Genomic DNA, 71271 nt, shown 5'->3' with positions numbered 1-71271 from the left:
GAACCTGGGAAGTGGAGGTTGCAGTGAGCCAAGATCGCATCATTGCACTCCGGCCTGGGCAATAGAGCAAGACTCAATCTCAGTCTCTCTCTCTCAATGCTGAGATTATATATTATATATATTTATATATATTGTATATAGACTCAATCTCAGTGTCTCTCTCTATATAATATATATATATAAGGGTGAAATCTCTTTTCTACTAAAAATACAAAAATTAGCTGGGCATGATGGTGGGTGCCTGTAATCCCAGCTACTCAGGAGGCTGAGGGATAAGAATCACTTGAACCTGGGAAGTTGAGGTTGCACTGAGCCAAGATCGCATCATTGCACTCCAGCCTGGGCAATAGAGCAAGACTCAATCTCAGTCAATCTCTCTCTCTCTCTCTCTCAACACTGAGATTATATATTATATATAATCTCTATATAATATATATATAGAGACACTGAGATTGAGTCTATATACAATATATATTATATATATATTTTATTGTTCACATATACGAACACTAAACTTTATATATATGAACAATAAAATTCTCCATGTAGAAGCAAGAACAAATTTTGTCTTCATTGACATTACGTGGTCTATTTTTGTCCACCAGTATCTCTTTGGGGAATGATCCCTGTCACATTTAATACTCCTGGCATTCCAGTCTAATCCGTTTGGTTTGGGTGGGACTGACCCAGAGCCACCAGACCACTCTGTTCTCCTGGCAGATGGCTCAAGGATGGGCATATGATCCAAGCCAGACAGTCAGAATTCAGATGACAATCCAGCTCTTTTATCTGAAGTAGCACGAGGTCATCTTTACCTGTGCAGGGATGAAGCCACGTCAGGGTAAATTGGCAAGGAGAGAGAAGGGAAGGGAGAGGAAAGATGCCGAGAAAGAGAACAAGGTGAACCTCTCCACTCTGCTAGTTTACTCCTTGGACTCCTCGGTTGTCAGAGCCAATATGCTTATTTTTCACTTATGCTAATTGAGTTGGTTTCCATCACTTAACTAAAAGAATCCTGACTCAGGCAATGTCCCAGCCCCTAAAAGCCAGGAACACATTTCTATCACGGTTTCTTTGGGTTTTCTTTAATCAAGAATGCTTTCCCTTGCCAGTATGTGACAATTTTAGCCTAAGATAAGTTTTTCTATGAAATCAACTGCCCATTCTCATGCGCCTTATGGGCAGAGAGAGCCTTTTTGGGCTCCTCCTCTTACCATTATCAAGTTGGTTATCTGTTCCCAAAGGTGTTGCTTTGGGATGGTTCCCCTCCTCTCCAGAGGCCTTAAATCCTCATCTGCGTTTCCTAAGAGACCCCCATCCATAGGAGATCTGCCCCACTCCATTCTGGCCTCATTCTCTCCCACTTTTGCTCCTGCTCATAAACTCCAGACACCGTGGTTTCTTTTCTTGACTTCAACAATGCCAAACTTTGACCTCACCCCAGGGCTTTCACCAAGCTGTTCTTACCAAAGGGAACTTACTTACTTCTGAGATCCTCTCCTTCTTTCCCTTGGCTGACTTTTCATGTGTCAGCCTGAATATTACCTGCAGTTTGTAGTCTTCCTTCTTCCTACTTTCTTACACTCCAATCTACGATCTGATATCACCTCTCATTTCACTCTTCACTGTTCTTTCAAGCACTTATCACAAAACATAATTACACAGTTACCTGTATTTCTGTAAGAATGTGCCTAATATCTACTTGTTTCCCTAGACTATAAGCCCCGCGAGGTCAGGAACAGGGACTGTTTGGCCCATGGCCCTTCCCCAATGCTGACCACAGGGTTGAGGAATGGATGAGTGCATGCTCATGACTAGCCATTAATACTCTGGACAGTTCCTGGAACACAGTCAGCAAGAGGACTGCTTTCAGGAACAGGGCATCTTTTATGAGGCTTGCCAAGAAGACACTGCAGAGATTAATGGCCTTTGCATTGACTTCAGCACAATGATTAAGAAAAAAAAAAGAATCTGGAAGCAGAGTTTCCAGGAAAGCTCTAGAGTCTCAAGAGCAAATGGATGACAGCACAATGATTAAGAAAAAAAAAAGAATCTGGAAGCAGAGTTTCCAGGAAAGCTCTAGAGTCTCAAGAGCAAATGGTTGACATGGAACTAGGCAAGGCTCTGTGTTCCTATCAGTCCCTAGCAGACAGTGGCCAGGACTCACGTACATCTCCTATAGAGAGTGTTACAGGCCACTGTTGAATCAGATTAACTGGGAAACTCTTGGTACAATCAAATTTATTTCCACAGCATGCAAATGGTGTCCACCAAATTCAGAAAATGTATTAGGAACATTAAGCAGCAAAGTTGGAGGAAGTGGCTAATGAAGCTGCTAAACTCTCAGCTCAGAAGAGAAGGGAGTGCTTTTAACATTAGAACCATGGTTTTCAAGACAATTTTGAGTATGTCTGGATTATTTCTTGCAGGAGAGAGTAATCGCAGAACAAGAGCTTTGGAGTTGCCTGGATTTGGATCAGGCCCTGCCACTTACTATCTACAGCAAGTTACTTAACCTTTACAGGCTCCGGGTGTTTTTTTCTTCTGAAAATGGGGGATAATATCGGAACCCACCACTTAGGGTTATAGTGAATGAGTGGGCATTAAGGGTCATAATCAATGCCAAACTCAGCACAGTACCTGACATCTAATGAGCACCCAATACTCGTTAGCTATTGTCTGTTGTCTTATTGTTATTGCTGTTGCTGTTAATGTAGGTACCCCCCCCCCAGAATGGTGTCTGGCACACAGCAAATATAAATGACTGTTGTTGCTCTTTGGGTTCCAGCGAAAGTTATACGGAGGTATTTAGCAATCCTGGCACTGGCCAATCAGAGGGAGGCTAGGCATTAACCTTCTCATGGTTGGATTTTGTGGGCAGTGAAGAGAAGGATCCCACGGAATGAAGGGGTAGGACAAGACTGACCGTAATGGTGGGGAGTCATTTTGGGGGATCTGCGAAGTGGCTAGTTACCACCCAGTTATTTCTACATTTAACTACCAGAATGGCTATACCAGTGCAAACCAACCTACCACCAACTACTAAGTTGGATCCTCTGGAGGATCTAAACCCAAGGGCACTGCTGGTGCTCACCCAGTTAGAAAATCACCTCTGAATGCTCACTCGCACCGTCAGGGTCATCATCCGGCCTCTGCCTCCTTTTCCGGACCCTTCTTTAGTCACTTCCTGCACAGGAACCATCAATTCCTCCACACCCAGCGACTGGCAGCCTCAAAACCACCTCCACTCTCTCACTTTTACAGGGGACTAGCCTCTCCCTGGAAATTCTTCCCTGCGAGCCAGCTTGACTCAAGCCGCAACGCTCACTCCATGCTCCCTTCCTCCTCACCCCACCCAGACCAGAGGTGGCAGCCAGCCACATCCGGCACCTTCAGCAACAAAGCAACTATCTATCTCATGGGCCTTGTCTGTCATCCCCCATCCCCAGCTCCAGAGCCTCAGGGCCCTGAGTATTCGCCCCATTTCCCACTTCCCACCAGGGCTGTAGGGCTGGGGCTGCCGTCCCACTCTCGGCTGACTCCCACTCAGGAAATGGCCAGTCTCTATTTTGAGCAGAGGAACGCGTCACACCTCCTGGGCCAGGACACCTCCCCTCTGCCAAGAAACCACACTGCAACTGTGCTTAGACAATGACCTCTCGGTACTGTCCTGCAGAGGCCTTCAAGTCGTCCAAACCCTCTGAACCTCCAAAAAGTAAATCTTATTTTCTCTTTCCTCCCAACAATCAGCTATATATAGCTCCGCACACAATAGCTAACCTTGGAGGGCTGAGCACTTGGACAGGCCCGGCCCATTGTCTCAGCACCCGCCCACGTGCAGTGGCTTGGAACCGCCCAACTCTGAGCTATCTGCAGGGCCGGGCCGGAGAAAGGGAGAGGAAACAAGTCCAGCCCTGTCAGTCCCGAAGGTCTTGGCCCTGTCTTTTCCTTGCTGTTTAACTTTGGACAGCTGACTCGAGGTTTCTGAGCCTGTTTTCCAAACTGCCAGAATAATGTAAATTTGTTGTGAGGATCAAAAGGATCAGTGTATAAGTTTGTCAAGAATCTCACACAAAGCTGGGGACATGATGGATGCTAAATACTTGCTGTTAACTGTATTATCTGGTCACTTTTGGAAACGTCTGGTGTTTGGGCGATTGAGAAAAGCATCTTTTCTCTGTTTCTCACAGACACAGAACACTCACACAGACACACACAGAAAAGGCTCTTTGCTCCTCATCTTTCCTAATGTTTAACTCTTCCACTGATGTCCTATCACCAGTCTGGTTCCTACCACTTGTGCAGCCCCAGGCTAAAATATATAAGGACACTCAAATACTATAGTCTTTTCACAGCTTTAGTGAAGTGAAATTGCCATGTGATACACTGCCCATGACTGATTTTGACCCCTGTGTATACCCCCATGAAAATATCACCACAATCAAGATAAGAAACATATCAAATACACTCCAAAGATCCCCACTCTGCCCTTTTAAACTCCACCCTTCCACCTTCCCACCCAAGGCAACCTTTGCTCTGCATCTCCTTTTGTCAAAATAGATTAGTTTGCATTTTTTAGAGTTTTATATAAATGGGACAATATAGCATGTACTCTTTTTGTTTGGCTTCTTTCTCTTAGCAAAATTGTTATGAGATTCAATCCACACTGCTGCATGTACCGCTATTTCATTCCCTTTCATTGCTGGGTAGTATCCCATTGTATGAATATAACACAGATTGCTTATCCATTGATCTGTTTAGGAACATTTGACTTGTTTCCAGTTTGGAGCTATAATAAATGAAGGTACTAGGAATATTCATGTACAAGACTCTGTTTCTATATATGCTTTCTTATGCTTTCTCTTCCCTTAAGTAAATATCCTGTAGTAGAATGGCTGGATCATGTGATAGGTGTATGCTTAGCTTTTTAAGAAACTGCCAAACTCTTTCTCTTCCAAAGTAGTGATATCATTCTACATCCCCATCAGCAGCATATGTGTTCACATCCTTGCCAACACTTAAAATGGCCTTTTGTTTCAATCACTGTAATAAATGCATAGCAGTTTCTTACTATGGTTTTAACTTGCATTTCTTTAAAGACTAACAATGCTGAGATTTGTTTTTCATGTGCTTATTTGCTATCACATACCTTCTTTGGTGAAATGTTTATTCAAATCTTTGGCCCATGGAAAAAAATGAGATGTTTGTTTTCCCACTATTGAGTTGTTTTTTATTCTATATGCAAGCCTTTTAGCAGGTATACCTTTTACAAAGATTTTCTCTCAGTCCATGGGTTGTCTTTTTATTCTGTTAACAGCATCTTTTAGAAAGCAGTTTTAAAGTTTGATGTAATTCAGTTGATGAATTTTTTTCTTTTGTGATTTTTTAAATTTTTGATCTTTTATCTAAGATTTATCTTTTCTTTTATCTAAGAAATCTTTGTCTAACTGAAAGTCAAAAAAACTTTCTCCTAGAAGCTGTATGGTATTTACTTTTAAAATATTTTTTAATCAATTATTTTTTTTCATAGAAATAAGGCTCATTATGTTTCCCAGGCTAGTGTGGCACTCCCAGCCTCAAGCAATCTTTCCACCTTGGATTCTCAAAGTGTTGTGATTATAGGTGTGAGCCACCATGACCAGCCAAAGCTTTATGCTTTTTAAGTTTTATGTTTAAATCTACAATCCAACATTACTTTTTATTTTTACTTAATGGTTTTATTTTGCGTATGGCAGGAAGTATGGTTCAAACTTTATTTTTTTGCATATGGATAACCAGTTGATTCAGCCCCATTTGTTGAAAAGACTGTATACCCCTCCATCTAATTGCCCTTGCAACTTTGTGAAGAATCAGTTATCTATATAAGTATGAGCCAATTTTTGGAGTCGATTATGTTCCATTGATCTATTTGTCCATCTTTATGCCAATATTGAACTGCCTTGATTTCTGTAGTCTTAAAATTGGGTGGTGATAGCCTTCCAAATTTATTCTTCTTTTTCAAAGTTGTTTGGCTAACATAGGTCCTTTACTTTGTATATAAATTTTAGAATCAACTTGTCAACTTTTTACAAAAAGTCTGCTGGGACTTGATCGGGAGTGCACTGAATCTATGGAACGATCTGGAGAGAATTGACAGCTTAACAATATTGAGTCTTTTGGACCGTGAACAAATATGTTTCTCCATTTATTTAGGATTTAATTTCTCTCAGAAGTGTTTTGTAGTTTTCAGTTTATAGATCTTGCACACATTTTGTCATATCTATTCCTGAGTATTTCAGAGAATTTTGTGCTTTTGTAAATAGTATTTTAAAAATTTCAATGTCCAATTGTTTGTTGCTAATAAATAAAAATACAATTGGTTTTTGTATGTTGATCTTGTATCTTGCAAACTTTGCTAAACTTACTCACTAGTTCTAGCAGCCTTTTCTAGATTCCATCAGATTTTCTATATTCTGCCAACAATTTTACTTCTTCCTTTCTCAATTGGGTAACCTTTTTTTCTTTTTCTTGATTTACTGCACTGGCTAAAACCTTCAATATGGTGTTAAAAAATGGTAAGAGCAGGCATTCTGGTTTTATTTGTGATCACAGGGGAAAATAGCCTTTTCTATTTAACTGTGGTATTAGTAGTGTCCCTTTGGTAGATGCCATTATCAGGTTAGGGAAGTTTCCTATCATCCCTAGTTTGCTGGGAGGTTTTAAAAAAAAAATCAGGAATGGATGTTAAAATTTTCAAAATATGCCTTTTCTGTATCTATTGCTATGATAATATGGGTTTCTTTTTTTTTTTTTTTTTTTTTTGAGACGGAGTTTCGCTCTTGTTACCCAGGCTGGAGTGCAATGGTGCAATCTTGGCTCACCGCAACCTCTGCCTCCTGGGTTCAGGCAATTCTCCTGCCTCAACCTCCCGAGTAGCTGGGACTACAGGAACGAGCCACTATGCCCAGCTAATTTTTGTATTTTTAGTAGAGACGGGGTTTCACCATGTTGACCAGGATTGTCTCGATCTCTCGACCTCATGATCCACCCACCTCGGCCTCCCAAAGTGCTGGGATTACAGGGTTTCTTTTTTTAATTTGTTAATAGAGTGAACTAAGTAGATTGATTTTCAAATGTTTAACCAACCTTCCATTTCTGGGATAAACCCCACTTGGTCATGCTGTTTTATCGTTTGTATAGATTGTTGGATTGTATTCGTTAAACTATTAGTTTTTTTGTATCTATGTTCATAAGGGATATTTTCTGCTGTTTTCTTGTATTAGTTTGTCTGGCTCATGAAATGAGCTGGATTCCCTTTTGGCGTGCTCTGTTTTTGGAAAGATGCTCTGAGAGAAAAACCCATATAGATACTGAAAGCAGGCAGGCACCGGGCCATGCTGGCAGGTGATTTGAGTGTTCTGGTTACCTAGAGTATACTAATCTAAAAGAGTTCTGGATTAGGTTATGCATTTAAATCTATGCTCTGTCATCACCTAAATTTTATCTGTTTAAATGGTTGCATTTTGTATATGGCAGGAGGTATAGTTCAAACCTTTTCCTTGGTTCCTTCACAGTTCCTTATCACACTGTGGTGAGGGTTACAGGCAAGGCTCTTTAAAGCAGTAGGCTTAGGGCAGCGGCCCCTTTTGTCCAGGACTAAAGCCTGCCACCTCCTTGAAGCCTTCTGGAATCCTGACTAGCTATCATTTGGAATCCTTGCCTACTATGAATCCCACTTCGTCTGCCACCTTCCTATATGAATTTTGCTAGTAAAAACATTTTCTAATGTATTTTCAACTTTTTCTTTTTCTGCTACTGCTCCTTCTCAACAATGTTTAGACATGCTCAAGGCTCCCATCTGAAAAACGTACAACAAAATAAAGTTCTTCCCAGTCCTGAAGACCCTTACAACCCTTGCCCCCTCTCTCCTTTCACAGCCCAACTTCCAGAAAAAGCTGAACACATGCACTCTGTCCCAGGTTCATTCCTCAACAAACAAAAAGCTGACTCTGTCTCACCACTCCTGCCAAGGTAACCAACTAATTCCTTGTTGCCACAGTCATTTGGGAGCTTGACTGTGCACAGCTTCTGGCACCGTTGGCTTCACCTCCATCTTGGTTCCTCTTCTGTTGACTTCTCTAATGACCTGGTTCTCCTCCTATTTCTCTAGCTTTTGCTTCTTCCATAGAACCCTACATATTGATGCTCTGCTGAGATCTCTTCTGTCTTCTCTTCTTACTCATCAGATTGAGCACCTAGAGCCAGATGATTTTTCCCATTCCCACTGGCAGCCATGTATGTTTGTTCAGGTTGTACACTGTATAACTGTACAGTACCATTCACATCAGTCATTCTGAAGGGCAATGCCCAGATTTGAGTTATGCAGAACTTGGCCATATGTGATAGCCTTGCTTGTACGTACTCCAAACATATCACTTGACATCCTACAGAACAATGATCTGTAACGGGTCTTGGCTGCAAGGCTTTTGAAGGCTGGAATTGACCCCTTAATCAACTCTGAAGGTTGTGGCACAAAGTAGATGATCTTTAAAGATGTGCTGAATAGATGAGCCTGCCCCGGAATTCTAGCCAGTATACATTTCCCCACTGAGAAGTACCACCATTCCGCAAGCATGAGGTTGTACTTCCTTTTGGACTATATGTCTTTTTGGACTAGAGGAAGAAACTGTTTTCTAACCTCCCCCTCCCCAGGTACTCCCATTCTTTGAGCCCAACACTAGCTGCACATGCTACTTTGCCTTTGAGTCTCAATTTACTTATCCAGCAAATAACAGAGTCTACCTTGCAGATTGTAGTGAGGATTACGGAAGTAAAGGTGTGGAAAGCTTCTCTATATTCTTTTCTCTACTCCAGGGCACTCAGGATAATGTCTCTGACTAAAGGCTACACCAGAGAAAAATTATTATATTGATCACGAAAGGGCATATGGAGGGGAGGAAGCAAAAACCCCAGGAGGTATGTCCTGCCTCACTTGCTGCTAGCTTCAATTTCAATTCCATTCCTGCTTGTTGGTATCATTTATTAATTAATTCATCCATTCACGTGGCAAATGTTGAGCACTTTCTACTGCCAGGTGCTGTGGCAGGCACTGGAAAACAAAGAGCATATGTAAGACAGATATGATCTCTGTCTTCATGACACTTGTCTCTACTGCATTTGGCAATGTCTGGGTTAATGTCTTGTTAATGGAGGAGAGACTTAGGCTGACGTGATGAAGAGTAAGGAGGGTGTGTGGAGAGGAGAGAGGTGGCCCTTTAGACAGAGTGTTCAACAAAGCGCTCTCTGAGGTTGTGGCATAAGAATTGAGTGTTAGAATGAGATTGGAGGGTGAGGGATCTCTGAGAGTGAACAGGATGGAAAGGGCATGCCTGAGAAACCAGAGAAGGCAGGGTGGTTGCAGCAAAGCAAGGAAAGAGGAGAGGGGCACAAGGTAGTGTCAGAAAGTTAGTTGGGCACCCGATCAAACCCTGTCCGGACTGTATTATAAAAATGAGAGGAGGTCTTTCAAGGTTCTGAGCTGGGAGGGATGTGATTTGATATAGAGTTTACAAAGATGGGGGATTTCCTTACTGTCCAGGGACATTTCCCCACCAGGGGGAGCACCTGGAACGCACCCGCTGGGTCCTTCCTGCGGGACAGTTTTCATTCCTAAACCCAGGCTCCAGGCAGTGAAGCCCAGGCTGGATCACGTTGGGGGCTGGAAATGGCTAGCAGGGAAATGATCATTGGCAGTTATTTTTGTAATTGTTTACCAAGACTACTAGGTACCTGGCCTGAATAAGATGTGTTATTTCAACATAACTTCCCATGCCTCCCACCATCAGGATATGCTATCAATAACCCCATTTTTGGATGACAACTTGGCAATTACAATTAATGTATATGCTATTCAGCCCAGCAATTCCACTTCTGGGAATTTATCCTCACATTCATGAAATTGCCCATGTTCACAAAAAGGCTTGTGCAAAGGTGTTCATTGGAGAGCTATTGGTAAACTCACGGGAAAAACAAAAACAAAACAAAACTTCAATGTCTAGTCCCAACAGGGGATGGCAAAACAAATCATGCTTCATGTACTCTTGGGGAGCCATAATAAATAATGAGACCTCCCAGGCATGCTGTGGAATTTCCCACAAAGCAAGGGCAGAACGATGTGTGCAGGGTACTCCTTCGTATCAAAACACAGCCATAACCTAAATAGCTATATATTTTTAATTATCTTTGTATAATAGGAAGAGGACTAGAAGGAGACACAGCAAAATTAAAAAAAACAGTGGTTACCTTTGGGGAGGGATCTGGATTGGAAGCTGCAGTTAGGTCAAAGGTAGCTGGCTTTCACTGCCTTTACTGTCTTAATTTTTACTCTACTAGTGTTTTTTGTTTAATACAAAATGAATACGAGGAACAATTATTAAAAAGCTTAAAGCTACACAGCTAGGAAGAGGGGGAGCCAGATTCAAACCCAGGTTGGGGCAGCACAGTTTCTAGTAAAGGGGGTCCTACTCTCTGGAGTCACTCACTCGAATGTATATTGAGGGTTACTGTGGACCAGGCTAGGAACTGGAGAGGATATAGGGAGACAGCAAAGAACAGAATGAAAGACCCTGTCTAGTGCAGCTTACCAGTTGCTTGAGATACGTTTAAGCAAGACAGGCAGATAGACAGACACTACATGCAACTATTTCTCCTTCTTGAGAATTCAGACTTTGGTTCTGTTCTTGAATAAATGTGTCACTTTGTAATTCCTAACATTTCAGTTACTTACAACCAGTGACACTCAGTTTATTCATTTTCAAAATGGCAACATTATAGATCTCACAGAGTTGCTCTGGTCATGAAATGAGATAAATGTTTAACCCAGAGCGTGGCACACGGGGTGTGTGTGTGTGTGTGCGTGCGCGCGCGTGCTCAACAAGCAGGGACATTATTATTAAGATCCTGAAGGCCCCATTTTCTTTGTTAGCAATTGCCTCCATCCAGCTCCTGATTCTTTCAAAATAAAAGTAGTGTAGACAAGGGGGTGGGTTACGGAAAAAAGAGGTACGATTCATTCTCCTTCGGCCTCATCAGAGCGTTTCTCTAGAGCTACGAAGCTTTTAAGTCTTCAGCCTGTGGTCTCTATTCTAGAAGGGCTTACTCCTGGGCCCTGGTGCCCTGATCATCACTCATTAATTCATTCACCTCCCATCAACAGAGGATTTGCTGATCATGAACTCTGTTCTCCAGGGCCCAGCTCAGGACATGGCAGAAAAATGAAACCACAGAACCCCTGCCTTTGGCAAGTTCACAGGCTGCTTGGGGGTGATTTTATGGAGGACTTAGACTGCCCTGGTCTGCTGGAGGGAACCCCAAAAAGCCTTTGCGGGGGTACTCCTCAGCAGCCTGGCTGCCAGACCTAGGTAGGCAGCCCGCAATGTGCTTCCCCGTGCCCTCCTGCTTTCCCTCCAGGATTGTATTTTGCCCTCTTCCACAGTTCCTGCGCTGGATCGGGGCGGGAGGAACTGGGAGGATCTCCAGGTCACGCTAGCAGGACGCCTGGCGCAGAGCTGGCGGGACCACGTGACGCAGGCCTCTCGGGGGTGGGGAACACATGCAGCCCTTCCCTCTCCACGCTGTCACTCTTCTATGGTTTAGAAGTTTCAACTGCACACCCCTATACCGGTCGGAGTTAGCTCAAGCGGTATCTCCTCATACCGGACTTTCTATCTGTCTATCTCTGCGCTGGGGTTCAAGACCCGTGGGTGCTTACTGACCTTTCCGTGCATTAAATTCTATATAACATAACTTTGAGGACTTTATGGTTTTTTTTTCTTTTGGTGTCTTTTAATTTTGCTACATTAATAGGCGGATAATGTAAATTGGTGTTGCTTTAATAGTGCAACAGAAATTATGGAGGTGGCCCACTGGTCTTATGGGGGGGGTGTGACCGGCCTCTACTGCCAGGTAGGATGCATGGGGACAAAAAAATGCTCGTGCAGTTCACGAGACACACCTTGAAACTCTGAGACCCCGCAAATTCGGGTCACGGAATGCATTACAGATTTCCTTCCAAGTAGAATGGAAGTTTAACGGCAATAGCTGCCGTCTGTTATTTTATCTGTATATATTGCTTTTTATTTCGCATATATTGCCGCCCACCAGGACTTGCCTGTTCGACTACAGCCAGTGAGATCCCCTCGGAATTTTTCTTTATGTTTTTGAAAGCTCCAAGTTTCCTCCTCTCTGGTGGCCTGTGCCTGTGCTGGGAGACAAGTTCTCATCTGAGACATTAAAAGTAAATGGCCCTTCTCATATTTTTCCACCCCTTACTTGTTTCTTTTCTAGTGCTTGGCATTGCGCCCAGACATTTTATGCACTTTTTCTTTACCTTTAGCGTGGAGCTTCCCCTCTAGAAGCCGCACAAGGGCAGAGGCGTCTGCCTTTTCTGTACCCACAGCGTATAGAGCATTGCTGACCAGATTTGAGTATTAGCTGACTTAACAGCTTAATGCACAGCGACATGCACAGGTGTTTTCCATATTGAATTCCTGTAAGTAGAATTGCGGATCACAACTTGCTTATACTCAGGGCTTTAGACTGAAGTGGCGGCGCCTCCCCTCCAGTGTGGTCCTTCCCTCCCACGCGCCTCCTTTCGGGTGTGCACCTTCCCTCCTGCATGCCTCCTCTCTTGGGTGAGCCTCCCAGGACGGGCGCCTCCTCTCGAGTGCCCGTCTCCTCTCTTGGGTGGGCCTCCCCGCCCGCGCGCCTCCTCTCGGGTGCAGGCCTCCTCTCTTGGGTGAGTTTCCCCTCCCGCTCTCCTCCTCTCGGGTGCCCGCCTCCTCTCTCGGGTGAGCTTCCCCTCCCGCTCTCCTCCTCTCGGGTGCGCGCCTCCTCTCGAATGAGACTCCCTGCCGGCGCGCCTCCTCTCGGGTGCGTGCCTCTCTTGGATGAGCCTCCCCTCACGCGCGCCTCCTCTCGGGTGCCCGCCTCCTCTCTTGGGTGAGCCCTCTCGCGCTCCTCCTCTCGGGTGCGCGCCTCCTCTCGGGTGCGCGCTTCCTCTCGGGTGAGCCTCCCGTCACGCGCGCCTCCTCTCGGGTGCCCGCCTCCTCCCTTGGGTGAGCCTCCCCTCTCGCGCTCCTCCTCTCGGGTGCGCGCCTCCTCTCTTGGGTGAGCCTCCCCTCGCGCGCCTACTCTCGGGTGCCCGCCTCCTCTCTTGGGTGAGCTTACCCTCCCGCGCTCCTCCTCTCGGGTGCGCGCCTCTCTTGGGTGAGCCTCCCCTCACGCGCGCCTCCTCTCGGGTGCCCGCCTCCTCTCTTGGTGAGCTTCACCTCACGCGCGCCTCCTTTCAGGTGCCCGCCTCCTTGGGTGAGCTTCCCCTCCCGCGCTCCTCCTCTCGGGTGCGCGCCTCCTCTCTGATGAGCCTCCCCGCCGGCGCGCCTCTTCTCAGGTGCGTGCCTCCTCTCTTGGGTGAGCCTCCACTCACGCGCGCCTCCTCTCGGGTGCGTGCCTCCTCTCTTGGGTGAGCCTCCACTCACGCGCGCCTCCTCTCGGGTGCGTGCCTCCTCTCTTGGGTGAGCCTCCACTCACGCGCGCCTCCTCTCGGGTGCCCGCCTCCTCTCTTGGGTGAGCCTCCACTCACGCGCGCCTCCTCTCGGGTGCGTGCCTCCTCTCTTGGGTGAGCCTCCACTCACGCGCGCCTCCTCTCGGGTGCCCGCCTCCTCTCTTGGGTGAGCCTCCCCGCCCGCGCACCTCCTGTCGCGTGTGCACCTCCTGTCCCGCGGGCCCCCAAGCGGAGAGCCCCAGGGACTGCATATCCCTTAGGCGATAGGTGTTGTGGCCCTTGGTGGTCCCCCTGCTACACTCAGGGCTTGTGGGAGTTCCTCCCTCAGTTTGGGAAGCAGGAGCAGGCCCTTGGAGACTCAACGGACCCCCTCTGTTTCCTACCGAAGAGGTTGGCCTGAAAGATCCTTATAGGGGTTTGAGAAGAGTGAACCATCAGGAGCGAGCACCTCCCTCTGGGAGAGTAGCAACCCTGGCACAGAAAGAAGAGCTCAAACTTGAATCTTGCAAGGGAGAGAAACTGAGCTAAGGGGGAAACTATTGAGCTAGACATATATGATGGAAGCCGAGATATTAGCAGTGGTGATGGTGGTGGTGGGGTCAGGGAGTAGGGGGATTCAACTTGACGTTTGGTTAATCTTCATTTTCCAGCTTACCGTAAAGAACACAGATTAATGTAAAACAAAACCAACACCAAATCCTTCCTGCTGTGGGTAGGAGAGGGACGATCCCCACACCAGCGTCACCTGAGGATCCTTTTAAAACTTCAGCTTCCTCTCTCCGCCCACCCCAGACAGCTGAATCAGAGTCACTGGGTGATGCCCAGGAACCTGCATTTTTAAAGAACACGAGTGTGACTATTTCATATTTCCTCTCCTCAAACCTTCTCCCAAATTGATTTATCTGCCTTACATTTCATGAAATGAATTTGCATAAACCTGAGGATCTCCTTACCTCCCCACCACGAAAGGCAATACCTTTGCCACAATGGTTCTAGGCTCTCTGCCTGCCTTCTTCTCTCCATTTCTAGTTGAGGTGTCCGGGCATCCACCTCAGGAGACACCTCTCGCACCTTCAGATCCCAGCCCCTAACCTAAGTTTGTCCAACCTGTGGCCCACAGGCCATATGTGGCTCAGGATGGCTCAGAATGCAGCCCAACACAGATTCATAAACTTTCTTAAAACAGTATGAGATTTTTTTTTTTTGCTTTTTTTTTTTAGCTCATCGACTATCATTAGTGCTAGTATATTTTATGTGTGGCCCAAGATAATTCTTCCAGTGTGACCCAGGGAAGCCAAAAGATTGGACACCTCTGCCTAACCTCTTACCCCACCAGCTTCCCCACTCTGCTGAAATATTCCCATCAGCCTTCAAACTCACCTTAATATGGACCCCTCACAGCAAAAACAAAGCAAAACACACACAAAACCTCCCCTAACCCATGTCCTTTCCTGACAACGTCTATTTCTTTGTCCCCTTTATGGCAAAGCCTCTCTGACCCTACTTGATTCATTTATTCACTATCTCTTCATGCCAGGAAGCTCTCATCACAGGGGAGTGAGAGAAAAAAGAGAGGGATGAAAAATACAGCTTTGAATCACTGGTCCAGTTCTCAGGGCAGGTGGGATCCCACAGCACCCTCTTCCTTCTCTACCTTGAAGAGATCCATCCCACCAGCCCACACCCCCTTCAGGGGTCAGGTGCCAGGATCCCCTTCCCCATAAGATCACCAAATACCCTTTTCAGGGACATACATTCCTCTATCCTGGTGACTACTAGCCTCTAGACAGGAGGTCTTTGGTAGGGGAGGATGGTCCTTCTGCTTCTAAAATATATTCTGAATTCAATCACTTCTCATCATTGCTACTGCAACCTGGTCCCAATAAATTCTTACTCCATCCCTTTTCACCTGGACTACTTAGCAGCCATTCATCTGGCTCCCTGCTTTCTGTGAGCACCCTTTAGCCCATTCCTCACACAGTAGCATGGACTGATGATCCATTCTGATCCTCCCTTCTAATTTTCTTTTATGAAACAGGCAAGGAAATGCTCAAAGCTCCCAGGGTCATATTGGGATATAGACACTAGCTGGCCTAGAGGGATGTGGGGGGATGCTCTGTGTCTATTTAAATCCCCAAATCTGAACCTTGTGGGGATGGCTGGAGACACACCCCATCTTAATTCAAGAGCCTCAGGCAGGAAACCAGTGGATGATGAAAAACGCATGTATTTGGCAGAAGATGAAATGGAGACAGCATTCTCTCAAAGGGATCTCTAGCTGCCTTCCAAGGCTGCTGGTGTATGGTTCTTAATGCTCCCTTTGTTTCAGACTTGAAACAGCATTACAGCAACACAACTTCTTAGTGCGGAGGTCTCCCTCAGCTATAAGAGACTTCTTGGTGGGGTTGTGCCCGCTGCCTGTTTGGCTCCTCTTGCTGGTGTCCTGGATTTTGAAAGCTTCCATTTCAGGGCCAGGCAGAGCAGCTGAACTTTAAATGGGAGACTCATGTGACCTCCCCAGAGCCCAGGGGTGGGAAGCAGGGGACAGGACCCATTTTCCAGGAAAGCAGAAGGGACCACTTCTGCCCCCATCCCCAGGCCCAGCTCTCTCATTCCTTCCGCATTCAACTGTAACTGAGCACGCTGTCTACAGAGGGCCAGGGCTCCAGCTCAGAGAGGCACAGCCATTCTGGGTTCTGCTTTTTAAGGAAGTTTGTTTGGATTCCTTTCCCAGACTAAAGACCCCTGAAAAGGGTACCTGGTGACTTTGTAGTGGGGGGGATCCTGGCACCTGACCCCTGGAGAAGTTGTGGGCTGGTGGGATGGATCTCCTCAGGGTAGAGAAAGAAGAGGGTGCTGTGGGATCTTATCTATCCTGAGAACTGGACCAGTGAGTCCACGCTGTCTTCTCCATCCCTCTCTGGTTTTTCTCACTCCCCTGTGATGAGAAACTGCTGGCATGAAGTAGGGGCCCATGAGGAGACAGTGAATAAATGGACAAATTAGAGACTATTTACCAAATGGCGGTTGTCCCAGGAGGACATTCAGAGCCAAAGGCTTCTCTTTTCTCTAGCTCTCTTGGGGATGCTATAGATGTGTGTGGGGCAGTGGCACATGGAGTCACTATGAGCCAACCTAGCAGACACAAGCTAGCTAATTCTGCATGAGTAGCCATTCGCTTTAGGATCTTTAACCAAGTGCCCCAATCCACAGTCTTGCAGGTTCACAGGTAAAGGACAAAGCAGCCCTACTTCCCACCTTCCTGGCTACCTGATGGCCCCACAATTGACTGTGTGACCTGGGGCATGTGATGATTTCTCTGAGCCCCAGCTTATTGATCTCCAAAACTGAGGGGAGATTAATAATGCTGTCTACCTCATAGAAGTGAGATGAGAAAATAATAAAGATATCACTAACACAATAAATGGTATTATCATTTCTCCCTATCTTGGCATACCACAGGCATTCAATACATAGTTATTTAAAGAATGAATAAGGGAATGAATGTTCAGAATGATAATCTTTCAGGAAGGTATTAACTTTCTGTATTTCTTCAGGCCATGGAAGTCCCACAGCTTTCCCGATATGGGTATTTGGGCTCCAGAAACAGATGCGTTAAATTGAGAGAAAACAAATCAACCCTGCATTGCATCTCCCTGGCAGCTGTTGGGAAGCCAGTAAATAGACATCTGGAGAGAGGGCTGAGCCAGATTGCATTAAAATCAAAGTCAAGGGCTTTCCTTCAAGAATGTTTCTTTTTGCATATTTACATAATGACACCAACATGGCCGCCCCTGACCTTGTTGGGAAGCTGGAGAATTCCTGCTGGGTTCCAGATGTGTCTGGTAGGACCCTAGTCTTCTTCCTGCTCAACCTGACTGGTCCCCCTGAGGAAACAGTTTTGCCTTTGAGCAAAGAAGAGACCTCTAAGACACTTGCACTCTGCTTGCCCTGAGCAGCTGTCTCAGCAGATGTGGTCCGTTCCTCTGGTGGTGGTTCCCAAACTGTACCCTGCAGCACCTGGGGTAGGGGGTTTTCTTTCTTTCTTTCTTTCCTTCCTTCCTTCCTTCCTTCCTTCCTTCCTTCCTTCCTTCCTTCCTTCCTTCTTTCTTTCTTTCTTTCTTTTCTTTCTTTCTTTCTGACAGAATCTCCCTCTGTCACCCAGGCTAGAGTGCAGTGGCGTGATCGAGGCTCACTGCAATCTCCACTCCACCCCACTCCACTGGGTTCAAGCGATCCTCCTGCCTCAGCTTCCTGAGTATCTGAGATTTACAGGAGCCTGCCACTGTGCCTGGCTAATTTTCGTAATTTTTTTTTCTTTTTTTTAGTAGAGACAGGGTTTCACCATCTTGGCCAGGCTGGTCTTGAACTCCTGACCTCATGATCCACCTGCCTTGGTCTCCCAAAGTGCTGGGATTACAGGCATGAGCCACTGTGCGCAGCCGGGGCTTTCTAAAACTGCTGGGCACCACTCCTTGAATTGCTGATCCAGTAGGGCTGAGGTGGGCTCCCAATTTTCATTTCTAACAAGTTCCCAGGTGATGCTGGCAGCCCCAGGACTACTCTTTTAGAAACATGAGGCTCTTCCACACCTGTTGAGGCATTTGCCATGCAAAGTGTGGCCCCTAGACCGGTAGCAGTGTGACGAGAAAACTTGTTTGAAATGCAGAGTCTGAAACTCCATCCCAGACCTCTTGAGTCGGAATTTCATTTCAACGATTCTGAGAAACACTGAGCTGGGATGTATGCTAAAGAAGCTAATTCCTGGGGTCCTCCCTATATAACCGAAACAGGGTGACAAGGTACCGCCTAGAAATCTGTATATGTAACAAAGTTCTAAGGGGGTTCTTATGCATAGTAATATTGGAGAAACTTTGCTCTGCATATTGAAATCACCTGGGGGAGATTTTAAAACTGCTGAGGACTGGGTTCCCTTAAGGTCAATTAAAATCAGAATCTCTGATCTAGGCATCAGAATTTTAAAAAGCGCCTCGGAGTACTCTAACATGCAACCAGGATTGAGAACCACTTCTCTGTGTGTTGTTGCTGAATGCACACCCTCCCATTGGCTACCCAAGGTAATGGTTAAAAGAACCTAGTGTCAGAGTTGAGTTAGAATCCTGACTTCATCACTAATATAACAATGCTTCCTTGGGTAAATTCTTGTCTTAGTTCAGGCCTCTGTAATAAAAACATCATAGGCTGGTGGCTTAAACAACAGAAATTTATTTCTCACAGTTCTGTAGGCTAGGACGTTCAAGATCAAAGTGCTGGCCAATTCAGTTCCTGGAAAGGGCCCTCTTCCTTGTGTACGGATCGCTGCCTTCTTGCTGCAGCCTCTCTGGGTGGAGAGAGGAAGCCAGCTCGCTCCACTCTTCTTATAAGGGCACTAATCCTGTCATGAAGGCTCTACCCTCATCACCTAATCACTTCCCACAGGCCCCATCTCCAGACACCATCACAGTGAGGATTACATTTTCAACAAAAGAATTTTAGAAAGATACACACTTTCAGTCTACAGCAATTACTCAGTCTCTCTGAGTCTCAGTTTTCTCCTCTGTAAACTGGAAACAAAAATTATAACAAGTGAGAATATGAATGTAAGCTACTGAGCATGAGGCTTTGTACAAACCAGACCTTCAAGAAGAGGTATCTTTGATTATTAACATCTGCATCGAAGGTGTGAGGAGTGCCAAGGCCCTTTATTACACAGTCTCTCTCTCTCTCTCTCCAGCTAGCCCTAGAGCCACCCTTAGCTGCCATGGAGCAGAAAATTGATGACTTTAATGTGTTCAAATGCAAAAGTGGGCACTTACTCCCAGAAGACCCTGCGAAATCCCACAGGCCTAGCTGATGGGGATCATAGTTTGTCAGTCAAATATCGTCCTGATGTGTGTGGATGTCCTTGGGCTGTCAGCTAGCTTTCAAGGGCAGAAGCCCAGGAACGCATGTGTAGAAAATGTACAGCCAGAGCCCCAGGGGAGTTCTGTACCCTAGCTCTCAGCAGGTCCTGTGGGTCTGGGGCAGTTTTAGGGCTGGAGAATCACCCTGATTCCAAGGGCCTTTTACTTCACAGTAATGCCACACAGGGCCTGACCCTGATGCCAAGCCGCAGAGACCCGTCTCGGCCCAGGACTCACTTCCCATATACTCAGGGGTCTCTGCAGAGGCTGAGTGAAGAAAATGAAACAACATTCACAGGTTTATCCCCAAATATGAATTTTTAAAAGAATATAGTAAGAAACATGACAAAGGGCATTTCTGTCATCCACTGGTTTAAAGGCCCTATATGGGTTTTTTATTGTTGCCTAACAATTTACCACAAACCTAGTGGCTTAAAACAACACCCATCAATTACTTCATAATTCTGTAAAGTCAGAATTCTGGGTGGACTCAACTGGATTCTCTACTCTGGGTCTCACAGGCAGAAATCACAGTGACAGCAGGGCTCCTCTCTGGAGGTGCTAGAGGAGAGTCCCTCCTCCCCAGGCTGATCTAGGTTAGTGGCAGAATCTATCTAGTTCCTTGCAGCTGAAGGTCCAACCTCTTCATTTCCTCACTGGCTGTCAGCCTGAGGCTGTCAGCATTCTTTTTTTTCATGCTCCTGTTTTTTCAAACCAGAAACCTTGCACCAAGTCCTTCTAAGCCTTCAAATCTCTCTGATTTCTACCTCTGCCACCAGCTGGAGAGAAAAGCCTTTGCTTAAAAGACTGTTGTTTGATTGGGCCCATCTGGATAATCTCCTTTTTGCTACCAAGGGATTAACACTGGGGGGCGAAAGTCATGGTGGCCATCTTAAAATTCTATTTTCACAATATCTATTTTCTTTTTATTTTGAAACTTATAGCACAATAAGGGAAGACTGCAACATATTATATACGCTCATGTTTTCCTCAAACACAATATCTGGAAGGATCTACTCCAGTGATGTGATAATGGCTTTTTTCTTTCTGCTTCCCTACACTTTCTAAAACTTCCACAATGACAAAGTGTCAATTTCATAAAAAGAAAAAAGTTATCTTCAAAAGCGAAGAGATCTGACTGTAGGAGATGTTGAAAGATACTAAGTTACACCAATTTAAGTGGTGTGGTCCAGGTGCAAGCACAGTTATGTAGATCAAAGGAACACATATGGTAGCCCAGAGACACATGCCATTATGAATAATAATGAAACATATCTCCCAAGAAGGCAGAACAATGCAATGAATAAGAAAATAATTGATAATTTCTGATGGTGGGATACAAATTTCGAGGTGAAATTAATTCATTAACACCCTGAATTTCCATCTTAGAGTAAACAAAATTCAAATTGGATTTAAAAGTTAAAAAGAACATGATAGACGCATTAGGAAATAAAACTAAATTCACAAATACAATTTTTCTAAAAATCTGGTTAGAAAGATGAAAAAAGAGCTTTTTAAAATCATTCACCTGTGTAAATTCTATGATCTTCAAAACAAGAGACAGGCTGATAACTGTGTTTGAAGATTTCCTTCCTGGTTGAGTTCTCTCGAGTGTGTAAATGATAAAGAAGGTGCTTCCATATTACTTAAATTATCAGGGTTTCTAAGCCCATGGATTCTCCAGTATTGAAACAGTTTTGCCTGTGGAGTAAAGGTCGTTCATATTCCTGACATCACAGGATTTCTCAGCAGCGTACTTTGCTAAGCAGGGCAGTGCCCTGAGCTCTGAGGGCCTTTCCACGGCATACCTGGCTGTGGCTCTTCTCTCTCCTCTCTTGCTGTTAGGCTGCCACTGCGCCATTGCAGGGCAGCCTCTATGCCTTGTTGTAGGCAAAGAAACTGGGGTGCAGTTGGATGGCCTAATTGTTCTATGCTTGTGCATGACCTACTGTGTGCAGTATCTAAGCTTGATGCTTTGGGCGTAGAGGACTTGCTGGCTCCATGTAAGAAGCACATGGTGTTGTGGAATTCAGGTCTGTATGAAATGTATTTCAAGTAGGGGCTTGATATGTCTGACGGTGTTCCCACTCAAATCTCGTCTTGAATTGTAGCTCCCATAATTGCCACATGTCATGGGAGGGAACCAGTGGGAGGTAATTGAATCATGGGGGTAGGTTTTTCCTGCTCTGTTCTTGTGATAGTTAACAGGTGTCACTTGATCTGTTGGCTTTGTAAAGGGGAATTCCACCATACACGCTCTGTCTGCTGGCATGTGAGACATGCCTTTGTTCCTCCCTCACCTTCTGCCATGATTATGAGGCCTCCCCAGCCTTGTGGAACTATTAGTCCATTAAACCTCTTTTCTTCATAAATTACCCAGTCTTGGATATTTCTTCATAGCAGTATGAAAATGGACTAATACAGGACTCGAGAGGAAGTGGTCATCAAAACCAGGTGTATTGGAGATACCTGTGCATTTTCCTGAGGAGAGAGTCCACAGCTTTTATCAGAAGTCCCTGGCCTAAGGAAGATTAGGAATCTTGTTCTAGTCTAGAAGTGAATAGGATCTGATTGTAGGTGATTCCTCCTAAAGCAGGGCTGGGATTTGAGGCCACATCTTGGCAGTTGAAAGACCATGTTCTTCCTTAGTTCTCAGGTTGACTGAACAACTGAGGACCCAGGAGTGCTTATTCCTATACCCTTCCTTTTCTCCTCCCTCCACCATGGGAGTGACCAAGTCTTCTTCACTTCAAAGCTGGCTGAAAACAGCCCCTCTAGCAGGGCTTTCCCCTCACCCTCCAGTTCTGGAAGTCTGACTGAGAGCTGTCATCAGGGAAAGGTCCCTCCGCGCAGATGGCTTCCTTGAACTTGAGTTATTTATAAGCTGTTGCCAAGAAGCCGCAGGGACTCACTGGCCCCAATGACAGGGGAAGAGAGTAGTTTTCCATCTGTTCACTCAAAAACTCATTTCCGCCCAATGAGGATATTTAATCATAAGTCTTTCCCCTCTGTCTCTGCTGCTCTCAAATCTCAAACTTTCTTCTAATACAGAATTAGGGTCCTGGGAATAGGAAAAAGCCCTCCAAGCATGAAACTTCCTCCCGGAAGGGTTAGAGGGTGGAATCACCTGCTAAGGATGAAGTGGCCCTTCTGCAGTGTGACTGAGCAGCCATTTACCTGTTCTCTGGGCACAGATATTCTCTCTGAGCCGGGGCCTGCTGACCCAGGGGTGCCCTTTCTCAGTTAGGGAGCCTTAGCCAGACAGGACTGAGGCACACATAGCTGGGCAGGAGGCTTCCCTGGGGATGATGCCCACAAGCCACTCTGCTTTTCTGAGATGACCTGAGGAGAGCTCTGGCTGCAGGCTTCCTTCAGCCCACATGCGTGAGAGCCTCCCAGAAGGATACCTCAAGGGTCTGGAGAAGCCTTCTCTTCCTTTTTTCAGACAGCAGCAGGGGAACCTGAGTCCACCTTGTTGAGTGAAGGAGCCATTTGTTCTCTGAAAACTAGGGTCTCAGATAACACTTTTTGAATATGTACTGTGTGCCAGGACCTGTGTTAGGTAGTGGGAAGATTCCCTACATATCTGAGCAGCTCACCTCCTAGAAGGGAAGGTTAACAAGAAGTGGAGATTACCCCAGGTAAGTCCTTAGGGCTATGGCGGCACATGTATGCGGGATAGAAGAGGAGGCTGCTGATTCTAACATGAAGGGTAAGATTGAATGAGTAGATTTCCAGGTTTTCATATGCCTGTAGGGTTCTCAATCCCTGAAAAGTGCATTCATCCAAGCACTCACAGCAGAAAATGTATGCTTCTTTACTGCCCCCTTCCCTCCCAGCCCAGAGGCAGTCCTCTTGTCTCCCCTGAAATGCTCTTGCCATGGTTCCTGATGACATGCATGTGGGTGAACACATTGGACACATAAATAATTTATATCAGTTGATGCTTGTCCTTAAAAGCTGTCCTTCCTCAGCTTCTAGGATTCCACATACATATTCTCAGACCCCTTTGCAGGTGTTTCTTCCTCTGCCAGGTCTCCAAATGCTGGAGCTACCCAAGACTCTGTCTCAGGCTCTCTTCTCTCTACACTGTCTCCCTGGGAGATCACATCCAGTCACTGTTTCTAAATAGCACCTGTATCTACTAACGCCCCAACACTCCATGTCAGCCTAGACCTCTTCCTTGACTCTAGGCTCGAATATCTAACTTTTTTTTTTAACATCCCACTTGGATTTTTAATTGACTTCCCAGACTTAAACTATCCAAAGTAGACTCTTAGTTTTCTTTTACCAGTACTTCTTCTCTGCTCTGCATTTTAGAAAAAAATGGCACCACCTTTTTAGCTGACTGTTGTTTAAGGCAAAAACCTTGGTACCATTCTTGAATCCTCCCTTTGTCTCATGCTCCTCTTCCAACGCATATTCAAGTCCTATCTTCTCTACCTCCAAAATATATCTCAAATCCCTCCATGTCCATCCATCTTGAGCACCACCAATCTGGTCCTCCATCATGTCTTGCCTGGATGACTGTAATAGCCTCCTAATTGGCTTCCCAGCTGCTACTCCTACCCTCCACTCCAACCCACTTTCCACACTAAAACCAAGACAATCATTTAAAAGCACATTTAAATTTTAAAAAGTCTATTTATAATAGCATCAAAAAGTATAAAATACTTAGGAATCAATTTAGCAAAGGATATGAAAGACTTGAACACTGAACATTGCAAAGAAAAAAAAACATTGAAACAAATTAGAGAAGACACATATGAATGGAAAGTCATCCCATGTTCATGAATTGGAAGACTTAATATTATTAAGATGTCAATAGTACTCAAAGTGATCTGCAGATTCAATATAATCCATATCAAAATCCCAATAATATATTTTGCAGACATAGAAAAAATCTAGCCTGAAATTCATACAAAATCTCAAAGAGTTCCCAATAGCCACAACAATCTTGAAAAAGAAGAACAAAGTTGAAGGACTCATACTTACTGATTTTTAAAACTTACTCCAAAGCTACAATAATCAAAACAGAGAGATACTGTCATAAAGACTGACATACAGACCCATGGCATAGAAAGCTCAGAAATAAACTCTTACCTGTTTGGTCAAATGATTTTCAACAAGGGTGCTGAGATCATTCAATGGGGAAAGGACAATCTTTTCAATAAATCTTTTTACCCAGTGCTGGAAAAACTGGGTAGCCATATGCAAAAGAACGAAGTTGAGCCCTTTCCTTACTTCATATACAAAAATGAACTAAATATAAATAAAAAGCCTAAATGTAAGAACTAAAATTCTTGGAAGAAAATAGGAGAAAAGCTTCATGATATTAAATTTAGCAATGATTTCTTGGGCATGACACCAAAAGCATAGGCAACAAAAGAACAAATAAATGTAGTGGACTTCATCTAAATTAAAGATGTTTATCTGTCAACAGAGTAAGGAGGCAACTGACAGAATTGAGAAAATATTTGAAAATCATGTATCTGCTAAGGAATCAATATCAGAATACGTAAAGGACTCCTAAAGTGCAAGAAGTGAAAAAAGAAAGAACCCAATTTAAAAATGGGCAAAGGACTCAAATAGACATTTCTCCAAAGAAAAAACATAAATGACCAATAACTGCATGAAAAGAGGCTCAACGTCACTAGTCATCAGGAAACAAAACTAGCTCAAAAGCACAATGAAATATCACTTCACACTCAATAGGATGGTTACTTCCAAAACCCAGAAAATAGCGAGTGTTGGAGAGGATGGGAGCAACTGGAATTCTTGTGCACTGTTGCGGGTAATGTCAAATAGTGCAGCCTCTATGGAAAATACTATAACAATTCTCCTCAAAATTAAAAATAGAATTAACATATGATTTATCAATTCCACTTCTGGGTATAACCAAACTAATTTAAAGCAGGACTCTGAAAGATATTCGTACACCCACATTCATTGCACCATTCTTCACAAGAGCCAGAAGGTAGAAGCAAGCCTAATGTACATCAAAAGATGCGTGAATAAACAACGTGGAATGTTCATTCCATATGTGCAATGGAATATTATTCAGCCTCAAAAACGGAGGAAATTCTGACATATACTACAACATGAATAAGCCTTGAAGACATCATACTAAGTGAAACAAGCCAATCACAAAGAACAAATACTGATTCCACTTACATAAGATACCTAGAGAATGCCAATTCATAGAGACAGAAAATAGAACAGCAGTTATCAAGGGCAGAGGGGAAGGGAGAATGGGGGATTCGCGTTTAATGGAAAAGATCAATGTTAGATGAAAAGAGATTGGTTGCACAACAATGGGAAATGTACTGAATATCACTGAATTGTATACTTAAAAATGGTTGAAATGGTAAATTCTATGCCATGTATATTTTACTACAATGAAAAAATATATCTGATCACTGCACACCCTTCTCTATCTCCCTCCCCCAACTAAAATCCTCCAGTGGCTTCTCATTGTCTTAAGGATAATGTCTAAAATTCTTAATACTAATTATGATAGTACTTAACCTACAAGGTCCAGTACAGTCTGGCTCCCAAACCTCTCATCAGAGGAATTTTCTCTCTCCTCTCCTCTCTAGCCACACAAAACTATCTCACATTGCCTCAGAGACTTTATAACATTGTTCTTCAGACTGAATTCTCCTCCCCAGCCTCTTCATTCTGCAAGTCTCAGTGACCTCCATGGCCTCCTCAAATAATGGTGAGCTCCAGCACTGCAGGGACGGAACTGTCAGGGTCTGCATGAGTGACAAGTGCCGCAGCTCCGAGGAGCCTCCTTCAACAGGCCTGAGGCCAGAGCCCCAGCTGCTGCCTTCTGCCCCCAGGTCACGGAGTCCTCTTCCCAACCACAAGTGTGTGTACTGTGCCTGTTTTCTCTGCGTCTTCTGTTTCCCATGCAGGGGTGTGTGTGTGTGTGTGTGTGTGTGTGTGTGTGCACATGCGTGCCTGTGTGTGTGTGTTTGTGTATGAATGCATGTGCATGTGTGTAGAGGTTGTCTCAGACTCCTGTCCTCTCCACCCCCAACTTATTCTCTGGACTAGCTCTCTGGCTTTCTGGAAAGGATGGGTTTTTTTCCCTGCCAGACAGGGAGGGCCCAAGGCGGCCTCATTTGACTTCTCTGGACAGGGCATTGGGCCCATCCCTCATTCCATGGCTTTCTCTCCTGGCTTTGAAAAGAGTTCTGAGCGCAATATTCCAGGCAGCTCTTCTAAGAGCATAACATTGAGTTACGCTTTCAAACAGAGGTATTTTCCTCTCCTTTTTTCCTGACATGAGTGCTGGGGCACTCACAGCTATTGCTAATTCTTCTCAATCCCCTGGCAACACGGAAATAAGTTATTGTCTAGGCTGTGCAAGCAGACTTGGCCTGCAGGAGCTTCTCAGGAGGGCTGGGGGTTTTGAGCCCTTCCGACCACCCTGGCATTCATGTCTGCTTGTCCAGGGCTGTCTTGGCTACCTCTCCTGGCCCCTGGTGTGGTTGGGCAGAAGGGAGAAGCGTGGTTAAGAATGTGGGCTTGGGAGCCAAATGGGCTGGATTTGCGTTTCAGCCTCTTCCTATTCTGTGACCTGGCAAACTACGTTGGCTCTCTAAGCTTCTTTTTCTGCAGCAGTAAAATAAGAATTTTAACAGTACTTACCTGTGTCATAGTATCAATGTAAGTAATAGATTAAAAATGCACATAGGTGCATAGCCAGTGTAGCAGGCCTCTCTGGCACCATGGCTGAGCTGGCCTTCCAGTTGGCCAATGTGGCCAGGTTTGGGCCCCCTGCCCCCTGTGCAGGAAAGACATACCCCATCCTGGGAGGCCTCGGACCCAGTGCTGAGGGTCTTTGCAGTCCTCTTGACATCTCAGAAGGCTTTGTATTTCCAGAGTGACAGCAAAAAGAGAAGTGGACCAAGCAGAGCCAGTTCCCCTTCTCCCTCTCCTTCCTCTTCCTTGGTTGGGACTCAGTGGTCAGGGCTCAGGCAAGGCCTGGGTGACCTCCTTCTGGCTTGGGCTGCCCTCTGGCCTTCTGATGGGGTGAGGTACACCTCCTGCCCACAATCACCGCTCCCCCGCCCCCCTGCCCTGGAAACACCCAGTGCTGGTCTCTCAGCTCTAAGGGTCTATCCTCCAGATGACAGCCCTGATGAATACTTAGCCTGAGTCTTCATGAGAAAAGAAGGGGTGTGGATGGTTAAGAACCCAGAAAGGGAATTTGGACCTCTTTGGCTGGGAGGGGAAGGCTGTGCATGGTCCTCAGCCACAAGGAGGATGGGTCTCCAGGGAGAGTTTGGAGAGCAGAGTGGAGCCACATTACTAGGGGGTGGGGCAAAGGCAGGGCAGGGAGTGGCAGGGATGCATGAAGGCGAGAAGTGGAAACGCACTTAGCTTTTGGCATTTATAACTGATCCTGTAGTGATTTTTATTTTTAAAATTAAGGGTCTTTAAAACTTAAGCTGATCACCTCTTTGGGTTCTGAGGTTGTCTTGGTAAAGTGCAGCATGCATATTTTGGGTGCTTAAAGTGAAGCGTAGCGTAGGATGCCCAGCATGAACAAGGCCTTCATTGGCCATCCAACCCTGTGTGGCTGCTAGGGATGTGGGAAGAGCAGGACAGAGCTATGGGAGAGTGAGGTGGACCAGGCGCATACCCAAGGCTAAGCCTTACCTCTCAGGACACCTTCTCCCTGAGCCCCTAGCCTGACGCCTTCCCCTCCAGGTGAGCTCCTTCCATTCCTCTCATCTCCTCCCACTCCTGGGAGTTCCGGGGCATTCCTGCTTCCAGAGCCTTCATTATCTGTCACAGAACCACAGTGCTGTCCTCAGAGTAACTAAGAACACACAGTCTGTAGTGCCATTATCTGACAATTCACTTCCTCCCAAGCAGTAGAGAAGCCTCATGAGAGTGACATATCTATTCCCCAGGGTCTAACATGGGGTTACACATAGGCAGCCCTCAACAAATATTTGTGGAGCTGATGGATGAATGATTTTAATGGATGATGTCATATCTGTCTTTCCTCAGACTGGAAGCTATATAAGAGAGGGTCTCTGTCTGCCACTTCCATTGCTGTATTCCCAGCAGCAGTGGACTGACCAGCGGCCGTGCTGGGGATACATCTTTGCGTCATTGGTTCCATGAAGTGAAATGAGCTCCGCCTGCTGGAATGAATCAGCCTTGGCAGAGGGGGATGTGAGTGGGAAGGAAGTCTGTCCCATTCTCCAGAGTAGTGGGCCAGCCCACCTGTGGGAAAGACACACATAAAGGCTCTCAGAGCCTCTGATCCTGAGCAGTCCCAGAAAGGAGGATAAAAATAAGGCCACCTAGTGCCGTACCAAGCATTTTATATAGTCCATCTTATTTCATCCTCACAATGGACCCATGAAGTAGATGTGATGGTCATCTCCCTACAGAAGAGGAGACCCTGGGAGGTCACATGACTGGCCCCCAGGCCACACGGGTAGGGGCCGATGGCACCACAACCACATGACACCACCTGTCAGAGGGCCAAGGACATTTTAGACGCCAGAGATTACGGGAGCGGAGGAAGGAATCTGAGCGTGGGTTGGTAGGGGGATGGGCCTGGAAAACATGGTCTTGTTCTGTTGTCAGTGGTGTCCCTGGGAGTCAGGAGACATGGGTTCCAGTGCCAGCTCAGCTATTTTATGTGCTGCCGCTGGTCCTCCCTTCCCTGGGCCTTGGTTTCCTCATCTGCATAATGGGATTGTGCTGGCAACCACTTCACAGGGTGGTGCTAAGGACTCAAAAGTCCAGCACACAGGCAGGGGATCACCATGCTGGAGGGAAGGTATTTCTGAGTAATAAGAGGAATAAAGTGCAGGGTGAAGAGAACACTGAGAACTTGAAACCCCAGGGTTGGAGGAGGGTGAAATAAAAATCTGTTTGGCAAAGGCAGGTTCAAACCCCCATAAGCTGTCTGGGTGTCTGAGGGCTGGCTCCTGGAATCTCCCAAACACCATCCCTCGGGGCTCCTTGCTGAGCTTCTCCAGAGCAGAATTGAGGTGTGGAGGAGCATGATGGCCTCAGGCCGGCACACAGTACCATGCACACGGGGCATATGTTTCTTTGGTTTTATTATTACAAACACACCATGGCTCTGTCACACTTGGGAAATCTGAGCTCTACATGCTCTACATACCTTTTCTTTTCTACCTGGACAGGGCCCCATGAAAGCATCCAAGCCATGTGTAGATGCGAGACACATTTGACAGAACAGTTCAACTCATAGCTTATAATGATGCCATTTCTCCAGCCGTGCAAGAGCTTTACAAAACTGTGCCAGGAATTCCCATAAGGCTGGATTGCTTGATTCATGTTTTATGAGCCCCACAATACTGAAGCTCCTTTTCCAGGCACTTGGCATAGGCAGCAAATTCCACATTTGGGATAGGTCCTTTCTGGAAGCGAATGTCAGGCAGTGACACCCAAGTTTCTGCATGCAGTGGGTTAACAGTCATGTTTAGGGGGAAGACAATTTAAAAAGTACATCTCTCTCCCTCCTCCCCCACCTGCACAAGGCTCACATTTCATTACGGTGCTGCCCATGTATGAAGTATGATATTTGGTTTCAAAAACATTCAGTCTCTGTGGAAATCTGGGAGAAATTGGCGGGGAGCTGCCGTGGTGCATTCCTCCTGTAGTCCTTCCTGCTAATGCTTCATCCTCTCTAATAACTTCTGATAGACAGGGGCTGAAAAGAGAAGTTTGTAAAGTCAAATAGGTGCAGGTCTCCCCAAGTCTGTCTCAGACCCTGTCAGGATCTCAGGGACCAGGGCCAAGCAGCCCCCTTCTACCTCCTGCACACAGCAGGTGCCTTTTGGTTTGTGAAACCTCACTCTTACTCAATGCCTGATGTTCTGGTTTTCTGCACCTATCAGCTTGGAACTAGATCCTCACCGTGGGCTCCTGCCAAGGCCTCTGCAGTATTTCCAGGCTCCATAAGCTGAAAACTCACATTAACTGCAAAAGGTTGTTACTTTTATTATCCCCATATTACGGAGAAGGAAGTAGGGTGTCTGGGTCTGACCCCAAGTCACCCTGCTGTTCTGACTCCAAAGGCCAGGCTTGTTTTACGGCACCATGATTTTCTTATCTATATACAGCAGATGGCAGGCTTGGGCTTGCTTGGGGGTAAGGCCTAAACAGATGTGCAAAGACTTCAAACCCAGACCAGACTTACCTAGTCGCACAGACCTTTGGGAAGCCTGAAAGAAAACACAAGGTGTCAGGTTTTCTAGTGAAAGTTATATCTGCACTTGCTTATGTAATGGCTTTGCCCACTGCCACCCCTACTTGGAAAAAATGCTGGAGTAAGGAAGAGGAAGGGGAAGGTAGAACTGATAGGCCCTGGGGAGTTCCTCAGGTGGGCTTGGCAGACATAAGTTGTGCAAGCCTCTATCAAGTGTGACTTCAGGTGGACATTCCTAGGAGACTCCAAAGCCAGGCTTCCCCACTGAGACTAGAGGCTGGAGTTGGGGGAGCTGGGGCTGCACAGTAGTGGCCTCAGGAGTAGGAGTTCAGGGCCAAGAGTCCTTCTTGAGGGCACTAAGGAGATCCCTGTGTTCAAAAGTAAAGTGACAGAGGATGCTTCAGGCCTCTGGGTTGAGGAATGCTCCCTGAAGCCTATTCTCTTGAAGTGCAAACCTTCTGTAAGGCACCTCACATTCCCAAGAGGCTCCATATGACCCGAAGCAGCAAAGGAGCCAAGCAGAGCACTGGGCACTGGGCAAGTTGGGGAGCAGGAAAGGAAGCTCAGACACAGCCAGAGAGCATTTGACAGGGAGGCAGGGCTGGGGCAAAGAAGGGATGGCTCCACATGCATAGAAGGCCCAGTAGCCCTGTATCCAGAATCCACACAGTGCCCAGGAGAGCCCCAGCCTCACACAGGATGGGCAATGCCATGGACAGCAGAAGGGTGAGCCGGAGGCCCAGACTCAGGGCAGGCCCGGCCACTGTAAGATGAACTTGGGATGGGCTGCCCTCTTGGGCAGATGGCTTCCAGAGCTATGTCTGTTCTCACCAGCAGGGCTTCCCCATGATCTGAGGCTCAGAGGCCTCTGTGTGAAAGCCTGGACTTTGGCCCATGAAGGCCCAGGAGCTGCCTGGGTTCTCTACTCTGAATTTGACACAGGCTGGGGCTGAGGATGCCCCAGTGGGAGTGGGAAGAAGTTTTAAGAGAGCCCTGGGGAGCAGCTAAGGAAGACGGGGGCTGGAGAGGCTCCTTGATGGCCCAAACAGAGGACCTGAGGCTGCTCAGGCAAGGTGCAAACCTAACAGGCATCTTACTCTGGAAAACGCTGATGCTTGTTTGAAGATCTCAAGTGCGGAGTCTGCAAGTTCATCCCCTCTTTCCTGAGGTCTGTTGACTGAAGTGGAAAGAAAAGGCTGGTTTGATGAGAAGGAAACCATTAGCATGTCATTCATAACAACCACGACTGAGGCCACTGGTGGGCTTTCTGTCTCACATTTCCAAAGACATGTTTTCTCTACAATGTTTCATAACTCATAGTAGAATTGGGACATGGGGAGAGAGCTCCAAGAAAGGTGAATGCACACACGAGGAGAAGCAGGACTGAAGTTCAACTGCACTGGAGGCAAGGAGCACACACCGAGGTGAAGTGCTCTGAGAGGGGTGCTGGGAACCGCGAGGACAGCATCCACACAAACACAGAAAACTGAACTGTGTCCGAGGGGAGCTCAGACAGCTGGGCAACTCTGCAAAGAGCAACGTGTCCTCACGTTCCTTCGTGTGCTGCATTCGAAACCAACAGTACCCAACTGACTCTGCGATCAGTCACATAGCTAAGTTTAACTATCACAACTCCATGTTCTTCTGATCATTGTTTAGAACAGTTTTTCTATTGAGACATTTTTTTCCTTCTCTACACCAACTGCCACATGGAGAGGAGGATGGGCCACAGAGTCAATGGGAGGTGACACTTACATGGAGGCTGCAGAATGCTGGTGATGACGTGGACCACGCCATTTGTGGCCATGATGTCAGGCTCAGCAACAGGCTCCTTGTTGACACTCACCACATTGTTTTTCTAAAAGAAAGAAACAGAGAGTGGCGGCTGAAAGTAGAGCACATTTATTTTATTCATTCAGCAAGTGTTTACTGAACACTTTTCATATGCCAGGTCCTGTATAAGACTGGGGATACTCTGGTGAATGGAACAGTCCCTGCCCTTCATAGACCTTTGGTGCGGTGGATTGATTGGAATCTCCTGTGTGGATTTCACATTGCAATTTACATGATGCTCTTTTGTGTGAACTGTTCAGTCATCACAGCAGTGTATGATAAGGAGGGTAGATATTATTGTCCTATCGACATAAGAGGAGACTGAGGCTGAAGATGAGTGAAGTGCCTCTTTTGAGCTAAGCAGATGGAACAGCTGGAAGTGGAAGCCAGGCTTCCTGCTCTAAGCAAAAGGCTCCTTCCACTTTTCCTGGGTGCCTGGCTTAAGATTTTCTCATAGGAGGCCCACCCAGTGCAAATCTATCTCAGACTTTCCTGAAGGGTCCATGCAACAAGACTCAAGGGGGTAGGAGGCATAGAAGCCTGTGACAGACAGGTCCCCAGCATCTGAAGCCAAGTGCTAGGAGATTCTTGAGCCACTTGCTAAAGTCAAACAAGTCATCCCCGTGCTGACCTCCCTACATGCATAGCTTCCCATGCTCCTGGTGAGAAACTGGTGAGCAAAGGATGGCTGAAGACAAGGAGAAAGGAACAGGGAGCAGAAGCCAGCCACACACTGAAGAGTGGTCCCTCCACAATCAGTGGGCTCCACCAGTGATTATTTCTGGAGCTCAGCGGGCTATCTGCTTTAGGAATACTCTTACTGCAGTTACAAAGTGGAATGTGTGTCATCAATGTGCAGAGCAAGGGAAGACTCACAGAGCAAATGTCAGAACTGAAAAAGCCTGTTGGGATGGTCTGGTTCATGGTGCAACTCAGTGAATCCCTGGGTTTGGGGGGTGGGCTGGGGTGAGGATAGAGACTGATCTCTTCAGTCATGTAAGTAATTGCCTACCATCTCCTTAAGAGAAGAAAGATCTAATAGCCTCTCCCAGATGCAAAAGCAGATGCTCTATTCCCTTGTAAATCTGGAAGTTCTTATTCATGTCTACCTATAATCTCACTGGATTTCCCTGAAGACCCTCTTCTCTTTTCTCTTTTTCTTTGGGTGAATTACATTCAGAGATTTGAGCTGCATTCAGAGATTCAAGCTGCATCTTGAAGGTTGTGTGTGTTTAATGCCGTCCCAGGGTAAGATATGTCCTGGAGCCCTGGTGGCGGGGCGCAGCCAGCCTTTGATCTGCAGGACACTTACCAAGCTGACTTCCAGCTTGTCACCTTGGAGAGACTTGAGCCGCACCAGGGCCCCGATGCCTCCGCTAACGAGGATTTCATCACCAATGTGGTATTTCAGGATGTTGGCAAGTTCCTTGGCAGTTTCTGCAGATGGCAGGAAAAGGAGATAGAGTTCATCCCAAGAATGGTAACTAGCCTGGTCAAGGAGGGCCCAGAGGAGAAGACTCAAGTGGTCACCCCTGAGATGAACTCCCTGCCCAGGGAATAAGCACTCATTAAGCTCCCACTGTATACTCAACATTGTGACCCACAATCTGTCTAATGGTCAGAGGACACAAAGCACATGTTCATGGCCACGAATCTGCCCCTGCAGTCTGTGGGCTTCTGGGTTAAATATGCTCTCTGGGATGCTGGGCTCCCTGGCTGCTGAGAAGGAGTTAATCCATACTCCTCTTCGAGTATGACTCATGTTTCCATGAGATAAATATTTGCTTGGAAAGCTAGGGACCTTTCCAGCACCAGCATCTGGGACGTTTCATCATCAGCATGGCTCCCGACAGTTATAACACAGGAGTGCAGTATTTACACATTCTGCCCTCAAATGCGCATTCTGTTTGAGACGGCTATTTCCTGAAGGGAGAACTTAAAAGAGTCAACAGCTGTACTGTGGAGGAGCCGTGGAGCCGATGAGGTCAGGGCTGAGGGGGGTATTCCCTCCAGAGCATCTCTGCTCGTCATGTCTCAGCATGCCTTTTGGCCCACGTCAGTGTCTCCAGCAACTGTGGCAGGCATCTGATTGCCCATAAAGGTGCACAGGCATTTCCCAAATTAAGTGTGGGAGGTCATTCTGAAAGTTTCCAGCTGCCCTCTCATCTTGGATACTCCCATTACCAGCCAAATGGCTAAATTTTCCCTTATGAACAGCTATTTCCAGCATCTTGAAACTGAGAAGGGAGGAAGTTTTAAAGTATTTTGGAGAGTTCACTTGGTTATTGACAAATCCACATGAGTGCCAGAGGATGGAGCCACTGGGTACCAAGTGATTTTCAAACATCCACAACCTGGAGCTGACAAGATTCCCCTTCCACAAAGTATTCCCTGGAAGTGCAGAATCACGCTAGCCCTTGGGGTGTGTGGGATGTCCTTTCAATCTCTCTAACACCTGGACCACCTCTGTCCGTCAGGGGTGCCTCAGACCTGGGGGAGGGTGTGTTTGGGAAGCTTTCCCCATCCCCCTCCTCAACTCCCACATAATTGAAAGTGAAAAGAAAGCCAAGCCAGCTCAGGCCACCTGGGTGATACTCCATTCTTGCTGGACAGACAGAGGATGAAAAGTTTATGTTCAGAATGAACTTCTCCCCTCTCCTTAGGAACATACGTCATCATCACAGACATAGGCATTCATTTAGCAATAAAGATAATTAAACAGGACACAAATTCACCTCGGAGCTGGCTGCAACCTGAACTTTCTATTCTCCTGCTCTAGAGTAGGAAGGCGGGTGTAGACAATGGGGGCCCCAAGATTTGCCAAGGTCCTTCCTCCTCCTCCTTTTCCTCAGGCTCACCTTTCTGTGAGAATGCAAGCATCTCTCACAGGCATGTATCTGAGCTAAACACTGCAACTCCCATTCCCCTCCCCACCGGCCCCCAACATCATGGCTATTATTGACCAGGGCTGTGTGCCTGGCACTGTGTGCGGCATCCTATTTCATCCTTACCACACCGGCTGCAAGGTACTCTTGCCTTCCTTGTTTTTCTTAGCCACTCAACCACTAGATCCCCTCCCAAACATACTCAACTAGATCTCTCAGGGCTGTGACTAACTTCTTGGGAAAGTTTGTTGTCTGGAGGGATAGTCAATGCCGGTAACTGGCTTCATTATCACTGGCTCACAGGTCTCCAGTAGGAAACATGCCTCAGTGACTGGGCTGGCTGCAGCCACCCTCAGTTTTTTCTACTCCTTTCTGCCTGGTTTCCTGCCCAGGAGGCTGAGCTCTATGAACTGCATCAGTGGTCTCCCTCCTACTCGTGCATCATCCAGTGGGAGACCCAGATGGCAACTGGTGTGTGGAAGGAGAGGGAGGCTGGGGTGCTGAGTGCCCTCCCTCACTTGCATGGTTCTGACAGTGGCTGTATATGGCTCTGGCTGCCGTCCTATGCCCTTGTCCAAGCCTCATGACCTCACTGGTTCCTGCTCTCATCCTCCCGTTCCCCCAGGCCTAGGGGTAGTAAAGACTTCCCAGGGTTGCTTGTCCCTGGGTGGCCTCATCCTTTGCTAGTTCTTTTAATTCTGTCCACACTTCCACAAATAGTCTTGTCATTAAATCCCTTCAAGTCAATCCCTAATGTGTCAACTGCTTCCCGCTGGGCCCCCGGGAAATCACTACTTTAGAAAAGTGGAGATGTATACTTAAGTTGATCTGTTCTTTCGGTGGCAGGGCTCGGAAGGCTTCATTTGTGGGAGCGAAGACTGTGTAAACTCCTTCCCGGGTGAGGGTCTCCGTCAGTCCTGCAGACTGGATGGCAGCTACCAGCGTGCTGTGGATACACACACACAAAATGTCACCTGTCCTGGGAGCCGAGAGGTATTTTCCTTAAATACCTCACCAATGGGGATAGAAGAGCCCAGACTACTGGAATGCACATACCTTGGTTTTCATGCCCTCCCTGTGCACAAAGAGGAAGCAAACTCCAGGTTGCATGTTCCCTCCACCCAGCAAGAATGCTGAGCTCTGTTACATGGCCAGAGGTCAGAGCCACAGGAGAAAGGAGGAAAAAGAAAGGGCAAGGCATTGCTGACCCAGCGACTAGCTGAGCCTCCAGGGATGTGATTCTGGGAGGGCAGAGGGGTGTGGTCTCTAGGCCCTTGTGGAGGTGGCTGAAGTCAGTGACAGGGAAATAGTCCATGTGACAGCACCCCAAGGTGAACGAGCAAGTCAGAAATGGAGCTAGCAGGGCAGGAATACAAACTCACAAGGAGACTTCAGTTACAATAAACAGATATTGTGCAGAGAGTGAGAAACTCATCATGCACTGCAAACTATATGCCTTCGGCTCACTTGGAGCTTTACAATGAGAGTGACGTTTTCCTTGCGCTTCAGTGATAAAAATGTAGTCCCCTCTCCCTGCTTCCCATGCATGTGAGGATTACATTCTCAGAAGTAACCTTTCTTCCCAGTGTAAGCTTTCAAGGCAACCCTCCCCTTTTCCCCATCCCAAGTCTGGAAGGTCATAGCAGGGCACCACTTAGTGTTAACTGAATCCCAAGGTAGAAGGAGGCTTGACAAATAGCTGGGGCCCCACATCCTGCTCCAGCATGACCACCCGGCAGAAGCCCCACTCGGGAATGGATCTAATTACCTAAAGCGATTGTCTCCCTTCAGGACATCCATGACAGTCCCCATCGGGGGCGTCAGCACCCGATCCATCATGAACAGGGTCCCGTACCTCCCTCTCTTGTCATGGGCGGCAATGCAGCTGTTCTCAATGCACAGGCTCTGCACAGAAGAGGGACAGAGAAAGCAAGGACTGGTTATCCTCCCAAGAGGCATGTAGCAGGGTCATCATCCATGAAGATGAAGGGGTATTTATTGGAGTGGGTTATTAAGGCTGGAATGAAATGATGTCTTTTCTCCAGGAAATAAAACAATAAATGCTCTTCCTTAAGGAAAGAATGGCTAGAGAGGCCCCAATAAAGTTACACAGAGGCCCCATAATGAGAATATCAGTTACACATGAGGTCCATTGACAGTGGCCAAATAAATAGATTGAGCCCATTTATTTATTTATTTGTTTAACAGATGATGACCATCTTTAGCCAAATGGTGCTGGTTGGTGCCAGGCAAGAGCTATGTTGACTTGTACTTCCTATTTGATATTCCAGGGTAACTGTTGGGTTTGAAAACAAAGAAGTTTGAAAACAGAACAGGGAAGACACCTCTTGGACCAAGCAGGGCTGTATTTTATTTCGGGGGGCTGCTCTTCTCATAAGCTCAGAAGGAGTCCGAACCCCATCCCTCCTCCCATGTGTTCATTCGTGAGTTCAAGAAGGACTTATTCCTTCACAGTACAGGTGGGATAACTGTGTGGTTTATTCTCAAAGGCCTCCAGAAAAAGAGATTCTAATCCTTCTGCAGGATCTCATTTTGGTATCAATACTTTCCAGAAATTATTTTCTTCCTTGTCAGCAACCAGTTCTCATGCAAACTCCTGTTTATTGAGGACATTTTTTTAAATGCTAATACACCTCCCACCATAAGGAGCTTCCAAGGAACATGATTTAGGACTCAGAACTTACATTACGATAAACAAAAACTCTCAGTTTTTTGCCACCCAGAGTTTCCAGGGTCTGTCCATGGTACAGATACTTAGAAGCCAGCTGGTCTTTAATTATGTGGTTCCGAAGCAAATTCCTTGTATGGGCATTAATTGGAGGGGTTCCATCTGCAAGAGAGGGTGTGGTTAGGTCCAGAGAGATGTGCTCCTGAAATGAAGAGAATGATGGGAGATGAATACAATGAAAAAGCCCTCCCTGAGTTTGGAAACAGGGATTGAGAAACCAAGTTAAGCTGCTGCCAATATTCCTTAACATCTGGTATCTTCTGTGGAAAAATAAAAAAATATCCAGATAACTAAGGGTGTTTGAAGTTTTGCCCTAAGTGAGAAGGGCAGGCACGCACACACCTTGGCCCCCTTCTCTGCCTTCCTGTGGTTGCAACTCAGCTATATCCTCACCGTGACCTCCTGACTATACATTGGCAAGTGACTCTGCAAATAGAAAGGCAAAGGAATGCTCTGCTCTCCCAGATCTAAGTCTTGAGTTCCGAGGCACGGCTCCCCAAATGCATTCTCTGCTCTGCCTAATGAAACAACAGAGCCTCTGAAGTTTCTGCTGAAGTCACATCTGCTTTTGGTTGAGCTGAGTGGAAGTTCTAATGTCCCATGGGGTGCTGTAAATCACAGAGTGTTGTGGAGGTGACAGGGGTGGGGAAGCCGCCTCCAGGGACAAGGTAACAGGGATGCCTTCCCCATGTTACCTTTGAATACAGAATTCAGGGGAGCCAGGAGTGTCAACCGCTCACTTCCGGAAAGATGAGTGCCGAGGCCGGCTTGTCTGAAGAGGTCAATGGCTGTGGACACATCGGACTCTGCAGCCAATTCAAATAGCGTCTTGGCTACAAGGAAGGAGAAAGTGGGTTCAAAAGTTAAAAGTGCTGTTTTCATTTATCATTCATCCACCCCGGGGCATGACACACATCAGCAGGAATGTCGTCTCGTGAGTCAACAACCCCTCCAAGCCTGCTGGGGCCCAGCAGGCTTGTGTCATCAGGGGAACAGTCGCTAGAAAATCTAACCAGTCAGGAGGAGAGGTGAGCTCAGTTAGGCAAAGATCAGCCTCTGTCCCAGGCCCTGTGGGCAGCTTGGTCAGGGCACATTCTAACACTGGGGAGAAAGACAGTCTGACTGATGGCTCCTGACTATTAGAGAAGGCCAGCAGCCACACCCGTAGAAGCGTTTTGTTTATTCTACGAGATTCCTTCACTCATGGACAGATCTCACTGGAAGACCAGAATGGGGCTAGGATTCCAAAGTCCATTCAGGCATTCTCACTGGGTCAGTGACCCTGCAATGGCTTGGGCACTATTGAGAAAGCACATGTTCTGAGGTCAGCAAATGGCCCTCTGTGCCCATTCACAGCAGGCATATCTTCTGAAAGGCCTCAGTGATTGTGTCTTTGTCCCCAGACCCCTCCAATGGCTCCCCACTGTCTCCCCACTATGCTTGCATGCCTGAAGCTCAAGACGCATCACTCTGGTCACAACCCACACATCTGCCTGGACCCTGTGAGCTAGGTCCAGGCAGGGAAGTTGCCCAAAGATCCCTGAATTTCCCCAACCCTGCCACCGGGGATAGCAGAAGGGATGGTGGGCTGGGCAGGGCCAAGGCACCTGCAGGTCTGGCCTACCTGAGTCTGGGATGAGCAGCTCATCAATGTAGTGGATCACCCCGTTGGTGGCCAGGATGTCTTTATTGGAGATGATTGCCTTCCCGTTGATGGTCAGCATGTCCCCACTGCAGCCCACTTCCAGTGTCGTGCCCTCCAGGGTCTCCACGGACAGCCCCGCAACGATGGCTTCAGCACACATAGCCGACTTCAGGATGTGGTTGTTGAGCAGGTCTGGGGGCCAAACAGACTCAGGAAAGTCAGAATCTGCTCCAGGATGACCTCGGGGGCCACTTTCAGCCTGCCTATACTGTGAGGATCCTATTCTCTCAGATGAGGACCCTCAGATGAGGCGGGAGCACCCCAGGGCCCAGATCCTCCTCACCTCCTGCCTGCTGCCCTAGAAAAGCAGCTGGGGCTCTGTGGTCAGACTGCCTGCTTTGAATCCCATGGCCACTTTCCAGCTGTGGAAACTTGCACAAGTCATTGAGCCTCTTTGAACCTCAATTTCCTCACCAGTCAAGTGGACATAAGAACTGCATTCTTCTCCTAGGGCTACTGTGGAGATGACATGAAATTCTGAACATAGAGCACCTGGCACAGTGCCTGACAACAGAGTAAATGTTCAACAAATGTTAGCTTATTTGTAGCTGAACTTCAGGGATAAAAGAAAAACTCAAGAAAGCTTATCATGAGATTTTAGAAATCTACTGACCTTTATAAAAACGTAACTGTAGTAGGAAAAGATGAAAAGCATAGCAAATGACAGTTCTGAGTTATTTGTATACTTTATTTGTCAAGGTTTTTGTTCATTTAGCCCAAGGGTCTTCTAGTTGCCAGGATCTATCTTAGGGTTTGGTGGTCAGTAAGACATGGCCTTTGCCATCCCATTCACCAGACCCATAAATCATAAACATAATCATTTATTTGCTTGTCCAAGTGCTACTTTAGGGGGCAGGGCAGGACTGAGGCCCAAGAAGGGCTCCTGACCCATCGTGACTCCTGCTGGCCTCCATTGTGTTAGAGAGCCCAGACGGGCTGGACGGAGGCAGCTGCAAATACCAGTCAAGAAGAAAGAGCCCTGCCCCACCCCAGGCCAAGCAGGTGGCCTGGGCTGCCACTCACCAAGGTCACCGAGGCTCTCTGTCCCATATTCTCACCACAGAGGTGAGTTTCAATTCGTCCCTGAGTGTGAGAACCAAAACCACACTGTCATGGGCAGGAGGAAGCTCTGAGGCCCTGCAAGGCCTTGGGCTGCTGCAAACGAGTTAATGGACTTGAAAGCCAGTGCTGGCCACATCAGCCAGAGGGAAAGAAGAAGGTGAGAAGACCCTATGGTAATGAGGCCTTGGAGATTCAGCTTCTCAGAGAAGGAAGTCCAGGGTGTGGTAGAGGAAACTGCCAGGGCCCCTTGGAGGGTGAGGAGGGCCAAAGCTGGAAACCAGTCTTCAAACGGGCACACCAACCCCGGCTGCTTCTTGCCTGCCTGCCTGCCAACCTGTTAGTAACAGCAGACTGTTGGGCGTGGGGCAAGGACCTGTTCCTTCCAGTGTGCAGCCACAGCACCAGACAGAGTGTGTTTGCTCTGAACAAGCCGGTTATTGAGTAGGAAAAGGTAGATTTGCAAAAGGGATGAAGCAGGGGCCTTTTTTTCTTACAATTTATAATAAGGAGTTCTTTTTTTTTTTTCTTTTGAGAGTCTAGCTTTGTTGCCCAGGCTGGAGTGCAGTGGCATGATCTGGGCTCACTGCAACTTCTGCCTCCCAGGTTCAAGTGATTCTCCTACCTCAGCCTCCCAAGTATCTGAGATTACAGGAATTATAGACGCCTGCCACCACACCTGGCTAATTTTTATATTTCTAGTAGAGACGGGGTTTTACTATGTTGGCCAGGCTGGTTTTGAACTCTTGGCCTCAAGTGATCTCCCTGCCTCGGCCTCCCAGAGTGTTGGGATTATAGGCATGCCTGGCCTATAATGATTTCTGAGGTCTCCAAAGCAAAAATGTGCTCTGTGCAAACTATGTTTTAATGGGGAGTACAGTTCTAAAAGCCTTTGGGCCCCCTGAGGCTGTGTCCCAGTGCCTACCCTCATTCCATTTTGTGCTGTGAGTATCTCTGTCATTGCAGCCACCAAATCAGATCCCAACAACCTCTTTTTAAGCCTGCCGTTTCTACTAGGTCTTAATTTCCTTGGGGGCAAAGGCTGTGCTGTATTCATTTTCGTGGCCGCTGTCCCCAGTGCTGGCCAGCTGCACAGAGGCACCATAATCACCTGGACACGGAACAGATCCCATCTCCCAATCTGTGTTTTTAGAAATATGCCCTTTCCCATCCCTGCAGAGACAGAAGGAGAGCACTTTAAATGTATAGGGTGTCTGAAATGCATTAGGTATTTTATACAGCACATTGACAAGGTGGGCTTAAATAGATTCAAAAGAAATGCAGTCATCCTGGAATACGTTTGAGAGGAAAAGTGTGGTGGGCTGTACCAGAGACCTGCGGCATTCCCTGTGTTTCAGGGGACTCAGGCAGCAGCTTTGTGCTCATGGCCTTTCAGAGGTCCTGGAGTAGAAAGGGGCAGGGTGGGGGGAAGGCAGAGTCCTCCTTTCTCATCTCCATTACATACCAGCTCCTTCCCTCTCCTGCAGCAATAATCAATCCACTGTCTAACTTAGCAGCTCACTGAGGAGGGCATGATGAAATCTAAAATGGAGAGTCAAAAGTTGATGATGACTTTTTTTTTTTTTGAGACAGAGTATTGCTCTGTCACCCAGGCTGGAGTGCAATGGCTCGAGCTTGGTTCATTGCAGCCTGCAACTCCTGGGTTCAAGTGATTTTCCTGCCTCAGCCTCCTAAGGAGCTGGAATTAGAGCTGAGTAGCTGCCACCATGCCCAGCTAATTTTTGTGTTTTTAGTAGAGATGGGGTTTCACCATGTTGGCCAGGCTGGTCTCCACCTCCTGACCTCAGCCTCCCAAAGTGCTGGGATTACAGGCGTGAGCCACTGCACCTGGCCTATGACTGGTTTTTAACTATAATTTTGATTTATCCATGTCTCTAGCCACACAGAGGAATAGTGAAGAGTCAGCATGAAGAGTCCATTTCAGGAGTGCCAGATCTGCCACCCCCACGCCTGCAAGCTGTCACTCTACCTGCTAGCCTTGCTCTGGCCTTAACCATTCGAGCCTTTCATTCTCCCTGTTTCTGGCCAGGGCCAGCTGTGGGTCTCCAGCTATACCTCTCTCTTCAGTCTAGCTGTTCCCAAACAAAAGCTGCTGGATTCAGTACTCAGCCCTCAGAGCAGTGTGGCTGCTGGAGAGACATGGTTAGCTAAAGCAACAGGGCAGGATGGCCTCAACCCACAGTTGGAGCGGATATCCTGAGGGTCACCTCATGGCAGGTGGCATGTCCATCTTGGACTAGAGCAGGTCTTGGGCTCAGTCTAGCTGCACAAATGAGGCAGCAGCAGGAGCCAAAGGATGCTCACCTCTAAGGGCTTCTGGGTCGCCCAGGATCCGGTTCAAAGTCTCAGTGGGGATCTTCTCAAAGGCCTCATTGGTCGGGGCCAAGAGTGTGTACTGGCCGTTACCTTCAAGCATCGTGTTGAGCCCTGATGCAGCCACAGCAGCCTGTGGAGAGGAGAGAAGATGGAGTGCTCCCTGAGGCTCTGGCATTCACACACAGTCTCACTGGTTCCCCCTCAAGGGCTCAAGGCTTTTACAGAAGCCCGAGACAAAAACAGAAGCCAAACCCAAGCTCACCAATGACCATGGTCCCTAGGGGACCTTGCTGGGCCTGAGCTCCAGCCAGCCTGGCCACCTTTCATGTCTTTAACTTGCCTTTCCTCTTCTTGCCCCCAAATCCCTATCCCTGCTGTCCCCTCTGCTTTTCCCTCTTTCTTTGCTTCTCTGATTCTATTCCTTCTTCCACTAAAATGTCATTTCTTTGGGAGGTCAACTTGGCACTCCTCCCACCCCATCCCACCCCCAGACCAAGGTGAGTCTGTCTACTGTGCCTACTCTAATGGCTTGCAGCCCTTCTCACACTGTCACTCAACATTCATTGGTAGTCACGTACATGTGCCCATGCATGGAAGGATCACATCACCCATTCTCTACACAGCCAGAGGGATCTTCTAAAGTCCTGAGTGGTTTCCTGCTGCTCCCAGGATGGAGACAGACTCTTTCCCAGGTCTGCAGGTCCTGGAGGATTCGGTCTGGACACTTTGCCTTTGCCTGTTGTATGCCCTTCACATGTGACCTGACCCACTGGCCTCCTCCTTGCCCTTCCTGCCCTGAGCCTTCACTATTGTTCTCCCCTCCACCAGGTGTCCTCTTGCACCAGCATTTTGTATACTAGACCCATTCTCATCCTTTAGACCGCAGTTCAAAAGCCACCCCTTCCAGAGAGACCTCCCTGATTCTCCAATCCTCCCTGTAGTACTGTCACTCCCTATTTACCTGCTCACTTAACATAAATTATTACAGCCCATGGCTACCTTGTTGATTTCTTTGTTGTCTCTCTCCAGATAGAATATTAGCTCCACTGAGAATAGAACTTTGCCTGCCTTGTTCACCTCTATACTCCTGGCACATAGAACCACCAGGGAAGTAGCAGGTCCCTAAGAAGTATATGTTTTAAGAAGGAAAGATGGGCACAATGGAGGGTCAGAAGAAGGAAGAAAGAAATATCTACCAGATCTAAACAGTAAGAGGAGGTGACCCGAAGAGATCAATTGCTGTTCATGTGCCGCCAATTATGTGGGAACATCATTCCCTTGTGGACCCCTGCCCTTCCAGCAACCCAGAAGAAAAGCATGGGAGAGGAGCTCAGACAGCCGGGCTCCCAGCTAACAGCCATCCATGCTTGCAAGAGCCGTAAGTGCCAGCCGGCCCCAGCATGTTTGTCTCTCTGTGTTGGAGATCTCTAGGGAGGGACCGCCCTGCTCCCACTTGTATCCTTTGTGGTTAGGAAGTTCTCCTTGAATGAAGGCAAAAACCCTGACGGGGCAGCCTGCCCCCACTTCCTCCTGAGTAGCCCTTGCCAAGAGGAACATGCCTTCCCCTCCAGTTGTAAGACAAATGCCTACTGGGCATGGGGGAAGGAAGAGTATTCCTGTGGCCCCGGAGTTATCGGAAAATCCAGGCTGGAAATCAGACCCTTGACTTCTGTGTCCACACTGGTGGCCTCTCTGCTATTCTGGGCTTCAAGAAAACGTGGGTATGGTTGCAACCAGGGTCCTAGGATGGGGATGTGTGATCCCAAAGCACACATAGCCTGATAGGCTATTTATTCTAGTCCCCCATGTGGGAGCTGCCACCTCTGGAAGCCACAGAACAGGTCCAGGGCTCACAGGACCCTGTGCTGTTGCAGCCACACACCACTGACCTTTCCAGGGGAGGCAAGGAAAGGAACACTTTATAAAGAAGACAGATGGGGCTGGCTGCAGTGGCTCATGCCTGTAATCCCAGTACTTTGGGAGGCCGAGGCAGGCGGATCACAAGGTCAAGAGATTGAGACCATCCTGGCTAACATGGTGAAACCCCATCTCTGCTAAAAATAAAAAAATTAGCCAGGAATGGTGGCACTCGCCTGTAGTCCCAGCTTCTCTGGAGGCTGAGGCAGGAGAACCGCTTGAACCCAGGAGGCAGAGGTTGCAGTGAGCCGAGATCGCACCACTGCACTCCAGCCTGGGCAACAGAGTGAGACTCTGTCTCAAAAAGAAAAAAAAGAGTAAGAAGACAAATGGGGAGTTTTACAGGTTAGATCTGGTCAATGGATTCTCCATGTTCATGGGCATTCAGGGGAATCTGCTCTATGCTCCCCTACAGGAGCCATCCTCTACTCTTCCTGCAGAAGAGGCCCTGCTAGGCCCCTCTTCGGAGGCAATGTCTCCCAAGCCTGGACCTCCACCCAGGGCAGTCCCTTACCCGAAGGGTCTCGAAGGTGTCCTCAATCTCGATGATCTGCTGGATGTTGTTGGTGATGGTGGAGATGACCTTATCAATGAGGTGCACCACCCCGTTGGTTGCATGGTGGTCGGCTTTTAGCAGCCGGGCACAGTTCACAGTTACAATCTGCCCAGAGAAGCAGCAAGGGTGAGCAGTCCACAGAACAAAGGCATGGTCCCAAAGCCCCGGAAGGAGAAAACAGTGTTTTCAAACACAGTAGCTGAGTGTAGGTTCCACAAGCTGTGGAACAGACGGGCCAAGGAGAAGCAGGCACAAAGGAGCGGTTGTCTACAGCTTCAACCCCAGAAACCGGCCCACCCACGGGACAGAAGAGGGTTCATTGTGGACCAAAGGCCATGGGGTATGGCTGGGGATCCCCTACCCCATTAGGATAGTGGTGGATCTGGATGTTGGAATTCTGGTACATAGAGGTGAGGGTCATGCCGTGTTTCAGCTCATCAGTCAGGACTCGCCTGTTCACCATGTGGTAGCGGAGGGCATTGAGCAGCTCAATGTTGACATTGCTGACCAGAGAGTCCAGCACTTCCTAGGAGGAAGGACAGGGGGACAGTTCAGGGCTCAGACTCTGTGTTCAAGAGAGGGGTCCTTGCAAATCTAGGGAAACGTGCTGTCAGCCCCCGTGAACCCAGGCCTCTCTTCTGCCAAGGATCCCTCCTCAGGGAACACTAAGGTCTTTCTGCCCAATAGGACACATGGGGCTTTAGACGCAACCTGGTAAGACACATTTTAGCTCAAGTTTCACTGCCTTTTCTAAGGGGTTAAGGAAAAAGCTCCCGAAACAGTAGGAAATCACTACGGACTCCCATTCATCATGCCCACCCCTTGGGGAAGTAAGGCAGTTCCCCGTAAGAGTCCCCTGGGCAGATGGAGGTCATCTCACAGCTGACAAGGAAGCCCAGGCCTCGTTGCTAGGGGCGAAGATGGTGAAGCTGCCGGGCCCCTCCATCTCAGGCCTCAGCTTATCCGTGCGGTCTGTGTACAGCTGAGTGGTGGTCGATCCAACGACTCCCAGGGTTTCATAAAGGTTTGAGAGTGGTAGGGCTGCAGGAGCAGAAGACAGAAGGAGGGATGGCCTCTGGGGGTCCAGCCCAACCAGACCCTCCCTTCTTTGTCAGAGAGCACGGTACATCTGCAGGTGGAGAGGACGAGGAGGTGTGTGGGAAAGCACAAAGACAGGCTGTTTCCAGGGGTCTTAAAGCTTGTTACAGTCTCCTTAAAACAACTCAGTAAGTCAAATTCCTCGCTACATGAACTCAACTAATTGGTGATTTTTAATCATTTTAAACATGGTAGAGCAAACCTCTTGTTCCCAGACATTTAGATAACACAGGCAGGATATCCTAATTACAAACTATTCTTACAGATTTACCTTTTTATTGACACTGGTTCCCTAACAGCTTCTACTAAAATGAGAGACTATTATAAATCTCCAAAGTACTGTGTGTATTTGCAGGTAATAAAATGTTATTTCTTAAAGTAGTCTGAAGTTTAGAAGGGGTTTCTCAGGCCTTAAAAGACCAAAATGAGTTTCATGTTCATTTGTTTTTTGTTTCTTAGACCAAAATGAGCTTAATGTTCATTTTCAAGAGTCTGAAATTAGAGTTCAGAGGTTGAACTCCCCTTCTAAGGTCAATCTTCTTTTGCTATCCCATTTCCCCACATGTCCTTCCACTTGAGTCAGTACCTCCATGGTTCCATCTGCACCAATCTCTCCCCTCACATGCTCTAGGGACTTTGACACCAACCAAATTGCCCTCCTTCCTGTTATGTCTCAGTTTCACTATTTTTTTTTTTTTTTTGAGACAGAGTTTCTCTCTTCTTGCCCAGGCTAGAGTGTAATGGCGTGATCTCAGCTCACTTCAACCTCCACCTCCCAGGTATAAATGATTCTCCTGCTTCAGCCTCCCAAGTAGCTGGGATTACAGGATCCATGCCTGGATATATATATATTTTTTTAATTTTTAATAGAGACAGGGTCTCACCATGTTGGCCAGGCTGGTCTTGAACTCATGACCTGAGGTGACCAGCCTGCCTCAGCTTGGGGTTGCCAGCCCACCAGAGACTCCCAGCCCCAACCATGGGTCATCAGTCTGAACCCTGCTAGATGTGTTTAGAATCGCTCCCAGCCAGAGGCAGAGGCCAAGAGCCTGAGCCTGAGCCTGTGCCTGCCAGGAAGGGCATGGACAGGCCAGAATTGGAGTCTGCTCCACCAGTGTGGTAAGGAGGCCAGAAGGAGCAGCTCAGGAAATGCACTGTTTCCAGCTTCCATCCTCAAGCTCTTGCATAGAGCCTGGGGCCAGTGGGCACATGAAGAGAATGCCATGTCCTCATGCCATTGCCCGCATTCACACTCTGCTGCCTTTTATGTGGGTACTCCTCTCTCTCACCATTCCCTTCCACCCACACCAACAGGTAAGACCCGGGAGATTCCTTCACCTGCTGGACAGCCCTTCTCTCCAGGGACCTTTTCATATCCAGGACAGCACTCGTAGCTGATGACTCTGAAACAAGACAGCCATACGTGTGTGTTAGGCAGGGCTTCACTGTTCCTCACAGGTCATCAGAACCCTCTCCAGGGAGTCACCTTCACAGCCAAGGAAGAGGAATGGTGGGTGAAACACGCTCCTCTTAGGAGTCGTTTGCTAAGTCATAGGTCTGCTGTTCCTGAGCAAGGAGAGTCTCACTCCTCCTCTGCTATGTAGAATGCTCCTGGCGGCTGCCAACACCTACAGCAAACCAACTGGGAGAACAGAGGACTCTGGCAGCCTTTTCAGTGTTGTGACCAGGAAACGTAAAGCACCAAGGACTTTATCTCAACATTATTATTCATAGGAAATCCAATGGTGAGTGTTCCCGGAAGGGGACAGGAAGGAGCAGAAAGAACCCTGCACCAGCTCTGGCTCTGAATCTGTCACTGACCAACTTAGACATCCCCTGTCAATTTCATCATCTCTCTGGGTCTCAGTTTCCTCATCTGTAAAAGGCATATGTGTATAATGCAGTGGTCACTGGATTAAATCTCTCATGATTTTCTAGCTCTTTGAATAACCAAAGAGGGGAGTGTGTATACAATCAAGTTTTTCTCCATCTTCACAACCAAATTTTAAACTTTAAAATGAAAATGAAAATAAAGCTCCTCTTATGAAGATACACATTTTTTAATCAAAACATTAATCAATAAGAACATTTTTTTCTGGTTTAAAATAGAAAATATGCAAACATTAAGCAATGTCTGGAGATCTGAAATACACAGCTTTAATGAACCCAATATTCTGGGGATGCCCAAAACACTGAGAATTTTAAATAATATTGCAAGGAAGGAAGTGTTTTGAAAGCCCACACCTAAGAAACCAACATCTCCAGGTTCTGCTGAAGGGCAGAGTGAGCAGGCCCTCTACTCAACAGGCCTGGAACCAATGCACACATCCATCCTTTCCCTTCCCTTTCTTCTACATGGTTATGACCTTTGGGACAGGAAAGGACTCAGACTTTAATTGCAGCGGGTTTTACCACAGAACTGCTCACTGTGGGACTAATGACATCACCGGAAGAGAAACAGGCAGGCTAGGAAGAAATACAGGCTTTAGGAGTCTGGAGGGGCCTCTGGAGGGTGCTCTCAGCAGTGCCCAGGACATCCTGCTCTTATTCATTCAAATGGAGTTGTCTCAGGGAAGACTTAGTTAAGTGAAGATGAAGCCTGGTTCATCCGTTATCTGATAAGATCTGTATCGCATCAGAGACACATCAGCAAAGATGCTCAGGTGGCCAGGGAGCTGCAGCTGTCACTTTGGTAGAAATGGGCCCCCAGGAAATGACTGAGGAGTGACAAGCTACACATATTCTTTTTGTTCTCTGTTTGCTTCCTCCTCCTTCCTTCCTCTTTTGCCTTTTTCCTCTGGTCCTCCTTCTATCCTGTTCCTTTCTAACCTTTCATCCCTGAACTTACAAGGGCTAAACAGGCTATTGTCTTGGGACTGCTCTTGACTGACTCACAATTTTATCTTCAGAAATCAAAGTCATCCTCTGCAACTGAAGTAAGTCTTGATTGATACACTTTTAAAGGCAGTGTGGTGTAAGAGAAAGTGCTAGAATCAGGAGATTTGGCTTGTGATCCATCAGTAACTAGCAGAGTGAACTTGAAAGTCCATTTCTCTCTCTGGTCTCAGTTTCTTGGTCTATAAAATGAGGTGAAGTTAAACTAGATGATTTCAAAAGTTACTTGCAATCTCACACTCACAATTCTAGTCAATACTTCTAGAAGATAGAGAAGAACTCTTTCAAAGGACACTGTCTGCCAACTTTTCCCAGCGAAATCCAGAGAGAGCTCCAAGCCATGAACCCATGGGACCAGGGACGCCTGTGCATGGGATTCCAGGCTCTCTGAGCTACATTCCAGGGCTATTTTACTGGGGCTGGGGATGTGGGATTAGGTCAAGTCCCCCCAGATTTAGTTTCTTTCCAGAAGTGTCTGTGTGAAAATCCACGGAGTTGGTGAAGTCAAGTTGGAGGAATAGTGTTATCCTCAAAGTCCTCATTTCAGGGTCCCTTGTGCCCATGGGTAGAGTACTCTCCATGGTGTGGAGCCCCTGGGCAAGCTGGCCAAAGACTCTTTTTCCATATTGTTGGCTTCTGAGTTCCATCCCAAAAAAACCACAAGGGAGCCGAACAGCTCAAGTGACCTCACCAGGATTTCATTTAGGACAAAAGAAAACCAACTCCTCAAATGTTAACTCATTGGTTCCTGTGGCTAAGTGTGTGTGTGTATGTTGGGGGCTGTGTAAAGAATGATACCAGGAGAAATGGAGGTTGGGGGTTTAGGTGGAAGGGATAGATCTAAGCAAAAAAGTCTCAGCTTGTAGCAGTGTAACTCAGGATAGAATCAGAAAGAAAGCTGTAAGGACGCTGAGGGGTGAAGGGGTTTCTCCAGGTCATAGGTAGGTGGGGACAGACCTAGGACTCTTGTTGCATTTCACCAAGTCTAATCCTTTTTCCATTGCTCTTGAAAATGCACATTTGGCCGGGCGCGGTGGCTCAAGCCTGTAATCCCAGCACTTTGGGAGCCCGAGGCGGGTGGATCACGGGGTCAAGAGATCGAGACCATCCTGGTCAACATAGTGAAACCCCAACTCTTCTAAAAATACAAAAAATTAGCTGGGCATAGCGGCAGGTGCCTGTAATCCCAGCTACTCGGGAGGCTGAGGCAGGAGAATTGCTTGAACCCTGGAGGCGGAGGTTGCGGTGAGCCTGGGTAATAAGAGCGAAACTCGGTCTCAAAAAAAAAAAAAAAGAAAAAGAAAATGCACGTTTGGAGAATAGCAGACAGATTTGGAAAGTCTCACATATAGAAGACACAGGGGGTGTCTCCAAAGTGATCAAGGCTAAGCCTGTCAGCACTCACTGTTCCTCTCCATGTGGGCTTTCAGCACCTGGGTCCCACAGTGGCTGGACTACACTCTGCTGTCACACATGGATGGCTTATGCAGCACACACCCCACAACCAAGGCTCAGTCCCTCAGGCCACTGAGTCTTCCTGCGCCAAGGGCTTTTTCCTGGTTAACCGAGCATGTCTTTCTGCCAGGAAGCTCTCTCCTAATCCACTTGCCTTCCTGCTGCCCAGTCTGGCATTTCTGCCACTCTCTAGGTGTGCAGTGGTTAGTCACGCCTTCCTTCCGCCTCAGTGTAGCAGCTTGCGGGTTGAGAAGGTGTCAAAGCTGATGGTCCACCTGCTTCCAACTGCCCCCAAAAACTAGCTCTTTTCTGAACTGGTCTGCATGGCCCCAGAGCAGCAGAGAGCAGCTGTGAATCAAAGGCTGAGAAGAGATCCCTTTCAGACAACCTTGACCAAAATGTTCTGAGCTGGCAGTGGCCTGCCCCACTCTCCCTATACTCAGCTCAGTGTGCCATGCTACCTGGCTCTGGTCCCAGGGAGAACACAGATGCTGTGGTTGGATGGGCTTGGGGCAATCAAAGAGGCAGGGGTCTGATGCCATCCCTCCGGGATGAACATAGTAAAGGAGGGAAACCATAGGGGCCCCCCAGCCTCAGTTCCTAGGCTTCCCTGCATAGAAAAGACCGATTTGTTGGTTTTGTTGTTGTTGTTGTTGAGATTAATTGATTACTCAATTAATCAAATAATCTCATCAGCCAAAGCTGTTCTAATTAAAAGCTTCAGGCTTCTCCTCAGCCAGACACAGTCTAATAAAGAAAAACCTCAGGTCAGAAAAAGCAGATCTCCTAACACAGCGGCCCCCAATCTTTTTGGCACCAGGGATCAGTTTCATGCAAGACAATATTTCCTCAGATGGTGGCGGGTAGGAGGGATGGTTTTGGTATGAAACTGTTCCATCTCAGACCATCAGCCGTTAGATTCTCATAAGGAGCACACAGCCTAGATCCCTCGCTTGCACAGTTCACAATAGTGTTAGGGCTCCTATGAGAATCTAACGCTACTGCTGATCTAACAGGAGGCAGAACTCAGGCAGGAATGCTGGTGCCTGCCCCTCACCTGCTGTGTGGCCCGGTTCCTAACAGGTCACAGACCAGTATCGGGAGGGTGCCTAAATTAGGGAAGGTGCCTAATTTAGAAGAAAATGTAAAGGAGGGGGCAAAGAGATAATGTCAACCCAAAGTCTATGTGTAGGGATGTCTGGGAGGCTTTCCAGTCCCTTCTAACATTTTTACTCATGATTGGATAGAGAGAAGTATTGAGATTTCTCTCCCCAAAATAAGTTTCCAAGAACTTAATATAATTTAAAACAACTGCTACACTTCACGGATGTGGCCAGCTGCTCTGGCCATAAATACCTAGGGATTAACTAGACTCGAGAAGTCACTGGAGCAAGGAATGGACCTGTAGGCCAGTCACCTGTGACTGAAGGCCAACCACGCAGGGTGCCATGGTCTCCAAGAGGAATGGCAGAGCAAATACAGACCCATAATGTCTAGACATCTGGCATGGCCCACGGACTGCCTGCCTGGAATGGCTCGCTTTCTGCCCTCCTGGTCTTGGAAACACAGCTGAGCTGATTCTGAAGCCTCCCAATAGAAAATCAGGGCTTGCTTTAACCTACTGTCCATCACCAAACACCTCAACCACTACACTTTCGCCAGGGACCAGCCTCATTAGTGATGAGGACAGTCTTTAGAAAGTGGATGTACTTTATTTGTGGCAATCTGTGTGCAGTATGTGAGGGCATTCTGGGGGCTCCTGGAGGCTGATTGTGTCTCCTCAGTTCCCATGCTCCTTGTCTGATGAGCAGTCTTGCGGAGCCCCGTTGCAGCCGGGGGTGAGCAACCTGGAGAAGGTTGATGGCAAAGCCAAAGGCATCCTTCTCTGACCTGAGGAGGCCTTGTCTCTGGAACCCACAGCCATAGGTTTGGGGCTACAGAGAGAGACCTGGGTTAGTTCATCCAGGCCCTACAGACCTGCTCACTTGTTCACCTCCCAAGTCACTGACACTAACTGCTAGGCTTGATCCTCTGGGAGCATCAAAGGGAAGTGGACAGCTCTCCTCTGCTTACCAGTAAATGACTTTGACCTGGATGCCTAAGCCTTTTGAGCTTCTGTCTCCTCATCTGTAAATGGGCTAATAATCATATTTATCTTATACTGTGATTATGAGAATTGAATGAACTTACATATGAGAAGCACTTAACAGATGCTTCATATTAACTAAGTAGTCAGTTGTGGAGCTTCTAAAGAAACTCCAGGTATAAACTTTAACAATGAAGCTGTGCTAATAACTTCATTGAAAGCAATGTTCTACATGAGACCATTGATAAAGTACATTGAAGTAAAGAAAAATGCGTCTATAGAACTCAATAGATAAGGCCTGTGATGGCTTCCCATTGCTTTCTGTGACAAATGACCACAAACTTAGTGGCTTAAGATAATGCAGATTATCTTGCAATTCCGGAGGCTAGAGTCAGAAATCAGCCTTTTGGGGCTAAAATCAAGGGCTGCGTTCTTTACAGAGGCTGTGGAGCTGTCCATTGCTTGTCTTTTACAGCTTCTAGAAGCTCCTGCATTCCTTGGCTTGTGGTTGCATCACTCAAATGTCAGCTTTCATCACCTGTCTTCTGTGACTCTAAACCCACTGCCTTCCTCTTTTAAGTATCCCGATGATTACATTGGACTCACCAAATAATCCTGGATAATCTCCCCCTCTTATGATCCTTAACCTAATCACACCTCTAAAGTCCCTTTTTCCAGTAAGGGAATATATTTACAGGACTGGAGATTAGAATGTGGACATTTTTTAGGGGGTCATGTTTCTACCTACCACAGGGCCTTACTCCAGGTGGCACGTAGGTTCGCATAAATACCCAGCAGAACAAAATTTCTTGTCAGCTAGGCAGCCTCCTAGTTTACTGAATGGGACAGAACCTTCAAGAAACACTGCCTAACAGAGGTATTTGGTCGATCTCTGGTATTTGGTATATGTCCAATCTCAGTTCCCCAGAGCAGATTATTCAAGAGGTCCCAGCTGGCTGCACAGGAATATGAAACAGGAAAGGAGGCACTCATATGGGTCTGGGGACTGCTTAAATGGCTTCTCACCATCTTCTTCTTTTTCCTCTTATGACCAAGGTTGCGGGATATAAGGGAGGAAAAGGACAGCTCTTCTTCAGCTTCACGTCAGCTGTCTCTGGTGTCCTGCCCAGAAGACAGCTACTGAAAAAGCCCTGCCAGTTGATAGAAAAGCTTGACCATGCACCAGCTGGTCTCTTTAAAAGTTAAATCTTTAAGCATTAATGCAGTGCTGAAGAAGTATTAATATTTCTGCCCCTGAGCAAAGCAATACTTGCTACTAAAGAAACAGGAGTGCTCTGCCAGCTCATCTTGGCTCCAGAGAAGGGCTTTGCACTTGTGAAATGCATTGCTCGTGAAACAATTTCAAGACTTTTGGAATGAATAGCTGCCACCCATACCCGCTAGCTCCTGAAGCAGCCTTCCCTGTGCCACGTTTATGATGTCTGAGCTCCTGCTATGGCTATTCCAGCCCCATGATGTCAACTTGGACTTGGCTGTTAAGTAGGCCTCCTTTCCCTGGGGCTAGCATAAAGGAGGCCTGTTGAGAGGCAGCCAGACTTCCCGACCACAATTTCCTGCACCTTTGCTCAAAGTGCCACATGTAAACAATTTTACGGCTACTAATCAAACCAGGGCCTACAGTCACAGAGGGGGATGCTGACTGTCTGCTCCCTACAACCCTCTTTGTTTGATTAGCCATTGTATCACTCCAGTGCTCTTTAGGATCTGAAGTAAATGCTAAAGTAAATTTCCAAACAATAAAATTCACAATAAACGCCACTAAATAGGGACACACTGGTAACCACTTCCTGTAATAAAACCCGTATGTTAGCTTGATGCACTGCACCAGAGACTCAGGCCCTTCTCTCTTTGTAAATGCAGAAAAGCTTTTGTGTGCAGGCAACAGAGCTTCACCTGATGAGAGCTGTGGAGTCCAGGGCCTCACAACAGCAGGCACGTGGCTCCAGGCTCCTGTCTCACCAGGTCAGGTCCTATGTCTCTGTGTGACCTCTCACCACAAAGTCTTCCCCTGTATGAATGGTAGCCCTTGTCTGCTTCCAAGGTGAAACTCTCCTGGTTTTGGGACCCTGATGACCTGAGTTACCCCTCTCCTATGAGAGTTTGCTCCTTTTCATTCCAACATACACCTCTGCTCCAGCCTCTTCTCTGGAGTCTTGTTGGAAAATCCAACTGCTCATGGACCCCATGCTGAGACAGTCTTTTTTTTTTTTTTTGCTCCAACCACTGTTGTGTTCCATTTCACAGTCTGGTCCTCACCCAACTAAAGGCATCTAGGGACCCACTTTCCCCAGGATGACATCAACTCCAGCCAGCACAGCCCTCTCCCCTTCCCACCTGACCACCCATGGCACTTAATTCTGACCATATAGTAGTCAGACAGTAGCCCCCTCATTGGTCTTGGTCCTGCCAAGCTACTCTTACTCAGCTCTCTAGGAGGTTCCACCTCTTCCTCTTTCCCTCTCTGAGTTCTCTGGATCTTTTCCAGGACAGCGCCACCTTCCTAAGACTGCATGTGATGTTCCACGACGGGCCCCTCTTGTCCTGGAAGTTTAACATCAAATAATATTTTTCTATCTTCATTTCCTCTTTTTGAAGCTACCCAAGGCAATGGCCACATTCAAGAGTTGAATGGGAATGTCATCTCCTTCTGGCTTTGTGAGATGAGGCCAACAGCTGGGACTGGGCTTTGCCTCAGTTCACTCTGAACCCCATCTCCCCACCCACATCCCATCCCGACATTTCTTCCTTTTCCCAGAGGACTCCCCTTGTGCTCACTGGGTAATGGAGCTGCACCACCACATCACCACATTCTCATATCCAAACCTGCCTCCGAGGGGATGACCTGCTCATCAGGAACAGTTGGCAACACACAGCTCTGTTGCTTGTGCCTTGTCCTGGTATGCAAAGATACAAGCACAAGAGCCAAGGCAACTCATCACTGACTGTGTTGTCAGCCTCAGAACAGCCGGAGAATGTTACCGAGCTACTGTCAACTAGTCAGGCAAATGCTTCAGCCCAGGGGCACCCCCAAAACAGCATGGCAGATGCTACACTACAGCCAGCTTGTCATCATAAATGGGTCTCCATTTTCAGAGAAACTTAAAAAAAAAGATGGTCCTCCGAAATACAGGGCTCTTTTTTTTTGAGACAGAGTTTTGCTCTTGTTGCCCAGGCTTGAGTGCAATAAGTAAGCTCAGCTCACTGCAACACCTGCCTCCTGGGTTCAAGGGATTCTCCTCCCTCAGCCTCCCTAGTAGCTGGGATTACAGGCACGTACTACCACACCCAGCTAATTTTTTGTATTTTTAGTAGAGATGGGGTTTCACCCTTTTGGTCAGGCTTATTTTGAACTCCTGACCTCAGGTGATCCATCCGCTTTGGCCTCCCAAAGTGGTGAGATTACAGGTGTGAGCCACTGCACCCAGCCAACCCCATGCTCTTGAGATATAGAAGAGTCATTTGCTTGGTATGTGTGCTATGGTCACTTTTCAAGAAGCAATTATGTGAGGCCTGGCTTTGCGTTTAAGTAAGTAATTAATTAACTGCTAACTTGAGTAGGTAATATACACACATGGGAAAAAAATCAATCAGTACTAAAGGTTTTCTTTTTTTCTTATGTTTTAAGTTAGGCACCATGGAAGGTTGGGTGGTATATAATTTGCATAGTCGCTTTTTGTTCGTAGCAGCAAGAATATCGCTGGGTGTTTCTTTGCTGAATCTGGGTAATGCGTCCTCCTAGCTCATTCAACTTTTAGCTTGCAGGCTGGGCTCTCCATCAGGCAGGGAGCAAGCGGTCATGGATCTGCTCTGGACAGGCTCCCAGGGACTGCTGGTATCTCCCCAGCTCTGCCATGAATTCCAACTTTCCTCAATTCATATGAGGATTGCTAACTGCCTAACCTCATCAGCATCACACATTGGGATATTTATTTCCTGGTACAATTTAAGGAAAGAGCATTTTCTCTTCTTTCAGTTGGCTCTTAAATTGGAGATGTCTGCTCAAAAGCAATGTCACAATAATATACTTAAAAATCCCTAACACTGGAAAGTGCTCAAGACAGTGGCTTGGAGTTTCTTAATTCTCCTATTATGTATGGAGAACAAGAGGAAGGTCAGGCCCTCACAAGTGGCTCAGGAGGCTTGTCACGCACATCTTCCTACCTGTGAGAGGGAGCTAGCTTTGAGAACTGACAGTGCCGAAACAGATTAGGTTTCCCCAGCATTGTTAGAACATGCACCTGATTCCACCAGGGAGCTGGGCAGTGGGGTGAAAGCTGCCTCCATCCTTGCTGATGCAGACATCAACAAGCCCTGTTGTAACCACACTGGTCCACACCCTGCTGGCACTCTTACTTCCGTTTGTGTGGTTTAGACTTGCAAATTCTAAGGCAATAATAATAATAGTAGTTAGCATTTATTGAGCACTGACATGTGCTGGGCACCATATTCAGTCTCTTATATACATTATTTCATTCAGTACTTGTAATAAACCTATAAGGTGGGTCCTTTTGTTATACCAGCTTTTCAGGTAAAGCAATAGAGGGTACTGAAGATGAATCAACTTGCCTAGGTAGAGCCCGGGTTTGACTCAGGATGTCTGATCAAATGTTATATGCTGTGCTGTCTCAGAATGTGCATGTGTTTACACTCAAAGTCTTTTTGGGGTGTTTACCTGAGGACTGTAAGGTAGGGGTGGCGTTCTTTAGTACAAATTCGCCAATGAGCTTTCTTTTCCAGAGTCACATGCTGGTGGCTTCTCCACTGCATATCGTATTATTTTGTGAGAATTCACACACACACACACACACACACACACACACACACGAGTTTTTCATGTTTCTTGCAATCCCAAACCAGCCCTGAAAAGTGTCTCCAAGTCTTGTCAGCAGCCTTAAAAATGCAAAACAAAATTGGCCAGTTTCCTAAAAATGCCACTCCCCAGTAAGCAGGTCCCCAACACGTTCACACATGCATCTTCATGGCTTTTTAGGCAGCCTGACCTTTTAGAAGGTTGGCCCAGGCCCTGGGGCCCCACTGCCAGCATGCATACAGCTTGGCCTCCGGGTGGTTACAGATACTCACGTTGATTTGCCACAGATTTTCCTTTGGTACCACTGCTTGCAGTTGGTGAAGTACTTCCTATTAGTGCCAATAACCTTCTGCACAGCGCACACGTTGGGGCTGAAAACAAAAGTGGCAGAGTTAGGAAGATGATCAGCATGTCCACCCCGCTTCAATGACTCCCATCATGTTGGCCTCCTTGGGTCACTGGAACTTTCTAGAGATAGAGGAGAGACAGTCATTTCAGTCTTGGTTCTGGGGGTATCTTGGGGATACACTTTGGTTCTGTCTACCTAGATTCCATCAACCCCTATGAAAGCTTCCCCCACAAAAATTGTTAAAATCTCTCTTACACATTGATGTAACCTCATGTAAGTATCCTTCTTTGACATGGGCAATTGGGAAGTGTAAACAAAAGCATCTCTCAGGCAGCTCCCCATACAGACATACAGACATGCTCTGTATCCCTGGACCAGCTGCTGGGCTCCCAAAGACAAAGACAAGCCATTGTGACTGTCCATCCTCTAAGCTAGAGGGCATGGCTGGTTGCTGTCAGGACCCGGACGGGGGATGCTCTCCCATTTAACACTCAGTTGTTCCTTACTTAAATCTCAGCTCATGTCCTACTTCCCCCACAGAGCCTTTCTCCAGTGTCCCAGATGACATGCTGCTTTCCATCTTCTGACAGTGGATGCAGTCTTTATTTGATGTTGGGTTCCCAACAGAATCCTGTAAGTGATGCAGGGAGGTGGAGGGTATCTCTTCTCTGCAACTAACACTCAACAGAACCTAGAGGGCAAGTGTTCTGCCTTGTTCTGTTGTTCACATTCTAGATGGGGCCTAGCACTCATGCAGGGTGTAGAAGGAGCATGAAACGAACTTGTTGAAAGTACTGCTCCCCAAACTACCTAGATCCAAAGAATCCTCAAGGTCCCTGTGAAAAAGCAGAGTCTAAATGTCTGGGGGTTCTGCTAAGAGGCATTTTCCAGAGCCACGGGATTTTGGTTTTGTGTATTTTATTCAAGTATACCAAGTACTGACACAAACCATGCTCAGGCCAGGTGACTGTGAAACCTTCATTAGGAGCCCCTAGGGAAAGGAAGCTGCTGTGGCTACATGATCACAATCAGGAGAGGGTTCATCTTCCTGAGCCAGAGGGAGGCATGCATCTGACTGAATCACAAGTCAGAGGAAAACAAAGAAAACAAACAATACTGAAGGCTTCACAAGACCTCCGAGCTCAGAGAACTTCCAGTATCACCCAAAGGCTGAGGTATTTCTTTAACATCAATTTCCCTGTTACTTTAAGTGCAATCCACAGACATCACTTGACGTGCAGCATATTTTTTAGGAAGACAACAATATTGCAGTAAGAACTACACCTTCTGTCCCTATTATGATCCCTCTGCAGGAAATTGAACAATTCTCAAATATTCAGTCAGGCTTTTGGGTGGGAGTCCATTCTGCCCCTTCATTTCTCTGCCTTGCTTCTTCTATGGTGATATGACTGTCACCTTGTTAGTGTTTTGCTCAACAGGTGAAAGTGAGTGGGCCCAGGAGGGACAATGAGCATTAGTGAATCCATGTAAGGATCTGAGGGCAAGAGAAGTGAAGGCTGGAGAAGGGGCCACAGCCAGCAGAGGCCTGTGCCTCCCTAGTCCTAGCTGGGGCTGACCAAATCCTCCAGACTTCTGAATACCTGGCTTCTGTTTGCTGCCTGGGATTCACAGGTTACACGGTCCCCAAACAACCCCTGAAGAGTCCTTGCTGGCCATACTCCAGCCCCTGGACCTATTTATTGTGTAGAATTTCAGAAGCTCTTCAATCTGACCAAGCGGGAAACAATTACTGTCGATGAATTCCCTGCAACTTTCCGTAGGTGTTTGGCGAATTTTCAGTGAGTCTCTTGTGGATGTGGCTCCAACATTCCTTTGCTGAGTGTTTTCACTGCTGCTGTCCTGTGGCAGTAGCAGAGGCTGGGGGTGGCTGTGACCCTCTCCTCTTCACATCAGGGAGTGTGGGTGGGCTGTGTACATAGGAAATTCATGCTGAAGCTTAATAGAAATGAGCAAGTCACTTCTGGGCCTTCTGCCTCAAGAATAACAGCACTGATGTTCAACTTGGATTTGAAAACAGAGTGCTTCAGGAAATTCAGTACAGTTTTTGGCAGTTGAGGTTTGGAAGAGTGATCATATTTTTACTTCTCTTTCAGGATGATTTTTCCCCTTACCTATAGCAATTCAGATATAGCTGGGAGTCAACAGACCACAACATAGTATGCTCCCAACAGTATTCTCTGTCCACACTAAATCACTTTCCATCTCACTAAGCTGTAGTTTCACCGCCTGTAAAATGGGAACATGAACAATAGATCGCACTGTGTTGTGGTGAGGACGAAAGCAAAAGTGTTGATGGTTGATAAAGCGCTGCGCACAGGCAAGACACAGCTATTATTTCTCCCTTTGCATCTGGCAGCACACAACAAATCCTTAAAATAGCAAAGTTTTCCTTCCCTTTCCACCAGTTTTCACTTTGAATAAAAGGCTGGAGCCTGAACAATATCATCCAATTGCACGAGGTGCCACACCCATGTGTGCCAGGCCAGGCAGCCCTGTGGCATTGACAGGGACAGTTAGATCAGAGCAAATACAATTGTGCCTGCAATCGTTTTGTCATGGTTCATGTGCCTGTGCATCCAGAGTCTACTGTGACTTCTCAGATTACTCTGCCCATCACAGATTACCATAGGCCTTTCCAGCTGTGCTGCAGGAAGCTAATCAAGAGGATTCGCCTGCAGGGGTATGGTGGGGAAGTTGATCTGATATCTGGAACTCATAATCAAAAGCATCTGCATTTAAGAAAAAACCCTATTTTCCAGCTGGTCAGCACTCTTCTGGGCTCTGAAGAGAAGGTGGTTTGTTATAAAGATGGCTCTTGATGAAAAGTTCTCAATACCTTTGAGGACCCTCCACTGTGGATGTGCACAGAGATGCCCTTACAGGTGACACTGTTGCAGGGCATGCTAGAAGGATCTTCTCCTGACTTAGTGGTGAGGATACAGAAGAAACAGAAACCTCCCAGGCAGTCTGAGGCACCCAAATATAACACATTCCATTGGCAAGAAAGGCAGAGGGACCAACAGAGAGGTGGGCAGAGATAATACAAATGCCAGTTGCTCAAATTTTGACATTGAGGCCTCATATCCCCCTTGTCTTTCTGACATCCCCCCTCACTCTATTCTGCACACTGCCCAAGTCACAGGTGATTCTCCCACTTCCAGAAAGACCTCAGGATGTCCCCAGTGCTTTCCTCTTTCCAGGAGGGTGTTGAGACTACAGCCGAGCCTGGCTTGATTTCACTCTGCAGGATGGCCAGATGTGCTCCCTACAGGCCCTATCCCTCAAAGCCCAAAGCACCTGAAAGGCCTAGACCACCGAGGCACAGGCAGAGGAAACAAGGGCAACTACGCCCAACAAGGGGCAGCCTGTACCCACACCCAGAGCACTCCTAGTGCAAGGAGCCAAGACAGTCAGGGCTTCTGAAGTCAACTCTGTCACCCCCAACAATGAGTTCTGATTTGAGTACAGATCTGCCCAGTCTCTTGGAGATTTGGGCATTGCCTGTGGGTGTGAAAGCCAGACCCCAGTGGTATTTGGACTTCCTTTGAGGAGTCACTACAAGATTCTACTCGCACATAGTTTTATCTAGTTGTGAAAAAGAAGTTGGTGCAACCAGGTAGGCTGGAAGCTGCAGCAAAGCCTGGCTGTGTGTAACGCAGGTATGGCCTGGTTTGTGATGTAGAAATGTTGCCCACCTCTGCCTGGGTCTGTGCTGGGGCCGTAACCAGATCAGACCTTCTGCCTGAGTTTGCCTCCTAAAGCCAACACGTCTTCAGTGTCTCAAAGGAATCCTTGTAACGAAAGTGTCCTATGTTTACAAACCCAGCTACTACTTTAAGACAGACTCCAATCCTGGCTCCAATGCACACCTCACGACTGTGGGAAAGTGGAATCACTCAGGACTCAGTTTCCCCATTTGAACAGTGTGTGTGAAGGCCCACTGCATTCTCCTGCTCTTCATCGGGCAGAGCAAGAGGTGCCACACCGCCCTTGCTGTATCCAGAGAGTACTGTCGGGTGCCAGCAGTGTCTGAGTGCAGGGCCTGGCCAGGTGCACAGGAGCCTGGGGCACCTTGGATGCTGCCACTGTGTGTGGCCCAGGCTCTTGTCTGGAGTCACTGGCCGGGGGCCTGGCTGGGTTGGAATAAGTGCACTGCTGAGTGGGCTTTGCCTTTGGCACCTTCCCATGGTGATTATGGCCAGAGAGTTTCACCTTCCCCTTTCTTCAATGGCTGGGAGGAGAAGCTGAAAGCACTGTCCGTCTAAGGCTCTTGGCCTGAGTCGAGGGTGTTTGGTTCGCCTCCCCACTCCCTTCCTCTACAAAGCGGAGGCTGCCCGTTTTCCCTCCATGTTCCCCCACCTCCGTCCCTCTCTACCTCCACCGCGTGCAGGGCTGGTGTCCGAGCGCCCCACGCCGCCGGCTTTTGGTTCCAGCTTTGTCCCCTGCGCCCCCAGCCCACTTCAACGCCCCCAGCGGCGTGCGCTCCGAGCCCCGACGTCTTGACCCTCCGCCGCTCCTGGCCGGGCGGCTCTGCTTACCCGTGCTGGCGGCCCCGGAGCCGGCTGTGCTGCAGCACCAGCTGGTAGGGCGACTTGGCGGGACCCGCCAGGGTGGCGGCGGGGCCCAGGGCCAGAGCCAGGGCAAGGGCCAGCAGCCGCACGAAGAGCGCCATGGAGCAGGAGGACGCGCACAGAGCGAGCGAACAACTGACAGGCGAGCGGGCGGCTCCAGGGAAGTGAGAGCGCCTCCGCCGCTCGGGCCAGGTTAAGTAAGCGGCGAGCGGGAGGGAGCCGACGCCAGGGGCGGGGAAGCGGGCCGGCCCGGGTAGGGAGGGAGGGCCGCCTGGCGCCTCCCAACATGCTGGGGGCCTGAAGATCCCTCACTGATATTGAAGCTACAAATTACTGCAGGGAGGGGTGGGGGGAGGCAGTGCTGATTCCCCAAATACCATGACCCATCAGACTAGTCTCAGCATCCCAGGAGCCGACCCCCTCCCCAGATCCTCAATCTCTAACCCCCCCACCCCACCCCACCCCACCTGACATGCTCATTGAAAGACAGATGAATAACTCTTGTGATCCACTGAAACGCAAAAAAATGTGGGGCAGGTTTTGTTGGGCTCTAAGCTGCATTTGAAGCCGTGGGGAAGGGTGGAGTCCTCACCTTGGTGCTCACTCAGTCCCTCCCTCAGTAAACATCTCTGCAGCACTGCCTGCCAGACAGATGCTGCAAAGATCAGAGTCCTGCCCTGGAGGAGCTCATGGCAGGGAAACAAATGTCACATGGTGAAGAGGTAACACTCATCCAAGCACCTATTAATCACCCATCAGTTACCTGGCACTGCTAGGAGACAAAGATGGAGGGGTGAATGAGACCTAAGCCCTTTGTGAAAAAGCTCCCAGTTGGGGAGATCCATAGCCCAAGCCAACCATGTGCCATGAAGAGTAGCTGGGGCGTTGGGAGCTGAGAGGAGGAATCTGGCCCTGACAGGGCGATACCTGCTCTGAGGCCTAAAAGATGAAAAGGAGTTAACTAGGTAAACTGGTCATGCATTCAGGGAACTCAAGTTATCTGGTTGTCTCAAGTACAGGGAGAGTACTTGGTTGTCTCAAGTCAAGGGTAGGAAAGATGGAAGGAAGGTAGCAGGACCCAGACTCCAGCTAAGAGCCAAGAAGGTGATGGGTAGAGGCAAGTGACACGGCCAGTGTCATGAGCAGGCTTAAGGAGGCAAGAACAGGTAACCAGGAAGGGATCATGTGAGAGCTTGAGCTATGGTGGTAGAGGCAGAGATGGGGAAGGCTGGGGAAATTTGAGGGACGTAGGAGGTAACATTCACGGTAGAACTTGGAGTCTGTATACAGGGAGAGGGAGAGAAAGGAGAGCTAAGGATATTGAAGGGTGTTTGTGGTCTGGACATTGTGGCAGGTGACCGTGCCGGGTAGGTGAGTAGTTTGGGACACCCTGAGTCTGAAGTGCTTGTAACTCATCCTGGTGAAGCATCCCATGAGAATAAAGCTGGATATGAGGATTGGGGGCTTGAGCGAGGGACACCTGGAAGTCATCCTCCAGTGACAGAAGAGCCCAGGAAGTGGAGAGTGTGGGACTGTGTCAGGGAGGGGAGTCCTAGCAGGAGGGCGCTGCTCAAAGTGAGGAATGCTGCTCGCAAGACAGAGCTGAATGGTGTCCACTGTGTCGGAAGCAGAGAGGTCACTGGGGACTTGGCTGTGGAGAGCAGATGGCAGAAGCCCAAATATGGTGGTTTGACGGAGAGATGAGTAGCATGTAGAAGCTGGTCTGAGAAGGGAAGGGGAGAGTTAGGATGGAAGCCAGGGAAAGACAAAGACAAGAGGGGCTTGGAGAGGTTAGAGCTCTGATAGAAAGTAGGTGGGAAGGAGGAGGGAGAGGGATAATGAGAGTGAAGGGACAGGAGCAAGGGGAAGCAGGGAGCAAGCAGAGTGGTGCGGGCACTGGAGGAAGAATGGCCTACTAAGGGTATAATGCAACTGAAGGCCTGCCTGGGCAGTGGCCAAGTGAGTGGAGAGGAGGGAATAGGTGTATGGGAGATTTCAGTGGTGGCATTGATTAGATATGGAAACCCTTAGGCATGGAGGGTTAGGGAGCAGGCATAGAGCTACCCTCAAGGCTCGTAGCTGGCAGGAAGGGATTCCTGTACTGGACAGCCTGGTGAAGCTGCACATTTGGTGTGTGAGGCGAGTGCTCCATTTGAGTTCACATTGTGCATGACAAGCCACCTGCATTTCCAGGAGGTATGGACAGGAGGGAGCTATATTCAAATGTCTACAGCTCAGGAGAGGTGTGAGGATTGAAGAAGTAGATTTGAGTCACCACCACGAGCAGGTGATGGTTAAAGCCAAACACTGGATGAGCTCCCTGGGGACCACATGTTGGAAGAGAGGAGGAGGAGGAAGGGGAAGAAAAGGAGAAGTTGTGTTCAAATACCAGTCCTGCTACTTCCTAGATGCGTGGCCTTGGGCGAGTTAGTTAACCTCATAGAGAGGATAATAAAACCTACCTCAGTCACTAGAGTGAATCGGCAACCAACAGAATGGGAAAAAATTTTTGCAGTTTACCCATCTGACAAAGGGCTGATATCCAGAATTTACAAAGAACTCAAACAGATTTACAGGAAAAAAACAAACAAGCCCATTCAAAAATGGGCAAAGGATATGAACAGACACTTTACGAAAGGAGACATATATGAGGCCAACAATCATATGAAAAAATGCTCATCGTCACTGGTCATCAGAGAGATGCAAATCAAAACCACATTGAGATACCATCTCACGCCAGTTAGAATGGAGATAATTAAAAAATCTGGAGACAACAGATGCTGGAGAGGATGTGGAGAAAAAGGAACACTTTTACACTGTTGGTGGGAATGTAAATTAGTTCAACCATTGTGGAAGACAGTGTGGCGATTCCTCAAGGCCTTAGAAATAGAAATTCCATTTGACCCAGCAATCCCGTTACTGGGTATATATCCAAAGGACTATAAATCATTCTACTATAAGGACACATGCACACGACTGTTCATTGCAGAACTGTTTTCAATAGCAAAGACCTGGAATCAACCCAAATGCCCATTGATGATAGACTGGATTGGGAAAATGTGGCACATATACACCATGGAATATTATGCAGCAATCAGAAATGATGAGTTTGTGTCATTTGTAGGGACATGGTTGAATCTGGAGAACATCATTCTCAGCAAACTGACACAAGAACAGAAAATGAAACACCACATATTCTCACTCATAGGCGGGTGATGAAAAATGAGAACACATGGACACAGGGAGGGGAGTACTAAACACTGGGGTCTATGGGGGGGAAAAAAGGAGGGCCAGTGGGAGGGGGAGGTGGGGAGGGATAGCCTGGGGAGAAATGCCAAATGTGGGTGAAGGGGAGAAAGGAAGCAAAACACACTGCCATGTGTGTACCTATACAACTGTCTTGCATGTTCTGCACATGTACCTCTAAACCCAAAATGCAATAAAAAATTTAAAAAAAAAAACCTACCTCACGGGACTCTAAACTAGATTATAGGATACAATTCAAGTAAAAGGGCCAATAAATATCCATTGCTATTATTATTATTACCTCTTCCCAGTGATTGTTCTATACAGTAGGGGGCAATGAAATAGTATGACACTTTTGAGCAACTATAGAAGTAATTATCTGAAAATGCTCATTTCATTTGTTGGAAACAAAACATTTCTCTGCTTCAGCATGACTGCTTGGCATAGGATAATGGGAAGAACCCAAAGGGATTCAAGCTCAGGCTAACTCCCAGAACAAGTTTCCCCTGAGACCAGTAGAATTTGGCTGCATTGCAATTTCTAGGAAAAATGCTCCTTGTATGTAAGAGACCAGGAGCCCTGCCATCTGGTTCCATCTCTCTCTCTAAGCAAGATTTAAGGCAAGTCAAGCAAGTTCACTGGACCTCACTTCTCTAGCCTGCAAAACTAACATTTGATGACTTGAGTTTTTCCATGAGCTCAATAAAGAGATTGCAGTAATACTTCATTTATGGTTTAGATATTTTTTTTTAAAATTCCACCTCCATGCCCCACCACCCATTCCCTCTTTCAAACATAAAAAGCAGAATGCTGTGAATGTAAATATTTTCCCACCTGAGGTTGCTGCTTCTTTGGAGACAAAAGTGATGCTGCTGGAGGTAAGAGCAGGGACCCTCCATCTCCAGATGACCCAGAGCTGACCAGGCAAACACAGAGCACCAGAAGCCCTTTCATTTGAGTAAGACTTTTTCCTTCCAGATTAAATAATCTAAACAGGAGAAAGTGAGGCTTGCTTGCAGGAATCTTTACTAGACTTTTTCGAGCACTTGTTAAAAAATGACTGCTTTTACATTCTGTGGCAGGTGAAAGATTACTGAAAACAGTTCGGTTTTTGAAAATAACCCTGTAGGGGATGATAACAAGCCTCGAATATCAGGATAAATTAGTAGTTCCAACAAGTTCTTCACAAAAGAACCTAAGAAAGAAACTGGTTTTGGGCCTGTTGGTGGGAGAGTTGGCATCTGCAGCCTGGCTGACCCCAGGCCTGCCTTTGCCATATTCCCTAAGTTCCTGGTGATGCTTGGGCGTCTGTGCAGACGGAAGACAGTCAAAATCATTTTCAGAGGCCACCGTGTAGCTAAATCAAGAGCTCTTAAAATTCAGCTCCCCAGGACTTGCTAGGGAGAAAAAAAGGTGAGTTTTGGCATGAGATATCCAAATGAAAAGACATGAATCAAATTTGGGGAGAATTTCCATCCCTTGTATAACAAACACACAGCACTTAGAATGGCACTTCATATGTACGAATTATTTTTTCCATGTTACAAGCAAAGGTAAGAAACATCCCAGTTCGCTAACATTAAGGCGTGATCCTAGTACCATTTAGGGGATTTTGGATTGATTTCTCAGGGCTTTTCTGCAATCTTGCCACTCAAAATATGAGCTGCAAAACAACATCATCAGCACAACTCCAGAGTTTGTTAGAAATGCGGAATCTTTTAAAAAAATATTTATTTTTTTTATAACTCTCATGAAGAAATGTGAAATCTTATAACCTCTCAAGACCCACTGAATCCACATTTTCACCAGATCCCTAGGTGATATTTATGCACAGGACTACAGGGTCATGTTAAAGAGCTGTGAGCTCAGAGGCGGTTAAAACAGGATTCAATTTACGTAGGCATGGAAGAAAAAGATATACACTTGGAAATGTGTACCAGTGAAATGACCACAGAGGAGCTCTCATCTTCCACCGAGGCCCAGCTCACTTTGTGGATAACCTTCAAGATGCCCAGGTACAAGGTCAATTGCTGCATGTTCAGTGTCTTCCACACACTGGACAGGGAGGGGAAATTGAGCTCATTCATCTTCCATTCTTCTCTCTTTTCAATGCCTGCAAGGGAGGTTGGCGTTGCTATGTGGTCCACAGGTTTGTAAGGGAAAGAACTTGAAACAAACCTGAGGCAGCAGACTCTGCAATTGATGGGAACAGAACAGCTGTCACAGCCCTAATATGGCATTAGGCCCCAGTGTTTACTTTCTTAAATGACTTGGCTGTTTTCATAACTTCTCCAAATACTGGCTTTCCTCATCAGGGCCTGCCAAATGCTACTTGTTGGTTAGAACCCAATTTCATTTTCCAGGGAAATTGATTTTTCATGAGTTTCATTGATTTGGCTCAGCTTAAATATCTAAGAAGAAACCAGAGGCACTTTTGAGGTTGCTTTAATTGCCTGACCTCAAACACTTTAGTGGAGGGATGCCCACAGATGACTGCTGTCTTGAGGAGCTCAGCTTACACATCTTTCCTCTGCTTCCCTGGAGTTTTCTTGCACACAGGACAAAGGCCTTCAGGGAAATGGACACCACCCAGTGGTGATTCATTCCAAAGTGCAGAAATCCTTTGGCTCCTTCGTTCCACCACCCTTCTTCATCTCTTCATTCTTGCCAGTGGTGCTGCTCAAGGTTGGAAACCTTGCGTTCAGTTTTGCCTCTCCCTGCTCTCTGGTCCCGCACAGGCAATCAGTAACCAAGAATCTGCAGGTGTTCTTTCCAAATCTCTCCTAGATGTTTCTGTTCCCCCCGCCACTACTCAAGTACCCCAGCTCCCCACTGTCTCACCTCTCATTACCCACAGCCCCCAGCCAGTCTGACGTCAGCTCCTACCTCAGCCATCCATCTCCCAGTGTGACTGGTCTTATCTTCCTAAAACACTGCTTCTACCAAAACACTGCACTCCTAGGACACTCCCGATGGCTTCTATTGCTTATAAAAGAAAATCCAGACTTCTCTGCTTGGGTTTTTTTTTTTTTTCTGAACATCTCATCCTCCCCAGTTCTCCACCATGTTAAAAAGGAGTACAGGCACATTACAAAAAAAACAAACAACAACAACAACAACAACAACAAAACCTTAAAAAATACTGAAAGGCTAGATAAGAGGAATACATACATCCATAATCCCTATACTGAAAGAACTTCCCATGTATTCCCCTCTTTCTACTGTACCTGGCTTCTAAAGTCCTCTGCAAAATTCCCGCTTTGCTTCATGTAACCTGCTTTCCCTGTGTCCCAGTTTCAGCCTGGGCTCTTGCAGGGCAGGTCTGTGCCTCTTTCACCCCCACCCTCAGCCCCCGACCCCAGCCCTGCTCTGCTCCCTGTGTAGTGAGCACTGAACTCCTTTTTGCCCCTGCGTACGTATGTGATACTCTCGCTCCAAGACCAGCTTTGCTAAGAAGATTTGCTCAGGCAAATTCTTCCACCTCTCTGGACTACTGTTTTTTCAGCTGGTCTCCCTTCTGTGGCTCTCCCACTGGATGGAGCCTCTCCATTTTGAAGTCTAACATCCGTCATCACAGTGAGCCCATGTGTTTGTCCCTCCGATTCTTTTACAGCCTCCTAATGAGTCAGCACGGAGCCCAGTTAGCATTTGGGGACCCTTCAGTTGACTGACTGCCTAAGTTCTTTCTGGCATAATTCACACCTATTCTAATAAAATGGTCAGAATAGACAAAGACATTTGTTGGCTCTGGTGTAGGTGACTGCTCCACTATAAGCTGTGGACTAGACTGATTTCTGTGGCCCACTGGGTCAGGCAGGGACTCTGAAGGGCTTTGAAGAACGCTGGACCTGACCCCTCCCTAGCTTTCCTAGCACAGGCCTTAAGTCTCACCATGAAGGAGTGATCTTCTCTGGGGCCGGTGCTCCCAACATCACATCCTGATTCTTCGGATGCTCCCTCAGGCTAGGTGAAAGAAAGCCTCTACTTCTTCAGCTGCAATGTTGTGCTTGCGTCAGAAAGTAGAAAGGGGAAGCAGCGTTGATGCAGCCATGACAGATGGCTCCACGGCAGCCGTTCTGACAGCCATTTTCAAAATTCCTAAGAATTTGCTCCTATCCTGACCACTCTACTCCAGAGCACCCTGGACATTCAAATCCATGGCATAGAAGTTAATGTGTGTAGGCTGGAGAGCTTGTGAGATGAGAGCCATCATATTTCACCTGCTGGTTTTAACATTTTAGAACTTGCTCATTGTCCAGATCAGCACCTTTGCCCTGGCATGAAAGGACAAAAATTAAACCCTATGTAGAGTGCCCCATGATACCCACCCCAGACTTCTCTACTCCACTGCCCCTCACCTAGTGGTTGGGCACTGGGACCAGCGGCAGGCCAGCATTTTCTTCCTTAGTCTTTCATCCATGAGACTTCTCATATTTCACTGGGACAGGAATGGGGCGAATGCTGTGCTCTACACAAACCACATAGTGCTCTGTATCTAAGATACAAATGTTTAGAACGATTTCTGCTTCGAAAGACCACAAAAGCAAGAATTGCTCTCCAAGCTTCCTCCACATGAGGCTTATGTTCAGGAAAGGCTACACGTTTGAGAATGATGCAGCAGAGCAAGCAGAAGGAAAAAAAAACACCAAAAAAACAGATAGGTGCATGCATGTTCTCATGCAGAATACTGGCTCATTAAGGAAAAATAAGACCTTCCCAATTTCAGGTTCTATTCTCAATACCTTTATGTATTAAGTCACTCCACCCTTAAAATAATCCTATGGGTTGGGTACTGTTCTCTTTTCTGTTTTGCAGATGAAGAAGGCAAGGCTGGAGAGGTGAAGAAGTTTGTTGGTGTGGTGACAAAGCTAGTGGGTAAGAGAGCCAGCATTTGAATAGAGGCAGTCCAGCCCCCAGTGCTTGTCCTACCTAAACCATTATGCCCCAGGTAGTGTAGTTTGGTTGCGTATTTTTGGAAAATCCTTGATATGGTTTGACTGTATCCCCACCCAAATCCCAT

General features: G+C 47.3%; 1 protein-coding gene and 1 long non-coding RNA gene across 2 annotated transcripts; both read right to left on the bottom strand.

Moving 5' to 3' along the window:
- Positions 1-5401: 5401 nt before the first annotated feature.
- LOC118150174 (uncharacterized) lies at positions 5402-13708 on the bottom strand. The gene is made up of 3 exons (XR_004738120.3): positions 13207-13708; positions 12368-12527; positions 5402-12241 (listed from the first exon to the last, which is right to left on the bottom strand). It is a non-coding gene; the product is annotated as an uncharacterized LOC118150174 (long non-coding RNA).
- Positions 13709-29530: 15822 nt separating this feature from the next.
- TGFBI (transforming growth factor beta induced) lies at positions 29531-63174 on the bottom strand. Its single transcript, XM_003732202.6, has 17 exons — positions 62973-63174; positions 58337-58435; positions 48136-48200; positions 46580-46740; positions 46061-46225; positions 45658-45804; positions 43215-43356; positions 39750-39962; positions 38821-38958; positions 38082-38227; positions 37145-37281; positions 36195-36322; positions 33804-33928; positions 32414-32516; positions 31756-31835; positions 30650-30674; positions 29531-30160 (listed from the first exon to the last, which is right to left on the bottom strand). Exons 1-17 carry the CDS (start codon positions 63104-63106, stop codon positions 30120-30122), a joined length of 2049 nt encoding a protein of 682 aa, XP_003732250.1. The 5' UTR covers positions 63107-63174; the 3' UTR covers positions 29531-30119.
- Between the last annotated feature and the right edge of the window lie 8097 nt (positions 63175-71271).

The sequence above is a fragment of the Callithrix jacchus genome, chromosome 2 (assembly GCF_049354715.1).
Source record: "Callithrix jacchus isolate 240 chromosome 2, calJac240_pri, whole genome shotgun sequence".
In the NCBI taxonomy this organism is placed as follows: Eukaryota; Metazoa; Chordata; class Mammalia; order Primates; family Cebidae; genus Callithrix; species Callithrix jacchus.
This window is presented reverse-complemented; position numbering and strand designations above follow the sequence as displayed.

Bases quoted from the DNA above. Each gene is read 5' to 3' on its own strand.
- TGFBI (XM_003732202.6), bottom strand. From the start codon at position 63,106: ATGGCGCTCTTCGTGCGGCTGCTGGCCCTTGCCCTGGCTCTGGCCCTG. The intron at 43,357-45,657 runs GTAAGGGACTGC...TCCTCTCCACAG, and splicing joins ACACCTTCGAGACCCTTCGG to GCTGCTGTGGCTGCATCAGG. The intron at 30,161-30,649 runs GTAAGTCTGGTC...TTCTCTTTTCAG, and splicing joins CCAAAGGTCTGTGCGACTAG to CCCCTGTCTATCAGAAGTTA.